General features: G+C 33.0%; 4 protein-coding genes and 1 pseudogene across 4 annotated transcripts; 2 read left to right on the forward strand and 3 right to left on the reverse strand.

Annotated features, from left to right (window-relative positions):
• Positions 1-5896: 5896 nt before the first annotated feature.
• Positions 5897-7965, forward strand: LOC105196236 (uncharacterized histidine-rich protein DDB_G0274557). Its single transcript, XM_011162051.2, has 4 exons — positions 5897-6063; positions 6780-6838; positions 7084-7380; positions 7742-7965. Exons 1-3 carry the CDS (start codon positions 6043-6045, stop codon positions 7343-7345), a joined length of 342 nt encoding a protein of 113 aa, XP_011160353.1. The 5' UTR covers positions 5897-6042; the 3' UTR covers positions 7346-7380; positions 7742-7965.
• A 244-nt stretch (positions 7966-8209) lies between these two features.
• On the reverse strand, positions 8210-9974 carry LOC105196245 (histidine-rich glycoprotein). The gene is made up of 3 exons (XM_011162061.3): positions 9868-9974; positions 8614-8687; positions 8210-8486 (listed from the first exon to the last, which is right to left on the reverse strand). The coding sequence occupies exons 1-3, from the start codon at positions 9886-9888 to the stop codon at positions 8363-8365; spliced, it is 219 nt and encodes a 72-aa protein (XP_011160363.1). The 5' UTR covers positions 9889-9974; the 3' UTR covers positions 8210-8362.
• An 8102-nt stretch (positions 9975-18076) lies between these two features.
• Positions 18077-25041, reverse strand: LOC120358435 (glycine-rich cell wall structural protein-like). Its single transcript, XM_039452752.1, has 5 exons — positions 24950-25041; positions 23750-23811; positions 23081-23334; positions 20777-21734; positions 18077-19616 (listed from the first exon to the last, which is right to left on the reverse strand). The coding sequence occupies exons 1-5, from the start codon at positions 24965-24967 to the stop codon at positions 19448-19450; spliced, it is 1461 nt and encodes a 486-aa protein (XP_039308686.1). The 5' UTR covers positions 24968-25041; the 3' UTR covers positions 18077-19447.
• Positions 25042-33164: 8123 nt separating this feature from the next.
• LOC105197301 lies at positions 33165-37909 on the reverse strand. The gene is made up of 4 exons (XM_026135114.2): positions 37804-37909; positions 36562-36611; positions 35908-36213; positions 33165-34833 (listed from the first exon to the last, which is right to left on the reverse strand). The coding sequence occupies exons 1-4, from the start codon at positions 37813-37815 to the stop codon at positions 34020-34022; spliced, it is 1182 nt and encodes a 393-aa protein (XP_025990899.1). The 5' UTR covers positions 37816-37909; the 3' UTR covers positions 33165-34019.
• An 8809-nt stretch (positions 37910-46718) lies between these two features.
• Positions 46719-50229, forward strand: LOC105197311 (annotated as a pseudogene).
• Positions 50230-51131: the final 902 nt, after the last annotated feature.

The raw sequence follows: 51131 nt of genomic DNA on the forward strand, positions 1-51131 counted from the left end.
CAACGTGAGTCGAATTAGATCGCGCGTCTCGAAACATAATGACGCATCACGCGGCACGCAGCTCGCTGTCTGCTCGCTCGAGTCTGTCGGCCGCGGTTGTGTGAATGACAAAGCGATCGTGTAAACATAAACGATACGACGCGCGCGGTAAACAATGATCGCCGAGCATTGTTTTGGGTTATGCGTAGTCAATTCATTACCGTGCGCTTGAGATATATGAGATAATCTTGCGTCGGATATTTTACTTCACACGTGCCGCCGCGCGCGTTTCAAATTGGTTTCGATAAACGTGTATGCAGCACCTTCCGTAAGTTTGGAGACACTTGTGATTTTCTCGCATCTTTACGAAAAGTTGAATACCTGAAAAAAAAAAAAAACAGAATTATAGTTAATATATTTAAGGCTTACTTTGAAATATTAAAATGATAAACTAAATGGGTTACAGAGAAAAAAAATTAGTATCAGTTTAACAATTCGTTGTTTCATATATGTTTCATATATAAACAAGAATATAAAATCTTGAAAGAATTTATAATCTAAATAAACATAACTTGCTTGCGTAAAGAAAAAAATTTTCTTATTTCAAATTTAGAAACAAAATTCAAACGCAGATTTAAACATAAATTTAAAGTCCTTTACTCTTTAAAATGTGTAATTGAAAATTTCCATGATTTAAATAAATAAGTTAAAGAGAGCTTCTTTAACTTATTTATTTAAATCGTAGAATTTTTATATTTGAATCATAGAATTTTTACGCAATTTTAAAGAGTAAAAGACTGCAAATCTACGTTTAAATCTGTATTTGAACTTGGTTTTTATATTTGGTTTCTAAATTATATAAATTAAAAATTGATGTTTTTTGCAATATACTTTTGTTTTACTTTGAAGCGATGCAGTTTGATGAAACATCATCGAACAAACTAATATAAAAGTATTTTAAAGTTGGACTTCAAAGTTTTAAAATGCTTTATGGAAGAAATACGATTATTTTTAACAATGATATTTATTTTTTTAATGTAAAAACTCATTTTTATAACATGTTTTTTTTTTAACTTTAGAACTAAAAGATTTACGAACAAAAAGAGAAAGCATGTTCGTTATTCTATAAAATTCTGAACTCGCACAAATCTTTTAAACATGTACAGATAGCTGTCATGCGATTGTTTGCTTGCAAAATATATACAGAATTTTAAACTTATAGATAGTACTGTATGTAATACTCGTGACACTCTTTGCCAATTTCTGATAGCAAATTGTTTATTTGTGTTTGTTTTTTTTTGTTCATTTCTTCTACATTTGTTTTTTCCAGATAATAAATACGATTTTAGATGAATACTTTTGATCAAAAATTGTTGATTTGTGTGCAACAGATATAAAGAAAAATGTTAAGAAAGGGTCGAAAAAAATGGAAGTGAAAGAAATAAGTTTTTGTTAGAATTTAACTTCCTGGATACGATAGAGCTGTAGAAAGTCCATGGTATTTGAGAAAGTTTGAAAATTGAGCAAGAATATGTATTTATGGAAATTTGATTTTATGGAGCTGTCACAAAATGTGGGAGAGAAGTGATGGAGAGGGACGGAAAGGTACGTTTTATGTGTGTGTAAGAGAAGGTTTAAGCAATTGTGTGGAGGAAGGATTTGGGTAGATTACATAAGATCAAATGAAAATAAACTACCACAAAAATGTATCCAATGAAACGGATGTCTATACGTGGAAGAAAGGGATATGTGTATGTCTAGAAGGAAAGAAGAGAGAAAGAGTAGGTAAAAAATCAACCTTTTTTTTAACATCCTCCTTTGCTAACGATTATCGAATGCTAACTAATTGTTTACAATTTGGAGACTACTGTAATCAGAATATTTTGATATTAAAATTCACGTTTGACTTGAATCTTCAAAATACACGATAAAAATATTATGCAATAATTCTCTTTCTATTATGAAACACTCACATAAAAATATAAACGTGCATGTTACGAAGATATAAATATTAATTTATTAAGAGGGGAAGATCATGTAATCGGCTGATTTTCATAAATTTTTTTGCGGAACAAGACTTTTAATGAACTGTCCATAACTTTTCTCACATATCTTTTATAATTCGTAGATATAGAAAAAAAATTTTTAAACTAAATTAGTTCAAATATGGCGGTGTAATAACGCTCGCTTTCCAAGTCCTGGTTATCGAGGGGGTCAAATCGGCGTACAATATAACTCAAAAAATATTCGATCAATATAGCTGAGACGGTGCATGTTTATTTTTCACTAAATTCTCCACCGGAAGTACCTATAAAACTTGCAAGAATAACTATCCAAACTATTTTTTTTCACATGATAAAAATAAAAATTTTATGCAAAAATTCGACATTTTTTTCAAAACTGCGTACAATTTTTATTTTAGTACTTTTTATTGTCGGATTTAGGTACTTCCGGTGTGCAATTTTATCAAAGAGACAGATTCGTTCAATTTTTTATTTCAAAATGAGATAAAAAAATACTGCATTGTACCCCATTTGACTTCCTCGAAAACTATAACTTGAAGAACAAGCGTCATTACGTCGCCATATTTGAACTAATTTGGTTTAACAAAATTTTTTCTACAAATTATAAGAAATGTGTGAGAAAAGTTATGGACAATTCATTAAAAGTCTTGTGCCACAATAAAATTAGCTTTTTTCGGTCGATTACATAACCTTCCTCTTTTAAAGTAAATTATTTTGAAAAAATCAAAATTTAATAAAGTAAAGTAAAATGTTATGCATCCATAAAATTATAGCTTTTCCTCTTCGAGATATTCCAAGTATTATATTTTCAATTTTGAGACTATTGTATTCATAATATTTTGATATTAAAATTCACTTTCAACTTGAATTTTCAAAATACACGATAAAAATATTATGCTATAATTATGAAATTATACACTCACACAAAAATATAAATGTGCATCTTACAAAGATGTAAATATTAATTTATTAAAGCGAATTTTGAAAGACAATTATTTAAAAAAGATCAAAAAATCAAAATTTAACAAAGTAAATGTTTTGCATCCATAAAATTACGGCGTTTCCTCTTCGAGGTATTCCAAGTATTATGTCATGAATGATCCTTATAAGACTATGTCATGTTCTTCGAAGCATATTACGCATTGCCGGTCAAGACGTACAAAGAACTCGTATTAACGCGCGCACGTAGCGAGGTAAAACTCGCTCGGCGTGAACGCATTTACGAATGCCCCTTACGCAATCGGCGGGATACCGGATACATATTGGTCGGATTTCGTCGAATAATCGCCCTTTTTTTCATTTACACTTCTTTTTCTCCGCTCTTTCTTCTCTTCGATCGCGCGACCACTTGCCCCGTATCGAGATAGATATGTGTGTAAGAGGGTTACGAAACACTTTCTCCCCGTATGATGGATATTTTAAGTATGCAGCTTGCACCACTTCCTGTTACACTGGTGGGTCTGCCGATTGAAAGAAAAAAAAAAAAAAGAAAGGAAAAGAGGACATAATTGCAACGGAGCGTGTAATATGTACGCGGTCTCGATCGTTACCTTGGTCTTAACACTGAATCGTTTGTTTGGAGAGCTTCGTAATCGGTCTCAGTGCAGGAGAACCGGCGAGGTAATCTCATATGCAACAAATGTACGATATACGAGTAGGATACGATACGGGCAACCATGCGTCTCAAAAAAAAATCAACGCAAGCCGCACTTACTGTCGTTCAAGATATTACGGTCTACAATTTCGAAATTATATCTTTTACTCAATCGCCCAATTGAAGCCAATATCCTTTCCGCGTGATCCTTGGGATTTACTTACGGAAGGAAATTATTGTTTTATACATATATAGGGAAATCCGGCACAGCGTGCAATTATGCGTTCCAAGTACCATTCATGTACGCGTTAGATTAACCGCGATCGCGATCGCGCTCGTACGTGTTCGTGTTTTCGTCTGTGAACTTTCGCTAATCTAATATCCGGTTATGTATATATATCTGAGATTAGAGGTGACCAATTACGACGTGAACTAACTTCCTGTGAAATTCCACACGCACATTTGGGAAGTCGTCCATTACATCACTCGTGAGTAGGGCGATTATGTATGTACACGTTCGCGACACCGTGTAACTCGTAAATAATGAATTCGCATTTCGTATAACTTTGACCTTTCACGGGATTGATTTAGACTCAGGTTTCTCTCCGAAACCAGAAGCTGTTTTCAGCGACGCAATGCCACGAGTGAAATCAGTACAATTTATTAGTGCAAAACGAGGACTTTCCGCGTTCGTGCACATTACGTGAAAATATTTCTACAGGATAATCAACGGCAAATGCATCTTTGATGCGATAAATCTCCATCTATTGTGCGTTAGTTAAAGAAAAAGTAAAGGAAAAAGGGCACCCAATGGAAATATTCTGAAGACCAATTTGTTTCGCCTCACGTGACGTAACTTGAGATTTCCAGACGTTTTAACAACGTAACTTCGCATAATTTGTTAGGTTGTAAGATAACGATAGAATTATGTTTTCGGGTTTCAGTGGGCACCTCTCACTTTATTTACTCTCGCGGAAGCATTTCTTCAGATACACATGTGTATCCTTGTTACATCACAGTAATTAATTCAAAATCGTTAATCGAAAACGATAAGGATTAAATAATAAAATAATAATATTATATAATGTAAAATTTTATAAAATATTAATTAGAAATATTACAATAAATTTTGTTAAAATAAAATATCTTCATTCAATAAATGTGATTGGAATTTCACTGTGCATCATCATACTGAGAAAAAAATTGGTTGAAAAACTAAAACAATTAGTTCAATACATTCAATTGAATATTGAATTGATTTAATTAATTTTTTATTAAAAACTGTTAATAGTTGACATGACTGAACTATATCCTTGTACTATAAATAAATAATTGTTAAATCCATCCAAGATTTAATTTAACGTACACGAAAGAAAAATTTTTTTAAATGAAAGAAATACATTTAAAAAAATTAAAATATTATATCTTGATGCAAGATTTTATTTAGTTTGAAAGTAAATAGACATTATCTTGTAATAATTTTGTACAATTTTTACATTTAAATAATAATTTTACAAATAAGCTAATAATATTATTAAATTTGATTAAATTTTCTTAGAGTAAAAAATCTGATCTTGAATACAAAAACAGTTTAACAGTAAATATTTCCAAACTGCGAGAAAAAATTACTTGATCATTATTTCTTTATTTTATTTACATGAATATTTCAATTAAGAAATTTTTAACTTGACTACAAATTAGCTATTATTTACCTAATGAGTAAATAATTTTTTGTGTCAAGTAAAATTTTTTATGTTACGAGATTTTTTTTCTCTCGGTGAATTAGACTAAATATTTTAGTTCTCAACAAATTTCTTTCCTGAGTGACAGATTAAAAGATAAAGTTTTCACACGTGACGTTCGACAGGAGATCATTTAGCGATACATTTCTCGAAATAATCCGATAGTTTTATCATAGTGTTATCATAGACCGACGAGTCACAATCGCGCCGCACTTTTCCATAGAGATTATCTCGCCATCCCGAAGTTTTAAATCGATGGAAAAAAAGAAATTACTCGAATTACGTACAAATGCGGTCGTTATCGCGCGAAATCCGAGCGCGTAGTATACACTTGGACGCACGCATGCACGCCCGATCGCCGCGTTCCCGTATCACTCGGAGGCGCGGCTTACACACTACCGTACGCACATCAGAAAGTTACGCAGCTACGAAACGAACGTAACGCGGGCCTCGCGTTTCCTCGCTTTTACGTAACCCCCTGGGATCCCGAGCCGCACTTTGCTCTCCCACCCCATGCAATTTCACCGGGTGGTTTTGGCCATCGCCGGATCCGTTCTTTATAAGCGGACATCCCCGACGATCAAAACACAGAATCGTATCGCGGCACAGTTCGCAAACACAGCACAGCACGCACAGCCCGCCGTCGCCGTTGCGAATTTTCACCAAGTAAACGATCGATCGATTAAGACAGACAGAGTCGAAGATGCGCTCCCAAACCATCGCTGTGAGTGATTTTCTATAATTTACGTATTATTTTCATCGCATTCTCATAATTGTAACTTTCGAGGTTTCGTTGATTTTGTGATCGTCAGTGATTTTAACGATAAATAATTAAGTGTGTCACGCGCGTTAATTTTTTTGCAAAATGTGCGCGAATTTTGTGATTATTATTTATTTGTTATTAAAAATTAAATTGTTTTTTTTACATTAAGAAAAATCTCAAATTTTTTGTTTAAGTATTTTAAGTATTCAAAATGATTTTTAGGATGATTTGCAATGAAACTTTATATAAATCATCTTGAACATTTGAAGTATTTAAATTAAAAAATCCAAATTTTTTTCATTACTTCTTACTTCACTATTTCATTAATTATATTCTCTTAGAGCACGTCTACTTCTTATTGAAATCATTTTTTATCCAGATAGAAAATTGTCGCCAATTTTTTTCTACTATTTTCAAATGCAAAATAAAACAATCTGTAATTTTTTCATAATTTTCTTAATATTTTTGAGAATTATTGAGAAATTAATTTATTGACTGGAAGTCTTGAATGTCTAAATAAATGTTAAAATCGCCGCTGTTTGAATTAGAAGTCCGGTGCTCTTATATCGCCGCTGTGCAAGAGGCGAAAGAGTGAAACGTGGATTTAAAAAAACCGCCGTGCATTTAAATGACCTCTGTACTTTCGATATTACAAGCAACCACTTATCGTGTTGCAGTTGCTCGTGTTCGGAATAATGGCTGTGGCTTTGGCATCGCCGCTGCCGGGTCATCATCAGTAAGTATTAGCGCTTCGATAGTTACTTATATTTTATTTAATCACACTAAAAGTTTCACTAACATTATAATTTTTCATAATATTACATATTATTTTAATTATTTCTAATATAATAAATTTTATAATGTAATTATTATTTATACAATAACAATTTTTTTATATAATACTAAACAATTAAAATAATAGATAAATAAGAATAATTAAACAAGCGTGATATGACGGGAAACATTATTGTATGATTGCAGTGAGCATCATGTGATCCATGTGCCCTACAAGGTGCACACGATTCATCATCATCACACGAAAAAGATACACGTGCCGGTACACCACGTCGAAAAGGTTCCCGTTCCCGTTCCGATACCGGTTCACCATGTTGAAAAAGTAGCTGTCCCAGTACCTGTGCACCATGTTGAAAAAGTAGCTGTACCTGTTCCAGTTGTACATAAAGTTCCTGTCCCTGTTCATATACCTGTACATAAGGAGGAGTATTCTCATGGTTGGTTTTAAATGGAACGCTTTGTCTTCACCTGCAATTATATTAGGTTTGTACCGTTGAACATTTAATTACTATATTAAAATTATATGATATAGAAGACATTTTAAATATATATTCAAATTCTTACGAGAATCTTAAATTCAATATTCTTAATGTATTCTTCTAAAAAAAGAGAGAAAAAAAGAGTTTTATATACTTTATGTGAGATAAATTTTTTTTCATTAAAATTGTAACTCCAGCATAAACATTTCACAAGTTAATAATATTTCCTAACATTTCATTTTTATTATATAATTACACGCAAAATTAATTTAGTATGTACTCAATAACTTGCGAACTGGATTTTCAGGTTATCGTGCAAAGTGTTCCAATAAGTAAAGGCTAATAAAATTCATTCTTCATTGCAGATCCATTGATAAAGTTTTCTTCGTGGAGTACAAAAGATGACGAAACCGATCAGTACAAAGTTACTGGAGCCACCAGTGCAGAATTTAAGGATGTAGCATAAGGACCAAATACTCTGTATGCACGCGTGTGTACTCAGAACGAAGATACTTGTACATACTTTTCATCACGTTACACTTATTTTTATTATTATTTTTATATAATAAACATTTGATAAAAAAAAATATCTCGAAGTAAGTTTATTCACTTCCTTCGTTTTTATTAAATTGTTACGGTTTCAAAAATTCTATATTTCTCGTATAAATATAATTAATTACTAACATATCACTTTTTATTAGATCGTGTATAAATTTTAATAAATCAGCCAAAATTCTATTACTTCTTTGAAAACATATTAAAATAAATAATAAATACTTACCTTCAGAAATTCGTAAAAGTTACGAGAAAATTATAGGATAAAGAAATAATCATTAATCTATAAATGTATTTTATTTTGCAATTAACAGCGTAAGTCACTAACAGACAAATTATCATCATCAGGTGTCATCAGATGATTTATAAGATTAAATAACTTCGTCGAGACAAGTTCTTTAATCACAAGAGAGTCGTGAGCCTGAAAATATTTACCAGCCGTCTTCTTCGTGTGTATGGTGCTCATGGTGTGATTTAACCGGTATGTAAATCTTCTTCACGTGTGTATGATGATGCTTGTGAATGTGATGCGGCACGTGAATGATGAAGTGAGTGCTAAAAGCAATTTTTAATTTTTTCTAAACGTTCTTACTGTATCGTAAAAACTATATGTGGTGAAAATAACGATAATTTAAAAAGAAAGATGATATAAACAGCAATAAATTAAAAAAGAAAAAGTTACTGTTCATGTTCACCACCGCCGGGATACGGCATCGCCGAGACTAAAGCCATTGTGACAGCCAACAAAAATAGAACCTAAAGCAGAAAAATCTTATATAAGATGCCAGAAGACAATTATTTTGAAGAGTTTAGAAATTATCCATTTGCTTTTTTACACATCAAAAATCAACATGCATACGCCTATGATTTAATCCTTAATCAAATCAGAGTAATAAGTCACAGATATTATCTTACATTGGTGAAAGTAAGTCTGTTAATCATATACACCGCGGTTTTATTGAGAAACTAGGAAATAAAATAAAAATATAATAACGATTGAACAGACGCGTTCTAAAATTGCAATCATTAAGCAAAATTATTTTGATAATATAAAAAGATGTCATCGGAAATGTTCGAGATAATTTTTATGTAGACACATATGTACGCGTAGAAACTGATGTGTCAATTTTTCCTGTTCTTTTTTTATTATGTTATCTTTTTATAAATGCTTAACAATTAGATCAGTTATGAGTCAATTAAATCTATTAAAAATATATTTTTTGCATTTCTCTACATCTTATAGGATACACCTTATTTTTATTATATTATTTTTTTAATTACTTTTCTTTCTTTTTTTATCATAGTTACTTAAAATATGAAAAAAAATTGATTAAAGTTAAATCTATCATTAAAAACTGATGCAAAAATAAAAGGCAACCGATAAAATTTATTACAAAATAATATGCAGCTTGATGCACGCCTAAGTAGTGAATTTGAATAATAAGGAAATAATAACAATATTCTCTTATGTGTATTTCAAATAAAGACTTATTAATTTGCGTATAAGAATTATTAAAAAACGTACGTATATTCTCATTTACATAAAACAATTTTTATTTGAAAAAACGTATATCTTTCAAATTGCATTTTCTCGAATATTTTATTGTTTTCTATTAAAACAAAAGAAATTTTAAATACAATATTTATAGAATTCTCAATAATAAAGATTAATTAAATTTTTACGATTTTTTGAAACTAATCAAATAGTTGATATTACACACACAACTTGCTACAGTTTGATTGTATGAGATGGATTTCAACTGTTTTTCTTAAGCAAAGTAATTACGATCGTTAACATTCATTAGCATCAAGAATAACTGAAAGAGCAAATTAAATTTGAAATCGTCACTTTATGAAGCATAATCAGCAAGTCAGTTTGCCTCGCACGATTAAACGAACAGAAACATCACATAACAGATTCACATTCAACACCCACGTGTATTCCAAGCTTGGTCATGTTCACTATGCGTAAATTGTGCACTTAGCTCTTCTAGGACTGGGTGGTGACTAAAATTCTCTTTCACAGCCAGTCTTATAAATGCAAACGTAATCAGTGAACCGTGGAACAACAGGGAACCTGTTTCCCTGAAAACAGTTCCTGGGTATACTACTTCACTTCACTTCAAATCACTCTCACTTGAATGGTTTTATACGAAATCTCACGTGCGCATTGTCGTAAACATAATTTTCGCGAGCTTTCTGTCACATAAATGTCGACATTCACGCTTCGATGACAGACCGGGAACATGGTCACCTCTGCGAATTAGCTCGAAAGTATCGAAATGCGCTCGAAAAAAGAAGCACAAACCCGGAAATTCATTGATGGAATTTCTCCTTCGAAGGGAAATCGACGCATTATTCTCCTCCAAATAATGAAAGTAGATGAGCTGCCTTTATTCCTCGTCAAATATCTCGGCAACAATATCAGGAAGCAGGAAAAATTAAAATAAGGATGAAAAGAATAATATGCTCATAAAGCAAAAATTGCTTGATGAGATAACTTCCCTTTTTTTTTACTTCCAAGTGAAATCGATTTACCGCAACAATTTAGTTGCACAAATTGCACGACTCCTCAAAAAAGCAAAGAATTCCGATTTTCTTGATACTCGTTTTATTTCTTATTCATTTTCTTATTCGTATTAGAAATATTCCTTTATTACACTCATTGACGCGGACTGTCATCACGGTTGAATAATCGATTCTCTAATCCACTTACATAAAATGTTATGAACAGAATCTCACATATGTAATCAATCAAACACATTACATTATAAACTTTTACGGAGCTTACGTAATCTGTCACAATTTTATAATCAATGTTTACTTTTTAATTTTTATTCATAAAATCTATTTGTAATATATAATAAGAATAATAACTTTTTAAGAAACAAATCTCTCCTGCCATTTGCTTGAATTACTTTTGAATTAATATGCAATTATGTAAGTCAGAAAATATGCAATTATGTAAGTCAGAAAATATTCCATCTTTTCATCCCCATTTTTATTTAGAGCAATATAGCAATAAAAAAAATTAACAAAATTTTAAACTTACTTCGAATCTTTTCTCCTGATTTCTGTTTAATAACTTTGTAATTATTTTTAATAAAGAAAACCTTTTGCAACTAGTGTGATTATGTCTTTATCTTTTGGATTAATGAGAGTGCGAGATATAAATTCGTTATGTATCGCGGCATATATACATATATACATATGGGTGAAATCGCGCCTCGTTTATAAAATGATTGGTTCTTTCACTTTTCGCTTACTTTCCATTTTAAACTAATCCAGCGTCAACGTACTATTATAATACCATAAAAGCAATTTTATTATGATGCACGTTAACAGATGTCGATGGTTAATGCACTGCGTTAAATTAGTGCTCATTAAGAAGTGAAAATTATCCGTGTGTATACATTTCTGAATAGAAGTATCCTTTTCTTCTTCTACAAAGAGCAAATAATATAACTATGAATAATATTCAATGACAGAAAAGATTATTTTAAAATAACTTTCTTTTTATATTAATCTTACACACCTAAAAAATTGTTAACGTATAGAAAAATGTATTCTTAAGAAACACGTTTTTTTTTTAATGGTAGAGAAAATATATTTAACGTTTAATTATTAAACCAAAATATAAAATTATGAAATAGATAGGGTATATGTAAAATTATACATAATTATATTGCCATGTAAATTTTCGTTAACATCAACGCGTTTAAGCCGAATAGGCGAACGTAGCGTTTAGCCAATAAAAATACAAGCAAATGCCTCAGATTGCATATACTTACCGAATTTAATTCATCTTATTGAAATTAAAGCTTAAATTGATTTATTTCATTTATTCTCTGAATTTTCTTGGTTTTGGTTTCAATAATGCAATTTAAAAAGAAAAAACCAAGAAAGTTAAATTTGCAATTATAGAAAGAAAAATTTTTAAAGGCGTAAAACCTAAATATACAAATATGTTTCTTTCTATCGTTAAATCCTAATTATACCTAAGTATACGTTCAAGAAATCTACCATGTACAAAATCACGTCACGTAAGTATAATGTTGCCTAGTATTTTCGCACTATGTTACATTAAGATATTAAGGGGAAATAAGAGGCTATAATTTATGTTTGAGCTAGCAATCACAAACTATCTTTGTCAGTCATTTCCTGCAAGGCTTTCCATGTCGTTTACCATGATAAATGACCATAATGGTATTATTATAATGGACGAGCATTAATATAAATATCAAGAATTAGTGAATTATAAAACTGCAAGTGAAAAAAATGCAAGTGAAAGCAAAATTATACTTCGCAAATGTAAATTACATCCGTCATTCTCAATTGAAGATAACGAATTAGAAATTAACAAAGCCACGAAACAAAGCGCAAAATATGTGATAATAATTGGTATGTATATTCATTGAAATTAATTCGCAATTATATGTATATTTATTAAAATTAGTCTTTTACGCACATCAAAACGTAAAAAAACGTAATTCGATGTAATCTTATTTTACAGTTAAATATTTCGTTGGTGACAAATTGATTATGAGCAATCCAAACAACACACGATATTCGGGTAAATAAAATTGGCACCCTTATCTCCGTTTTCTATCTGAAAAAGTGCATTGCATCGATACTCGAATTCAATAAAATCATGTAATATCAAAAATGCTGCAGCGCGCGCCTGTTTTGTCTAATGATACAAAATTGTAGTTCTGTTCTGGATTATTCACGAAAAGGAATATATGCTATTCAGACCTATTTGGATTTGACATAAATTTTTTCTTTTTTTTTCTTTTTTTCTCTTAATCAAAAAAATTTTTTATATCAAAAATTCTAGTACGTTAAAAGACATCAAATTAGCTATTCAAAAAAACTCTATATTTTCCCATAACGTTCATCAAAATACGGGCTAATAGATTAATATAACAAATTTCATTTTATGTACTGAAGTATATATTTCAGTTTAATAAATTGTTGGAGGAAAATTTTTCTAAGATTAAACATTGATATTAATCTATCGCTTTGACTATCTATTAGATACACTAAGAAAAATGTCCGAAGAACACCGATCAAATTATCCTGTTAAAAAATAACAAACGGATATTTCCAAATATTTAGATCGGAATGTGCAGAAATAAATGGATAATCTGTTTAAAAATAAGTGACTATCCGATAGATTATCCGTTTATTTCCGGATATATCGATCTAAATAATCAAAAGTATCCGTTTATTACTTTTTAACAGGATAAAGCCAAAAAATTGAAATTTTTCTCAGTGTAGTCAAAGACTTACCACATCCAGTTAAAATGAATCTCTATCAATATATTCAACAGAGATTCATTACTGGATTAAAATATATTTGTCGCTCACCGACACACGATGTGCAGCAGCGGAGTTTCCAACATCGACCTGTAAAACACAAATAAATATAATTCACATTATAGCATCTGCAGTAATAAATATTGCAAAAACAGATTAAGTTACATGCACCTTAAGTTTTTATTCATCCTTCCTTTTCAAGCACAAATTATTAATGAAATAACTGTATTTTTACGAAAATCACATGTAATATCATCCTAATTAATATTACATGTCACTTACTTAAGAATTCAGCAAAAGCGAATCTCGCTACAACTCTTAAAGTTTATGATTATGAATTGAGCAAGCTACAGGCATTACAATTGCAATAAACTATTCATTTGATCACTAGTTAATAGATTTGTATACTGACAGACAATGTGTAATACTAAAACTAGAGTCCAGAATGTAATTATTTCAGATCAGATGTGTGGAAGCAAACATTGTTCTAATTGTAAAAAGTGAGATCAAACAGGCAGAAAGGTAAGGGCACAAATCTGAAACTGTTAACTGTTAATGATAAAATAAAGAACTTATTACAATTGCAATGCCTTACTCAATTCATAATCATTGACCTTAAAGGTGTTAGCGAGATTCACTTTTCCTAAAATTTTAAGAAAATAACATGTAATATTAATTAAGATAATTGTGCGCTTACAATATCGTTTATTAGAGTAAAATTAAGTTGTATGATGCTTAGTTCAAACGGTATATTAATTTTATTAAATTTATCTTCATTACGTTTACGAGATAAGAGGGAGTGGCCACTTATACAAAGTACATATATCAATAAAAGAATGCACATACTCACCGAATTACTCCACGACGAAAGCCGTTTTTCGCTGACGATGTCTCGTTTTGCCGCTTTCGCATCGCACATTGACAACGACCGCACGATTGTTCACTACTTACGATACCGCACCCGCGACGCCGTCGGGGAAGTTACCGTCCCGGCAAACGACGAATCTCGAGCGCCAAGGGATCGCACGCGGCGTAACATAACCCTCTCAATCGGCTGATCGCAGCCGTTGCTAACATACAACACGCAATACGCGCAATACCGAACGATTATTATGTCAAAGGATCCGATATTTTATTCGGCATTCACGATAATGCGCGGGTAACAAATTACACACGAGCTCCAGCGAAATGTGATACGATCGCGACCGATCAGAAGCAACGAGGATTGCGAGGCAAGCCGAGAATCGAGTAACGTTACACGAGCACGAGACGACGAGACAGCAACAAGACGCGAGCGACAAACTCGTAACGCTTTACAAATGAGATATGATATGTATACGATCCCGGTACTCACGCTGCTACTACACTCGACACACCCGACGTTGTATCCGCACAGAACTTCAACACGAGGAACACGAAAGAATCACCAGGAAGCACGGAGCGTCCACCGGTCACCGATACAAGCGGGTAGAGGACAGAGAAACATGGCAGCGACTCTCTACGACCGTCGTCGGCGCTGCGCAGTCACTACGCCATCTACGAACGTTGCCGAGCGGCGGCGGACGTGACCGAGTACGGCGAGTACCGGAGCGGCCGTTCGAGGCGCTCGGGCGCGTCCGCCGCCGCTCGGCAACGTTCGTAGATGGCGTAGTGACTGCGCAGCACCGACGACGGCCGTAGAGAGTCGCTGCCACCGCCATGTTTCTCTGTCCTCTACCCGCTTGTATCGGTGACCGGCGGACGCTCCGTGCTTCCTGGTGATTCTTTCGTGTTCCTCGTGTTGAAGTTCTGTGCGGATCATGCGGATACAACGTCGGGTGTGTCGAGTGTAGTAGCAACGTGAGTACCGGGATCGTATACATATCGTATCTCATTCGTAAAGCGTTACGAGTTTGTCGCTCGCGTCTTGTTGCTGTCTCGTGCTCGTGTAACGTTACTTGATTCTCGGCTTGCCTCGCAATCCTCGTTGCTTCTGATCGGCCGCGATCGTATCACATTTCGCTGGAGCTCGTGTGTAATTTGTTACCCGCGCATTATCATGAATGCCGAATAAAATATCGGACCGTTCGACATAATAATCGTTCGGTATTGCGCGTATTGCGTGTTGTATGTTAGCAATGGCTGCGATCAGCCGATTGAGAGGGTTATGTTACGCCGCGTGCGATCCCTTGGCGCTCGAGATTCGTCGTTTGCCGGGACGGTAACTTCCCCGACGGCGTCGCGGGTGCGGTATCGTAAGTAGTGAACAATCGTGCGGTCGTTGTCAATGTGCGATGCGAAAGCGGCAAAACGAGACATCGTCAGCGAAAAACGGCTTTCGTCGTGGAGTAATTCGGTGAGTATGTGCATTCTTTTATTGATATATGTACTTTGTATAAGTGGCCACTCCCTCTTATCTCGTAAACGTAATGAAGATAAATTTAATAAAATTAATATACCGTTTGAACTAAGCATCATACAACTTAATTTTACTCTAATAAACGATATTGTAAGCGCACAATTATCTTGATTAATATTACATGTTATTTTCTTAAAATTTTAGGAAAAGTGAATCTCTCTCGCTAACACCTTTAAGGTCAATGATTATGAATTGAGTAAGGCATTGCAATTGTAATAAGTTCTTTATTTCATCATTAACAGTTAACAGTTTCATATTTGTGCCCTTACCTTTCTGCCTGTTTAATCTCACTTTTTACAATTAGAACAATGTTTGCTTCCACACATCTGATCTGAAATAATTACATTCTGGACTCTAGTTTTAGTATTACACATTGTCTGTCAGTATACAAATCTGTTAACTAATGATAAAATGAATAGCTTATTGCAATTGTAATGCCTGTAGCTTGTCCAATTCATAATCATGAACCTTAAGAGTTGTAGCGAGATTCGCTTTTCTTGAAATCTTAAGTAAATGACATGTAATATTAATTACGCGTGATTTTTCTAAAAATACAGTTATTTCATTAATAATTTGTGCTTTAAAAGGAAGGATGAATAAAAACTCAAGGTGCATGTAACTTAATCAGTTTTTACAATTGTCATTATTATGGACGCTACTATAATGTAAATTATATTTATTTGTGTTTTACAGGTCGATGTTGAAAACTCCACTGCTGCGCATCGTGTGTTGGTGAGTGACAGATATATTTTAATCTAGTAATAAATCTCTGCTGAATATTGATAGAGATCCACTGCTCTAGATAATGATAAAGATCCATTTAAAATGGATGCACTACTCTATATTAATATGAATATTTAATCTTAGAAAGAATTTTCATCCAATAATTTATTGCACATAAATATATACTTCAGTGATATTTACTGTAATATTTATTGACACAGAATATCGAAGTAAAGGAAAGCCTTAACATATTGTTCATTTTATATTAGTTTCATATTCTTGTATTATATTAGATTGGTCAATTATCTTGCGCAATTTTTAGAAATAGATAAGAACACTTTTTATTTAAAAAAAAACAATGGGGATGAAATTATTTTTGGGGGTGAAATTATAAAGCTGTTTGAAAGATGATAAAAGAATACTCTGTAACAATAATCAATATTTGGTTAAATATTCATATTATATTTTATAATACAAATATTTGATTTGTTTATAAATTATGTAAATTAATAATAATTTATTTATAAAATAACGAAATATTGTTTTTGACAAAGAAATGTATTATTTTTTTTTACATGTCTTTTATGTGGGTAAATTTTTAGTTTAGGAAAAACGTTAATAGTTAAAATTAAAAATTGACTTATTTAAAATTATCTAAATTAAAAATTAATCAACTTTTTAAACTTTGTTACTTAACTTTTAATTTTTTATCTAATTACAAATTACAAATACGCTTTTCTAAATAATATGTACATTTTAAGGTGATTGCTATCTTATATCATGAATAAACAACTGAATAAACGTGAATTGAAAGTTAAAAGTAAATATCCACAAAATATAATATGCGAATGAGTACATTTTTATTAAGATTTGACAAGGCATTTAGTAGACACGTTTCTAGATATTCTCTACCAGTGAGGGGGGATATCTAGGAGTGGTCCTAAAAAAATAATGATAATCTTTGTATTAGATAAATCTTCTAAATCTTCTTAGAGGATTTTATTCTTATATATTTGGCCTCTCTCTCTCTCTCTCTCTCTCTCAAGAAAAATTCATTGAAATTAAGATGAAAATAGTTTACACTCTATATTCAAATGTATAATTTTAAGTATGTAAAACATATAGTCATTTTTTACACATATTTATACGTGTAATTTTTGTACTTTTTTTACACATATGTCCATTTCCATTAATGCAGAATAATTTTGATTTTGGTTTAACTAACTTTTTATCTTTGTCTAGTTCTAAGAATTAGTTCTAAGAAGAAGATAAAAAGTAAGTTAAACTTGAGATCAAAGTTAATCTACATTGCTGAAAATGGACATTAGACGTATAATTTAATATTGATACACGTCTAAGGGTGTAAAATTATACGTCTAAACGTGTAAAAAATACAAAAATATTTCATGATTAGAATTATATTTGATATAACAGCGAGATAAGTCCCAGACAACACAGCATTATAAAAATATTGCAAAATATTATTGCAATGTTTTTACAATGTTGTGCTGTATAATAATGTTAATTTTTGCAAAAAAGAAAGTTATTTTTTCCCAAAGATTTTATAAACAGATAATTTTTTTTTTTTTAAGAAACCAAAAATTTTATTTCTATTATTCGTATATGTGTGAAAATATACGCTCATTATATATTAATAAATTGATTTAATTTTATTAATACTAAAAAGAAATAGTATCATACAATATATTAAAAACGTACAAAAACTTTATTGAAACGATAATCATAATACAATGCTCTATTTACAAGTATATTATATGTACAAAAACATTATATAATATTTGCTTTGATCGCAAAAATTGTGTATAATCTCTAAAGTGCTGGTGAGCAAGGCACGTGGAGATTTAAATTGAGGTGCGTGCCGGGTTTAACAATGAGGTATAAAAATATTAAAAAAATATGTATTAAAAATCACGAATTATTACAATATACGCTCAACAGCTTTTATCACAAAGCAGTTAAAGTGTCTTAGAATCCGCTTTAACGATCACTTGAATTTAAATTGTTAATATATATTCCCAATTTTTGTTGTACCTATTTCTGTAAAGTTTCAATAATAGATTCCATAATTTGAATTATAATAAGAAATTTAAATGCATTATATATGTATGTAAGTAATAATCGTGATTTATCGCAAATAACTTCGAGTATTCAAATAATATTTACACAGAATATTCATTTCTGTAATGATTTTTTGTTATAATATTAATCTGTCGAAAGAATCAGTCTAGTTAAGTCGACGTTCATTTAATCGATATTTGACTGTATTTATACTGCATACAATCGAAAAAATAGTCTAGTGTAGTTTTCACAGCGTCACAAATGTATTTGTTGAGTCGAGTCCATGTCTATTTTATAATATATAATAGTCCACAGAGAGACAGTAACTTATTTCGTAGATTAAGTTTTTACTGACTGGCTAGATATTTAAAGAAACTTTAATGAACTTGAAAATGAATATAAAATCACGCATAAAATATCAACACAAAGTTACAACTATGACTGAATAAGACTATTCTTTAATTAATTGTGTTTTCATACATATTGATCTATATTCTCTTATTATTTAAAGAAACTATTTTTGATGAGACTATATTGATAAGATTGCAACATTGTCCCATGACTTTGTATAAATTTCAGTTACGTATGTACATGTCAGTTGCGTTTGTCGTCATCACGTTTTTATTTGTCGCATAACAATGTACTGTAAAGTCATTAGAATAGTCTCGTTCGATGTATTCGCGTTGGCATCGTTATCTGTCCGAAATTTCTAATAAAAATTAAAAAGCCCGCGAACAAAAAAATATCTAAATTTTATACACAATATCAACTGTGGTACACAAAGAAAGTAAAAAGACATTAAATTCTCTCTCGTATACTATCTCGTATATCACACAATCAAACAATAGCACACAATTAAAGTGGCAGCATTACGACTTCTATTGAAGATTATTCAAAATTTATATCGCTCAATCGAAAATATATTAATTAAAGTTATACCAATATGCAGCTACAAATGTCTGCAATGCCCAACATATAGGTCACAGTGCGAGCACTCTTATTTCTTTTTTTTATGATAACCGGAGAAGCCACCACCCCCGTGGCCTCCACCGTAACCGCCGCCGCCGCCGCCACCACCACCACCGTAACCGCCGCCACCGCCACCGCCGTGGCCACTTGAATAGGAATCGAAGCCGCCTCCAGAACTGTAACTGCTTCCACCGCCACTGAAAAATATATATTAATATAAATATTGTTTTATTTACCGTGTACGATAATTGAAATTTTTTCTTTACTTTCTGGTTCTAAGAGTTATCACTTTTTTTGATCCATTAATAAGAGAAGGTGGATAGGTGGCAAGATACCTAGGGGTGTACGAGTACCCGAAATCGAATCGAAATCCGAAATCGAATCGAAATCCCGAAATTTTGTAAATTTTGAGTACTCGGATTTAATCTATCTATCTTGATCTATCTCAGTCAAGCAGCGATCAGAGATCTAGATACTTTACACACTGATGTGAATAAAAATTACTAGATTTTAATAATTATTTGTGTGAATGTTGCCTCAATTAAATTTTTCCCGAATGTAAATAATTTATTTAGTATAAAAAGAGATCACTAATTTAATTTATCATTTTTTATTGAGTAAATGCTTATGTACTGTAAGTAAATATTTTATTGGCAGTATTCAAATTTAGTAATTCAATATAAACGAAATGCTTTACAGGTCATAGCAGCTAGATTTTACTGCTGATATTTATTATGTGATTTGATATAACTTTTTATGTTCACGAAACTGCGTGTTGAATAAATGATCGGTTTTAAGACACAATTCTAAGTTGAACAAGTAGTAATATCACTGATCAGCACTAAGATGTAGCTATAATTAATAAGGCATTTTGTTTATATTGAATTTTTAAATTTGAATACTGCCAATGAAATATTTATTTACAATACATAAGTATTTACTCAATAAAAAATTAGTGGTTTCTTCTTGTACTAAATAAATATATACGAGTATTTACATTCGGGAAAAACTTTATTGGGGTAATATTCAAACAAATATTCAAACAATGATTAAAATGTAGTAATTTTTTTCTCACATCAGTGTATAAAGTATCTAGATCTCTGACTGCTGCTTGACCCGACTTTAGATAGTACTTAAAATTTATAAAATTTCGGGATTTCGTCTCGATTTCTGATCCCGATTCGATTTCACTGTCCGTATACCCCTAATCATTTGATATCCAAAGAATATGCAAGAAGTAAAGATGATTTATTGATTACGAAAATCTAACTTTTTTTCATCATTAAACCTTAACTAAACTATCTTGCTTCACTTTTCCCTTATTAGTATAATCGGTTTAGTGCAATTTGATATTTACCTTGTACCAAAATCAGATAAACCGTTGCCATAACCGCTGGAGCCAATATGGTGATCATCGCCACCACCGCCTCCAAAATCGTCATGTCCCCCTCCTCCAAATCCACCGCCGTGACCACCTCCCCCGCCGCCTCCATAGCCACCTCCACCACCGCCTCCGTGTCCTCCGTGGTCAATGATTATACCACCTCCACCTCCATGTCCGCCGCCAAAACCGCCGCCGTATCCACCTCCTCCTCCTCCTCCAAATCCTCCGCCGTGGCCACCTCCTCCTCCAAATCCTCCGCCGTGGCCACCTCCATAACCGCCGCCGCCACCGCCACCTCCACCGTGATCATGTTCTATGATGATTCCGCCGCCTCCGCCACCTCCGTGACCACCTCCAAAGCCGCCGCCGCCACCATATCCACCTCCTCCAAAACCTCCGCCGTGACCACCCCCAAAGCCACCTCCCCCGCCGCCTCCATGTCCTCCGTGATCAATGATTATACCGCTTCCACCTCCGTGTCCTCCGCCAAAACCGCCGCCGTATCCTCCTCCTCCCCCTCCTCCAAATCCCCCGCCGTGACCACCTCCATAACCGCCGCCGCCGCCACCGCCACCGCCACCATGGTCATCATGTATGATGATACCGCCACCACCTCCTCCCCCTCCTCCAAATCCCCCGCCGTGACCACCTCCATAACCGCCGCCGCCGCCACCGCCACCGCCACCATGGTCATCATGTATGATGATACCGCCACCACCTCCTCCCCCTCCTCCAAATCCCCCGCCGTGACCACCTCCATAACCGCCGCCACCGCCACCGCCACCGTGATCATCGTGTATGATGATACCGCCACCTCCTCCTCCTCCAAATCCTCCTCCGTGGCCACCGCCAAAACCGCCACCACCTCCACCGTAGCCTCCTCCGTGACCACCGCCACCGCCACCGCCATGATCTATGATGACATCTCCACCTAAAGTGTTTTTTTTTTTTTTTTTTTTTATTATTATACACTTCCTGTGAAATATTTCGGTGAGGGAAGGCTCTGTGATCTTGACCTTGACATATGTTGTCAAGGGCATGGCCTTGAGTAACCTCTAACAAGTTTTAGTTGTCGCTCACCCGTTAAAAAGTTATAATCATAAAAAGTTTGTGAAAATTAAAATGGGCTTTTGACTATCCACACAGAATGAAGCTTATCTTACAAGTTATTAGTACTGTTCCGCATGGGTTTGCGACTTTTCACGCGAAGCAAGATCCACCCCATTTGCCCCGCTCCCCTGCCTCGGGAGCGAAACGAGGTCTACGAGGTACTGTTCCACATGGGTTTGCCCTCGTAGCAAACAGTAGGCGAACCCATGTAGAAAGTCACAAACCCATGTGGACCAGTATGTACATCTGTAGACGTCGTTTTACTCTTAGACAAAGGAGCAGGGGGGAGGATGTGGATAGTCAAAAGCTCATTTTAATTTTCATATAAACTTTTTATGATTATAACTTTTTACGAAGGACGAGCGACGGCTAAAACTTGTTGGTACTCAGAAGCATGCTCTTGACATATGTCAAGGTAAAAGTCATTGTGGCCTCCTCTTTATCGGCATATTTATCAATTTTCTTATTAGTTAAATGTGACATAGGAAAGAGAAATACAAAGAGAAAAAAAAAGAAAAACTAGTTTTTATGTAAACAAGACGAATCTAGAGTGAGTTTGTTCAGGTTTAGAATTATATTCATAATTAGCTACGCGTTTATGAGACAATACCGTAAAGAATAATGAGTGAAAGTAACGAGTATGTGAAATATTCTCACAAAAATCTATATACATGTGTTTTCCAATACAAAGATAACATCAAAACATTCTTGCCTCTTCTTCATACATGTAGTCTTTATGTCATGAAATTAATGAATTAACTAGCACGACTATTTAATTCAAAGGGCTTTAATAACATTATTATGCAAGATATACTTTTTCGATACCACAACTATGAATGGGCTAATAAGAGTAACCGCAGTTGTTGGTGCATAGAAAATAACAATTTTATTGTTACAAGTTGAATAATTCGTGTAATTTAAGTAGAATGAATGTGGCTGGCTTTTGACAATTTGTGGGCTCCTCTGTAGTCGGAAATTAATCTTCCTATAAAAATTGTTTGTGGGTCCTAACCGATGGATTGCCCAGCCAGGGAGCATCTTATAAAAGCAAACTTATGTAACTGCACTCTTTAAGTTAATAAAATTGTTATTTTCTACGCACAAACAACCGCGGTTACTTTTATTAGCCCATTAATAGTTAATTGACTATTTTGAATATAATCTCACCTCCATCATGATGACCGCCACCTCCAAAACCTCCCCCGAAGCCACCTCCTCCTCCGTGACCTCCTCCGAAACCACCGCCTCCTCCATAACCACCTCCATGACCCCCTCCGAAACCTCCGCCAGGACCGGAGACAGCTATGTGATGATCATCTCCGCCACCTCCATAACCCCCTCCTCCACCTCCACCTCCATAACCGCCTCCGCCATGATCGTCATGGTGGTGTTGCTCCGGCAAATGTATCCTTATATGCACACTGAAATATAAAAAGTATGTTTAAAATGAGGAACGATGCTGTTTCTAATTAACATTTCTCTTAAGGTGTCGGTAATTACGAATATGAAGAATATTATTCTCATTTTTTTTCACTCATTTAAGTACGAATTAACTGTATCCTAACTATTATACAGTTAATTATACACGGACATAAATTAATTACCCATATAAGTTAGTAATGAGCGTTTAAGTAGGCTAATATAAAATTGATATACATTTGGAACATTATACTTTTTTTATACTGTTTCTCGTTAAACGTTATTTTGCCATGACAAAGAAAGAGTATTATTTTATTTTATTTTTTTATTTGAAAGCTAAATTTTAACAAAACATTACGTGCATTTTAGCTATTATGGCGACAATTTTAGAAATATTTTTATATGATTGGAACTCACTGCTCATGTCCGAAGGTTGCGAAGCCTACTGATAGAATATTTGCAAGAATGAAGGCCTTTATCTGCAATTAAATAAAGCTCCTTAATAATCGATCAATTTTTAAATTTTATATGTATGAATCGAATAGATATAATGTTAAACGTATGGGGATTAATTTATAACTTGAAAAAATTTATTTTATTTTTTGTTTTCCACATTATTTAGAGAATTTTTTATGAATATCCTTGTATTACAAAAATTGAAAAAATTACATGTGTAAAGATAAAAACCCAGAGGAACGGTGTACCACAGAACAAGAGTGGAACCAATCACAAGCGTTCCACAGTTTTCGAAACAGTTTCCAAAAACTGTGGAACACTTGTGATTGATTTCGCTCTCGTTCCGCAGTACGCTATTCTGCTGTACGGATTTTTACCCTAATTTTTATATGTCTCCAAACCTTCGATAGTTTTACAGATATCGATATTTGCGCAAATAGAATAAAAAATCTGTAAAAATATCTGTATTATACAAAGGGAAGAGAACAAATTGTTTGCAAACAACTTTAACAAAATTATAACTTGCTACTCAATTTACTATTTATAACTAAACAGATTTTTTATTATAACAGTAAAAAAAAGACAAGATTGAAATTAGTAAAATCTACTATAAATCTGTTATAATAAAAAGTTTGTGATTAATAAATTGAAAGAAAGTGATAAAGTTTTAAAAAAGGGCAAAATTAACTAATTCCTAATTGCTTAATAAAAATTGTACAATTAATCAAACTTTCTTTACAAACAATAATAACAAAAATGCATACAAATATTTTTTTGTGGAAAACTTTAAATTATATTTTTAATTGATTTTGGTAGAAAATTATTTTTACTGCAGCAAACAAAAATTCGCTGTGCTATAAAAGCAAATAATTTTCTGAATTATAATTACTAATATAAATTTTACAATTTTAAGGTGTTTAATTAATATAACACAGAAAATTGCTTTCCCATATATTGTTGCTCTGTATTTGGTGAGCCAAGGAGATTTATAATTGATTACAACTTCTTTTCTCTGTATTGACGAAACTCATTCGCGCAATCTGGATAAGATAGAATCCACTGAACGAAGACCACTTTCAGGCATTGACTGCACGCAAAGTCTCTAACCCTGTATCAATTTCTTAACGAAACGACGGTTTTCGTCCGTTTTGAATTTCTTACAATGTGCTTGAGTTCCATTCTTGTATCCAGGACGCGGCCGGCCGCCGAACCTTTCCTGTCTCCTATCCCACGCACAGCTCACCACGGCGATCCGGTATACACTGTCATATATTTGCAGCCGCGGTCTTACCTGTATATATACCAGACGGGAGGAAATACCGGAAGAGCCGAGTGGGGATGAAATAAAGATCGCGGTATCACGGAGGTACTCTCGGAAGAGCACTCGAAAAGAAACCGAACGTGCGATGACGTATGAAACTGGTGAGTATACTCTTCACCGCATACCCGGTGAGGAGTACACATACCCCGCCAGATGATGTTCACTACATGTAAGCGCGTAATGCGTTTCTGTGCGCAAGAACGCCGATGACCCATACAGGTCCTAGAGAAATTCGCGTTTGAGCTTTCTCGATCTTACCGACGTATATATATATCGATATTTACGATGATTGATTGATAGCCGCCAGCCATGTTTTTGGTAATATGTGCAGTACAGTGTCTTGAAGCAGATTCTACGGTCGATGCGCTTCACGGTGTTGTATAAAATTGTAGAAATCAGGAAAAAGAGAAAACCGGAAGATACAGTTTTTTTTTCTAATAAAAAAAGTCGAGAAATTAAGAAAAAGAGAAAACCAGAAGATACTGGTTTTTTGATTGTCCTAATAATCTTCTCATTACTGGCTGACCTTATTTCCACGCAAGCGAACAAAAAATTTGTAAGATCAACTGCATCAGTTAAAGACACTGCGAATGCTCTTTTTCTCGTATTAAGAATTCGATCGTTGCAGTTGGTAATGCACGAAAAAAGTATTGTAATTGCAAATCGATTTGAATGATTAATGGATTTTCGCACTGTATGTAAGCAGACATAGATAAACGCAAGTATCAATATCTAGTCTATTACTACTGTCGGTACACTTTCCCCGATTTCCAGAATAAAATGAGCTAGAAAATAGAAAATTATCTACGTTTATCTCTTTTGAGGCTTTTGCTCAAATATTTTAAGCCTGAAAGAAACGCGCCATGTTTGCAACACTGCATAAGAAAACACAAGCGAAGAATATTTCCTTCTAAGAATGTATCTTTATCAGTGAATCTATTTTTACTGACATTAACTCTTCTTGAATAATCTATGTATTATTTACATGAAGTATTAAACTATATGGAACACGTATATTCCCTTATAAAATAGTTACAATATAACAGAATTACTTTGTATATGTACATACAAAGTAATGAATTGATAATACATTTAATTTTTTATGCGTAATACATGTAACAATCCAACAAACGATTATTAATAATTTGAATCAGAAGTATTAATAAATAAATATATAAACATATTTTTCATATATAATTTGTTTACAATATTTAATTTATTCAATATTACTTATTATTTAATTTATTAATAATCGCTTATCTGGTTGTTACACGTATTGCGCATGAGAAATTAGTTGTATTCAAGATTTGATCAAGGAATTGCATTGATTATACAGGTTTTAATCGATCACAGATCTAATCACGGCGAGCTAGCATACGCGTATAATCGATGTGTTAAGTATAACACGGATAATGCAAAAATATCGTAAAACTGAAAGTAATTTAGATTCTTCTCTGATGTAATTGTATCTCAGAGATCACGCACAATAGCGCATTTACATTTTATTTTAATTGTGAACTTATTTAATTTTAAACACAATTTTTTTCTTTTTACTAAATGCGGAATGCTTCAAAAAACTATGTAAAGGAATTATTTAATTAAAAATATTTTTTACAGTATTTTTGGTTTTTAATGCCAAAATTGTCTCTGATCAAAAATATTAAGAACAACAGAAAATGTTATATTTGTTCTACGCACTCAATGAATATTTATCTAAATAACAAATAAATATAATTTAAATTAATAAATTAATTGATACTTAAAAGAATATGTAACGGTTTCGAAACATTATATGTTTTTTAAGTAATCTTCATTCATTAAGATGATAAACAATTTATTATCAAATAAATTGTAATAAATGCCTGATAAATTAAAAGGAATTTATAAGAGAGAAAGAGAGAGAGAGAGAGAGAGAGAGAGAAATTATAAAAAAATATATATGTATATTATTTCATCAATATATTATTTTATTTTTTATAACAATTTTTGCTAATTAAAAGTAAATAATTATAAAGTATAAAATGTTTTATTATTTTTAATTCTTAATGATTCAATTTCTTTAACAATCAATCAAATTTAAAAAGTACGCGTTGAAAAAGAACTCTCAGAGAGAGTCTATTGAATTTCCATTATTAACATAGAAGTAACGAGTTCATGAGAAACAACAGATGCAAATAAATTTCAATCCAATTTGAGAGCTTCTACTTTCTCAAATCTTTATACTTCATTGCAGGTGTACAACTTATTGCCTGCTACACAATACACGCGAGTATAAATTCCGCTACATTTTCAACAATGAAATAACAAGTATGCTCAAACAGCTCACTATTTAATCTCTGGGAGATCTCTGTTAGTGCAACCATGTGAAAGCACAGAGTAGCGATTTACCTAGCACTCTTCAGTAGCATTAATTATCGCAGAGGAATCTCTACAAGGTGTCTTTTTAAACCATTGAGTTTCATTTATTCTGAATAGCTTTGTTTCATTTTAAGGTCATAATTTTGTTAATTTAAAATTTACTTTTAATCGTATTAATTTTATTCATAATTACTAAGTTATTAAAAATTTTTTGAGAAGCTGAAAAAATTTTAGAAGCGTAAATTGATATGTAATTTATTTCAAGAGTTATTTTCAATAAATTTAATTGTAAAATTAATTATATAAATATCTATAATATAATTTATTTTTTCTCATATATAAACTTTCTATCGTATACATTGAGTTTATATTATTATAAGAATGTTGTTAATGATAACGTCATTAAATTTATTTATCTAAATGTTTCTTCCTACGTTTATAAAGCCTTATTTTGTAGGTGTACATATTTTATCCACATAGATGTCACGTGAAAAAAAATACTTAAATGTCTTTTCATATACAATTAAAGTTCTTTAGACCGTCACAAATTAGCATCAAGGACAAATATTTCCATTTTTCATGACACTTTTACTAAAGGAAAAGCTTTAGACATTAAAAAATCCACAGATAAAAGCAATTTACTAGTTTACGGCACCCATTATAAGATTCGCGACGCGATCCTTCAACCGCGAGCATAACTACTTCGCACAGCGCGTTAATGGATTCTCGTACATACATGTGCACATCTCGCGCACAGAGATATTGTCGGGTAACAAAATAGAAAGTAGCGGGAAGACGCGGGAGGCAAGATAGGGTGCAGGGAAAGGGAGAGTGAGTGAAAATAAAAGGGTGAGAGCGAGACCGAGCTTGGTGAACGGGAAGAGACGGAAACGCATACCACGTCGTGCTGAGAAAGACAGTTTTGCTCGTGGCGGATAAACGTGAGAGGCTCTCCCGGCCCGTATTGTGCCGCTCCTTATCCTTTCACTCTTTTCCCTTATCGCGTTAATGCCTGTATGGTAAATTTCGCGACGAAGTGGTTGGCCAGCCGCGCCGGCTGCGCGCCAACTTCCTTTTGCCGTGAATTGCTGGCCTTGATTCCGCAGAAGTTGGCATTGACACGGTATCTCCGTTATATCATCCGTCAATGTGCGTGCTTTTAAGATCTAAGAGAAAAATACAACCCTGTTCTCAAATCTTAAAACTTCAAATCTAATGAGCCGGATTTCTTTAAAAATAATTTAACGCGAAGTGTTTTCTTTTTTTTTTTCTTTTCTTTTTTCTTGTACTTTTGATCACATTAAGATTCAGGAATTGATGTTGATGCTGTACCGGAAAAATGTACAGGAAACTTTCTTTCCATTTCTAAACATTCTTTTATTTTACACATTTTACGTCTGTAAATAATAAGACTTTTCCGGGAGAAATGATTTTGTTGTATAGTGCAGCTTTCACTTATACAGACATGTATGCATACAAATATGTGAAATGACATTTTTCAATGTACATTACGACGTAATGTATCATATAAATATTTTTAATATAAATTAATTAACAGATAATGAATTGCTTTTCCAATGAATCGGAACGTATCACAAATAGAAATAGAGTTAAACTGTACGATAAATTATATCTCTAGCGTTACTGTCAATAACGCAATGTCACACGATATTTAACAAGACATCATCTTTACACAATAACTATAAAAATAACGAAATGCGTCGTCCAAGAATATTCTTTCACATATTTTCAATCGTAAAAATATGGAAATACCTTTCTTTCACGGTCGAAGAGCCGTCTCCATACGTTAAACTCTTTACTGTCATAAGATATAGCTGTGCGAGCGTTACTCTCTTCAAACAAAACGCGTATTAATTTACCTGTAAACATTGCGTGAGTCGGTTGCAGAAATGAGCAATTGTACTGTTTTATGGGTGTGAATTGAGGCAAACATTAAAACGATTCGCAAATGAATTCGTGTCGTTATCATTCATTTTAAACATGACTTATTAATGTTTCCGAAATGTGTTGTCGCAAAAAGTGTGTGTTTTTTTGCGAATGTTGCGCGTCGATTACATGATAGAAATTTTATTCGCATCTGAAACTTCCTCCTGCCTGTATCAAATGATGCGCCGCAGTGCAGCCTGCGGCCCGGCTGACGGCATCTGTTACTTTCACACGCTTCCGCGAGAAACCGCGGTGAAGGTGCACCGAACGACCTTACCTTGCAATTAAGATCAAGATCAGCCTTTCGCGGAATTAAAACGATCCACTGTCTAATAAGCGCGCGAGATATTTAAATATCTAGAAATCTTCAAGTAAACGTTGCCATTATGCACTTCCGGAAATATCAGTTTAAAGTAGGTTGATGCAATAAATTTATCATATTTAACAAACAAAATTTCAGCGAATTTGAAATAAAATTGGGCTTTAATGCACTTTTATTTTCGGCAAATTTTAACTTCTTTTTTTAAGAAGAAAAAAATATTTTATTCAATACAGAACCGGATAAAGAATATTTTTTGCGTCACAATCTAATAAAATCTCTATTTAATTGTTTAAAATTCATTTGATATGTGCATAACCGTTATTGGTATAAAAAAAGTGAATATTAAACAATACGAATGGCAGCATGTAAATGTTAAAAACAAATTGAGAGATAAAAGAAAGTTGGAAAGAATGATTTTTGACATACATATAAATCATGATAAAAACCAATCGATTACTATATGAAATTTGGCAATCAAATCGCAATTTGTAAACCTTTTGAAAAAGTTAAAGTCATAGGTTTAGAGCGAACAATCCTCTCTCGTGTGACTGTACAGCTGGCGTAACAAAAACCTCGATTCGATCCGCTTACCGCGAGTTCCCGTTTTTCTTCCGGGCCCTTTCATCCTCATCCTTTCACTTTCCTTAGCCTCTGCCATCGATTCCCTTCTTGTCGATTACAGCCGTGAGCGGCATCTATACAATATATAGACTGCGCGATCGCGGAGAACGGCTTTCTCGACTTTCAAACGTTCAACCGGTCATCGGTCTTCCAGTGAAAGTAACCGGAACGAGAGAGGATGCGATCTCCGCTGGTGACCGTGATCTCCCAGCATTACTCTGCTTGAGTGTCGGACAAGGCGGCCGATTTTTACAGCCGCCTTCATGACCGCTCGACCGTGAAAACGGCGCGTGTTTCCGACCAGTCGGATTTAACGGTCTTCTCCGTATGGATATTTATTACCCGCCAATGCCTTCAAAATTGCTATTTTTACAAAAAAAAATTATTGCAATCATTGATGTGACAGTTGCCGTTATTGGAATTTCGTACCTCATTCTTGCTGCAGATTAATAAATATAAGTAAATATCGTTTAATTGTGAATGTTTTGATTAAATTGTTCGCAACGTTAATTTTAAAGAAAATTATACAAAATTATAGTTTTATATAACGCTAATCTAGTAATGATTAAAATGATATTTTGTTGTCATTGAAATTTTTGTCATTGAAATATTCATTTAATTGTGATTTTTTATTTAATAATTTTTTTTAATAATATAATTATTGGATCCACATATGATTAAGTTTGATTGAGAAATAATTATAAAAATAGCTAAATATTTATTTTCATAAATTACTTATTAAATCAAGAAATAATAATAGAAATTGTGGAATATCAATTATTATTTAATCTAATTCGTTTTATAAGTTATATATTTTTATTTTTTTTTTACACTGTAAATACATCAATGCATAATACTTAAATCATTATATATACGCATTTTATAACGATACGTCAGAATGATATGCTTGATCCTTCACAAAGACGTATTAACGGAAGAAACAAGCGCGTATACAAAATAGATAACTTAAAAATTAATTGGTTAACAGAAGTAACAGAAATTGTTACAATGAAATATTATACATTAATAAATTTATCATTCTTTCGAAATTTTTATATTTACAGCTTTAGATTCGTCTCTATAATTAATGCTTCATTAATGTTTATGAAAATAATACAGCTGGTTCTATGAGCCTCTAAAATATTCCTACTATCATTAGATCTATGTAATATAAGAAATGACATCATCATACTATTACATGCATAAATCTTAGGTATTTGAAATTGTAACGATGCGCAATGTCATCCACTTCACATGCGTAGGATATTTTTCTAAAGCTCTCGTGTAGTCTTTCAGCCACAGGTTCTTTGGTAAATTTAAAATTGGGTTAAGGTGAACTTACAATTCCTCAAGTTCCTTAGAAAGATTTTGAATTTAATCGAAAAACGTTTTATTGTAAAATTATTTTATCTTTATTTCTTTATAACAGACAAATTATTAACATTATATAATTTTAAAACAGTCCCATTTATGTAAATTTTTTTATCACATCTGTTATCTGGGTCGGAATGTTGCGCGATTACAATCTCTTTTCCCGTATCCAAAATTAATGAAATATTTAATAAGTTTAAACAAAAATTATAACTTGAAAATATAAAATTGTAGAAAGATGTAATGTAGCAAAATATAAAATAATATCCAGACGTTAAAAATTGTCAGTATTCATGTAAGCGTTATATTAATTTTTCTTAATTAATATTATAAATAAAACAATGCATGTATAAATAAATGAAATTATATAATAACCTATGTATGTATGAGATGATCAAACTACCTGATGAAATTTGTTCGAGACGTCCAATATTTTGCGAACATAAATTCACCTCAATTCTATTGAAAAGAAAGAGAAAGTAAAATTTGTTAGAAGAAGAAGGTTACGAAAAATTTCCGCCACTTGACACCACTCTCTCATAATGCTTAATAATTTCATATGATCGCTTGATTTTATTACCGTTATTAACTTTCGTTTTCTTAGAGTTGATTATTGAAACCGACTTGATTTACTGACAAAGAAGTATGCTTTGTAAGTTTATGATAGACATCAAGTTAGATGTCTTTGAACATATAAAACAGATAATTGAAATTTATTAAAACTTGGATTTTATTTAAATATATTTATATGTAGGCTGCGTTTGCTTTGGTACTCACAGCGTTCATAAGCATCATTAGTTCCTGTTTATCATTTGATAAACAAGGATGAAATAACGTTTAAAGCACTGTGAGCGAACGCAACCAGTTTTACAAGACCACTCAACCAAGTGTCCCCCTTTAATTTTAACTGGGTTGGTAAAGATCATATTTTAAACATGTTTTAAATATGTAATGTTTTAAAAACTTGTTTTAAACGTGTTTTAAACATGTAATGTGTAATATGTTTAAAACATGATTTTTACCAACCCAGATTTTAATAAACTTTGCATATGTTAAAATATATAGTCAAAAATAAGAGATGGAAATTTTCATAAGTGTTGAGTGCAAAAAAATTTATTATTGTTTTTTGAAGCAAATATCGTCGAAACTATAAGAAGTAAAAAAAATATTCTGAATAAAAATTTAATGATTTCAGGAGTACTTTAACAATCTTTAATAATTATTATTTAAAGATAAACAACTAAAATAGTTTTATTATTCTTAAATATTTTTGAACTTTTGAATTTTTTTATTTCAATTTTTATAAAAAATGTTTTCTATCTGTTGTAATTTTAATGATATTCACTTTTAAAGAAAATAATTGATTTTTTTTTTTTTTTTTAAACGTTTCACATTAGCATTTATAAAAAAAAATATATTAGTTCCTCTTATTTTTGTCTATATTTTAACTTAGAGGACTTGATTGTGTTCCCTTGTTATATAAATAATGATAAATGAAAAACAATCTGTTCTTCTGTCTTTTTCTCTCTCTTTCTCTTTTTCCTTCTTCTCTCTCTCTCTCTCTCTCTCTCTTTTTCTCCTGAAAAATGAAAATTTAGAAATGTTAAACAATTCTACAATACTATTTTTCATTCTTTATCAATCCATATGATTAACTCCGTATAATATATCCCAATAAACTTTCATTGTGTAAATGAAAAACAAAAATGTTCACATGAGAGAGTGGACGACAGTGTTCTAATCATCAAGATGTAGAAACCAAAAGATCCTAAAGATTTTAATTAAAAATATTATATCAAGGTTTTAACATCACGCAACGTATTTACGTAAATATTTTACCGCACACATTGCGTAATATTTGCGCATGTATGAATAATTCAGACTCCATGGAGTCGATATGTAATTTCATTAAACTGAGATTTCAACGCCTCAAGAAAGGCATTTGAAAATGACCCCCACATATTTGTACATTCGTGGCATCATGAACATTCATTACATTTTGCCGTGTCTGTGAAAATTAAATTTATCAAAATCACATATTATTTTGAAAATCCGATCAAGCGTATAATTCGGCGTATATCATCAATGACGTCCGGTATGCTCGCGTTCATGAAGAGATTTCACAACATGAGGTTGACTGTGACTCTTTTAGTTCCTTCTTAAAGTAAAATAGTGGCGCTGTATTATTAATTATACGTAAATAAAAAAAATATAAATAGACAAGTTTAACTGCTAAATGCGCGCGCAAATCGGACGGCATTAACGCTTCAGTGTATATTATGTTCTATGTTCTACCCATGAGCGCTCGGGATGAACCCCGTGCTAACTGGCACACCCCCGTAACTGAAAGATGATTGTTGATATGGGGCACCTTGTACGCTCATCGTTCTAAAGTCATAGCTCGTTGTGTCCCCGTGGTCCTCGCGCACGGCATAGCTCTGCTTGGACTGTGCAAAGTTAGGAAGCCAATGAACACCGCCGGTCGCACCGCCAAAGCCGGCACCTTGCAGACCGGTGGTCGGAAAGCCAGCGTGCAACTGCTGAGGCGTCGCGTAACTGGTACCGGCGGATAACACGCTCGGCCAGGCCTTAGTGAGCTCCTCCAGTTTCTTCTGATACTCGTCTAGAGACACGGTGTCCCGCAGCACGATGCCGTCCTTGTTACCGGCGATAGTTGCCGACGGTATACCGTCCGGCACTATCACAGCCCCCTGCACGCCGGTGACGACGGCGGGGTTGGTAGCTGATGAGGTGGCAGCGGAAATGGCGCGAGCGTACGCGGCGGAAGATGCGTCCGCGGGCAGGCCCTCGGTGCCCTTCCCTATGGCATCCTTGGTCTTCTCTAGGATGCTGCTGAAGGCCTGCTGATTTCTTTGAGTGAGATCCTTCTCGATCGAGCGGGTACCGTAGTACTTGTTTATGCTATCTTTTAAACTGCCGCGCAGCTCGCCTTTGGCAGCATTCTCCATGTCCGAAAAGTATGAGTCTACCTGCGGATCGAACGATTGCGCCGTCGCCGATGTCGCGTATTCTTGACCTACCGATGTGAAACTGGTAGGCGGGTAGTCCGGAATGGCCGGTTGACGCCCGTAAGCACCGGCGTATCTGAAAGAAAGGAAGTTGTTTGAATCGTGTTAGGAAAAACTGGTCACGGGTGGAAACTAGGGTAAATATATCGGTCAGTCGACAAAGATCAACCGGTTGATATCAATTATTTGTTACAACCCTTTCGAACATGGATATAAATTTTATTAGCCATTATAATCTTGAAGATAAAAGTATTCGTCTGAAAGTACTTTATGTGAATTTCAGATACTTATTTACAAATTTAAAAGTACATGAAAAGAACAATTTTACTCAGAGTCTAAAAATTTAACTAAATACAGATCAGAAAATAATGTTATGCTGGGCCATCAAAATAATTGTGCAAAACGTTCAAGCATAATAATGTTGCTGCAAACATTCTAGCAACCAAGTTAAATATCCGATGTAATTTTTTAAATGGATCAACATAATTATTTTCAGCAAAATTATTTTTTCTCCGTGCAATAATTTTCTTTATATACAAAATATGCAGCACAAAGTTCTAATGAAAACAACAAAATTCTTACATTCATTATATTACAATAATTCAATTTTAATGTTATTGTTTTTATTTTATTATTATATTGTTTATACTTTATTACACTTATAATTAAAATAACGTAATTATTTTCAGATCCGTATTTCAGCAAAATTATTTTTTCTCCGTGTAATAATTTTTTAAAAATGAAATACACAATACAATGTTCTAATAAAAGCAACAAGATTCTTGCACTCATTATGATGTAATACAATAATTTAATTTTAATGATACTATTTTTATTTTATTATTATATTGTTTATACTTTATTATACTTATAATTAAAATAACGTAATTATTTTCAGATCCGTATTTCAGTAAAATTATTTTTTCTCCGTGTAATAATTTTTTTATACAAAATATGCAGCACAAAGTTCTAATGAAAACAACAAGATTCTTACATTATATTACAACAATTCAATTTTAATGTTACTGTTTTTATTTTATTATTATATTGTTTATACTTTATTATATTTATAATTAAAATAACATAATTAGAACAATAAAGATAAAATATAATTAATAAAAATTAATAATACTGCTGAATATAGGATTACCTTTCATGTACGAACGGCGTATTCTTGATGTTATCGTACGGAATGTATCCCTTGCCAAAGGAAACGGCATGACTGACATCTTTGCCATACGGTACATTGATGTGATTCACAGCTTCAATTCCACCATCGAAGTCATCACCTCCGTACGGTGGCCGGATCGGTTTTTTAGTATAGTAGCGATTAACGCGACGATAATGACGATGAAAGTCGTTTCCACCGTAAGATGATTTTTTGTAATGACCTGGAGGTTTCCACGGTATTGCTGGACTCCGTCTGACCTGGCGGGGCATGATTACCACTACCTTTCTGAAACGCGAGAGAAAATGATAGAAAGTTTATTCAATGTCTTTTTATTATATTTTCCTTTGTGCCTTTTAACAGGCATTTTTTTTTAAACTTCCAATTAATTTTGTTAATTGAAATGAGCATAATATATATTTATAGAATCTTAAATCTATATTTTTGAAAGCAATTAAATAATTATGATCGTTATCATTAATTATCTACATTTTTTTTTTTTTTTTTTTTAAGTGCAAATTCAAGATATTTTGAAAAACTTTATGACGTAATTGATGAGTTAACTTTCTTCTTTATTATGCCATTAATCAAAAATTTAATCAATTAGCCTTAATTAAGTACGACATGAATACTCACGCGTAAGTAAGAAGCGGCTCGCTGATCGCCAGCAGCAGAACGCAGAGGGCCTGTGAACATGAATTGTTGATTAACAATCTTTTAACGGCAACGAGCGTAAACATAGTAAATCAACTGTCATCAATTAAGTTGACAGGTTTTCGCACGGAATCATGAAAGTTTAGTCGCGTGTAGAATCTCATTTGTAAGAGTTACACACGTCGAGGCACGCAAGTCTGATACGCTACGGTTGTCATTAGTGCTTGGTTTATGGCCGTGAATAGCATAATTAAGCCGCTGGCCGTTATCGACCTCGCCTCTTCCTTCACTTAATCATACTTTCAGTGATACGTACAGTAGGACTTTCACACGATGAAAGTTAATTCTAACACTTGTCAGAGTCCTCTAAGTAAGTCGTATCCTAAAAGTCGATTTAAACATAAAGTTCGATTAGTTTTAGATATTATATGTACTTTCAATAATTAAAAAAATTATCTGTTTTTATTTAATTTTTGAAAAAAAATAGAAATGGATTATTTTGTTTTCCTGTGTGCTCCTTTAAAAAATTAATAGTCAAAACGTGTTATCGTGAAGTCTGTAAAGGACGAAAAATATTTTTGTAAAATATGAGAGATATAGATGCAATAGAAAGTTGAGAAACGTACAATAACATGAACTTTATTAAATAAAATGATTAAAGCAGCAAAATAAAATGTTACATCTTTCCAAGGATTAATAATTCGGTTGATGTCCTCCTTTTCTTTGAAACGAAAAAAGGCGATTCACCATCGCATTCATCAACTCAAGTATGTTATTTGTTATTCATGAAAGCATTAATTAATTTGTGTACAACTTAATTACTTCAAAACGGCTTATTATTCATGAATGCATACTCATATTCATAAATTATGAACATAAACACAAATATAAATTTGAATTAATAACTTTATTAACAACAAACGAGACGGATAGCAAAACAATTAAAAAACAAACTGAATTAAAAAATTATATCTTCTTTTTCACTCGTACAATCACATTACTTTTAAACAATCCAAATGTGTACATGTTCGTCACTATAAATTGATTAAAATTATTAAAGAAATAATAACTCGTAATTAAAAAAACCGTTGATAAAAATAAATGATAAGATATTAATAAATAAAATTATAAGATAAAATAAAATAAAACTATAAGACAAAAAGTAAGAGATATTGTTTCTAAATTACGGAGAGGGAATCGCGAAATTCAGATGATCGGACTCACCAAGCACCGCATTCTGCCGGCCCTTGAATTACTCGCGCCGCTTGTCAAGCTTGATAATGCGTTCCTCTTATCCGATCTGCCGTCACGAGACGTTGGGTGGCGAAGATGCAATGTTCACTCGCCACCTGCTGCTGACCGCTCAAAGGCCCGAGATTTGATCCGTGTCCGGTCGTGCTTGCCGCCGCGGATGATCTAGATGTATTGCGGCTATCTGCGCTACACCTCTTCTCTTTTATACAAGATAAAAAGAGCATAGACGCGGTGCATGGACGCGATCGCCTCCCACCGTGGAAATTGTACGAGCGATCGGCGGCCGCGCGTCCACCGTACCATCGCGCTGAATGGAAATGGAAAACAGACGAGAAGGGTTCCCGCCGCACCGCCGCGGCCTTCGCAGCTAAACGCGAGCGGGTGAGCCTCGTCGAATTTTTGTTTAGGGAGAAATCGACGCTTTCTTCATCGAGCGAGACGGACAACGTCAACGGTGTGGCGCGACGACGTGATGGGCGTACTCGCTGGTATCCATCATGCGAGATGCAGCAGCGAAATTCCTCCCGACTTTTTCCGTCGCTGCAACGTAATGATGAGCCGATCCAACGGGTATATACCTTTGCCTCGTGTTATCGGTTCTATGAAATGAAAACAGGACAGGTAGCACAATTTATGGGTCTGAGAGCGGGGAAGGGTTGTGTCAAACGAAAGTAGACGATTAGTAGATAGTGACAGAAACTAATGACAGTAAATAGAAAATGTAATGGACAAAAAACTAATACGGTTTGTTATCTACTATTGATTGGGTGCGGTGGTAATCGCGTTAATCTTTAATTTTTTTTACTTAGTTTCTATTTCATTTCTTACTTGGGTTATTTAAACCTATAAGACGTTTCTAGAAATATTTTTTTATTATAAAGTTAAATTTTATGAGATATTTCAATTTTATATGAAAAAGAAAAAAAACGTTTTACAGATAATTACTCAAAGATTTTTTTCTATTAGAACTAAAAGAAACTAAAAGAAACTTTTCTAGAATTAAAATAAAAACAAAATATTAAAAATAAAAATATTAAAATAAAAATTATTAAAAAAATAAATAAAAATACAAAAAGTAGCAAAATATGCAAAATATATGAATTGAAAGAGCAATATTAATTTGAATTAATAAGCTATAGTAAGTGTTGTATTTAAAACTAGAATCATACGTGTGGGATTACATATTAAGTTAAGTATTACACAAAAATTTAACGAATACAGAGAAATAAAAAGTTCTTAATTTTTTTTCAAATCTTATCTTGAATGAAATTAAATCTTCATTGTTAATTATCATTCTAAAGATAATATGCAAAACATGTTGCATCTATAAGCCGCACCCAATTTACGTGCTTTCCAAAATACGAATAACAAATAATAAGAGAATGTAACTACTTACTCCTGCAATGCGACCTCACGGAAAGTGTTCTACATTTACTATGTTGCACTTTCGACGCGCGCGATTGATTCCCTGAACGTTATATCTAATTTTCAAGAACATTATTTAATATTTTATTTATACAAAGTTATGAAAGCTGTTTAATATGAAACTATTAAACATCCAGTTATTATTATTATTAATTTAAATAAGTTAATAATTATGTTGTTATATTATTATTTTTGTTGAATTTTACGAATATATCTTGTTAGTAGAATATGATAATCATCTCTAAGTTCATGTTTTGCTTGATGGAAAAAAATTAAAAAATTAATATCTAAAAAAACATTAGTATTTTTATTAAAATAATAGCAATTATTTATATTTAAATTACATCCTTTCTGTTTTGCTCGTTAATTTTGACCGTCTCACTTACTTTCATATTTAACAATACGAGCAATTATGTCTATGTTTGTTTAATAAATTAATATCTAAAAAAACATTATCGGTAAGAACTATTTTAAATGACTATGACATTTGAAATGTTGACATTGTTGCTACATCTTTCAAGGACTTTCCCAGAATATTTTGCGTGTGTATTCTATTGTAATATTTTATTACAGAAAATTTCAGGTTTGCGCGAAAGTATTTTTAAGCATTAAAATCCACTTTTATCAAAGATCTTCTTTATTTATTAATTTATGTTGCTCATATATTTGTCAATTTTTACTTAATACTGTTTTAAAGATTAGAATCAGCTTCAGTAGCTCAAAGAATCGGCCCATTTTTCCAATCATTTGTTACAAAATAATTGTAATATTTGTAAGATATTAATTTCAACAAATAGTTTATGCAATAGGAAACAAGTTCTGAATGTACAAATATGATACAAGAAGCATAATTAAATCGTAACAATGAAAATCTTCAATTATACATTTTGCATTTATTAAAACTGCTTAATGTAACATTTATCGTGTGTAAATAATTAAATCAATAATTTTATATGGTTGCTCATACACTTTCTTCTATTTGATTTGTTTTATAGATTTTTATCTTCCTTTTATCGATCGAGAAATAATTGTTGCTTAGCAGCAACAATTATTAAAGCGAAAATTATCAGTACAATCAGAAATTAAAATTAATTGCAGCTATCGTTTGGAAATCTATAACCTGCCTTGCCTTTCTAGAGAAAATAAGATTGACGAATATGTTGTAACGCGGTTTTGATGATGCCAATTCGCATTCCTATTACGATTGTGTTTCTACTTCATGTGATTAAAAATGAAAATTTCACTGACAAGAATAACACCGCAGTTTCATATTACTACTGTTACGGTCCATATACACAAATCCTTTCTCGACGCGCTGGGACGCTGACAATAGCGTCATTAGAGGCGCACGTTAATTAGCTCATTCACGCACATTCGTGCACTTTCTTGCACCAAATTCAAGGGTCGAGTTTCTAACCTCTTGCCTTTTTTAAACGGAAACCGGTTAGCATTCCATTTTCCTAATCAGTATATACTACCTTCTTTTTCAAAGGATGACATGAAGATCAATCCTTTCAGTAATAAGCGAAAACTATTTACTTTTTTTCTATGATATGTGTTATACGAAATTTCAAAATTCACAGTAGTTAAACTTATTCGGACTATAACTAAACTAAAATTTCTTAAATTAAAAAAGGAAGATCGGAAATGAAATGAAAGGCATATAACCGCAAAGACTTGTGAAAGTGTCTATTCATTCTTAAAGAGAAGAGGCTTCCATTTAAAATATGATTTATAATCCAAATTATAGTAATCTTATAATCGCACGCTGCGAATGTTTGTCTTGTACAACGAGAAATGGATTAAAATGTAAATGCAATTCTTCGAGATTGTAATTTTACACACACAATGGTTCCACGAGTCAGTGCACAAGACATATTTGAAGATGTGTCTAAAGATTAATAACATGGTAAGCCGTACACAGCTTATCATTTTTAGTCACGCTTTCGATTACATGATTTGGTAGGTCTCTCCGTGGACATGTATATTCTATTCTTAGAAAATGTTAAAAACTGTAAAATGTGTAAATTCATGAGGTATTTACACATCTTGCACAATATATGCTAAATTTATTCTATAGTTTTATCTACACAAACGCGCTTCTTTATATTTATCTCTTGTTTATACAATTCATATCTTGAGTATTTTCTATTTTTGATAAATAATTCCAAATTTAATCGACCAATTAACAAATGTTTATTAAAACTTCTTTACATCGTTTTGAATGGAAGCCTGAGGTTGAGGTATTTTCTATTTTTGAATAAAGATGCACTAATGGGACCCAATTAAAATAATTTCTTAATAAAATACTTGCAATTTTATTTTATGTGCAAACATACAGAAATTATTATTAAATGACAGAATACTTATTTGGTTTCAATACGTCACATTTTCTTTAAAAATAGTACGTTAAAATAAGATTCTGTTAAATACAATTAATAATTACAAGTAAAGTCAACTGTCCAAATTTGCATAAATAAGCGATTTAGCAATAAAATCTAACGGAAAGTTTCCTGCGAGATATCGCGATCTTTCCTTCCGCGTTTTTTTCAAGTGCTAATGTTTAAAACAGAAAATTGCGATGAACAAGGCATAAATTGGTCTATTACAAGATCAAGTAAATTGTGTCTTGATGGGGGAGAACAAGAGAGAGGTAGAGAAAAAGAGAGAGAGAGTGTATGATCCGACAGCGTAAACTTTATGTTCTCTTCTTAACATAATGTACTTCGAATCACTTCATACTGCGATTCCATTAGACAAACATCATGTAGTACTAGCTTTATAAAGATATTGTACGTGCGTAGAAAGTAAGGAAAATTGTTCAATATTTTTATGACAAAAGTATGTGTTATAATAAATAAATTTAGAACTGCCGTAAGGCATAGAGTGAAAGCTGGCATTAAAGTTTAATAATTTAAAATATAATAGTTTCAAGTTGTCCAGTCAGAGTGCCGAGGGACGCAATTAATAAACAACAAATGTTTTCGAATATTTTAATTAATTATTTACTTTAATTATAATGTTTATAATTTAAATGAAACTGCGTTTAAAAATATACGCTTCCTACATCTCGTTCCTACAAGCGCTACTATTTCTCTTTTTGTCGGATTTTATTTTTGTAGGTTTTGCGGAAACAAACTTCTACGTTCTGCTCTTGTTATTTAGCATATCCTGTTTGCCATTGGCGAAAATGATTATTACTTCCTGGTAATAGATCACAAGGTTTCCAATGAAGTACTATTGATGAAAGTAAATAATCATTTACGAGATCTATAAATATGCTACACAATATACTTTCTCAAGCAATGTACTGCATTATTCAGTAAATATTAGCGAGCAATGTTCTCTTGGCCATTTGTATCTAACACTTGAATCATAAATGCGAAAAATTAAAGAAATTTATTGAAAGATGAAAGATAATAATAAATACAATAAAAAGAAAAAGTATTTTAATTACTACAAATTTATGAAAATAATAGGAACATAAATTTAAAACTATGAAAGGAAATCATGTTTAAATATTAAAAAATGATAAACAGAAGATATTAAATATTTAAAATAAAACTTGGATCTACGATTTCTTAGAAGAAAATTTGGAAAGGAAATTTTTATGTATGTACAGATTTTTTAATAATTTATTCTGAGAAAGATCAAAACTTTTGTATGAATCCCATGTTTTTGCAATATTTATTTAAATTTTTATTTTATTCCTTATGATTTATAGTTTGACAAGAATACATACATTAGTTGATAAAAAATAATCGTTTTATCCAACATCCCGCAAGAAAGGTGACATGAACCAAAATTTTTCAAATTTTGTATATATGCGAATTGCTTTAAATACATCGGCTTTCAGAAAAAAAACAATACAAGTTGAAATCAAATTTTAAAAAATGAAAAAGAAAAATGTGAGAACGAAAAAAATAACAAATAAAAGAAGTTAATTTTTAGAAATCTATTATAACATTATAAAATTAATAAATATTTCTTCTAAAGTGCTTGAAGCAATTTGATAAAATTATTTTACTTATGTTTAACGCTGTCGTAAATAATTAATTTAAAAATACGCAATGTTCTTCCTGAACAAGAGCTGCTTTTAATTTGTGTCGCTTCTCTTGCGGAAATGCGATATAAATAAGCCGCTATCAATAAGAAAATACAAATGTACAAAATAATACATTTTTTTACGCAGTTTTCTCGGTAGTGCACTTTTATCTCTCCGTTTTCTAAAACACTCAGTACTTGATTTCACCATTAAACGTTACCCGTTTTAATCCGTCGATTTTTTATTTTTTTTCCGTAGTAGTTTTTATCATAATTGTGGTCAAAGTTAACTGACCATGCCATTCCAGTGCGCACGAGTGGCGTTGGTGAAACCGACCCTGGTCCCGTAACGGTGTCATTTGATATTCGTCTAAAGTCTAAACGCTTCGTCTGATCCGCGAGATTTTGCTAGGACGGACATTGTGTCGGCTATACCTGAAACGTAACACTCTGTACATTCACTCCGACCCTGGCCGGATTGGATTCCTCCAGTAGAGAGTTCACTGTCACGGTCTCGCGGGCTGTGAGGAAAAGGATAAACCGTATCACGTATTACTCGTTTTTGTTTTCTCGCTCGCGGCGCCTCGCGCGGCACGGCATACACGTATAATTTGCTTTTGCTCGCACTTTGCGACGGGAGATCGGTTTCCCTTTCTCCCGTGGGCGCGTTTTGTGAAGGTGAGCGCAAGTTTCAGAGAGTGAGCGGTCCCGGGCGGTCATCGCCTCGCAGTCTATGCGCCTTTGCGCTATCAGCTCCGCTCGGCGCGCTTCTTCAGGAAGGGGAAACGGTTCCCTCTCGCTTCCGTAATCTACCAGCGATCGACAGCGCACATTTTCGATATTGCTTCGATAAACGTGCACCGTACACAATGCGTCCATTTCTTTCATTTCGTTGAAATGTGTTTCTTACCATGTTCTTTTTTTTCTTCCAAAATTTCTACGAAACTATACTCTGATTATATTATATTATTATATTAATATGATATATGTAAAATGTGGGAATTAAATATTTTTATTGTGTTTATTTTTAATTCAAGCGAACGCATTCCAAGAGAAAGCTATATATTGAAGGAAGAACGTTTTTGAAGAAATTCTTGCAGATTTTTCAGAGTTTTCTGTGTTATCTTTCCCCTCGTTATAATATTTTAAAATTTATCGTCTTTGTACTGTCGAAGTACACATATATTATGAAACAATGGCACACTTCTTGCAGCACGTTATACGTTGAGTGCGGTTTCTATTCGTTTATAGAAAGTCAGTGTGACATTTTTTTAAAGCAATTTAATAAGAACCAGTGAGAACAGTATGAAAAAGTAAATTAAGAAACCGCGCGCCAGAGAAAGTATGGGAGTGGACAAGTTGCTAGTTAATCATCACCAGCATTTAAAAGTAGTTAGTAAAAGTAAATCGATGACTAACTTTATATAATTTGAAATCCGATTTTCACCCTTCATTTAATTCGTTTATTTTGAAACCGCGCTGCTTTTACATTTTCAATGTAACAAGCGTATTAGAAGTGACAAATGATATAGTATTTGCAACTTTTAATCCGTGCGATTAGATGTTACTATAACCAACGATTAATCGCGCGTACTCGCCAATCAAAAATTACGCGATTTTAATTGAAACATGGTGTTATTTAATTGAATATGAATTGATGTTACATTATTTATTTACTTTTTTTTTTTAATTTAATTTATGAAGACTCCTACGACGTAATGATACAAACTCGCTTCGCTCAGACTTCGGCGCGAGACGCGACTGCGCCTCTTGATATAGGGAATAAGTAAGAAATGAATGTCGAGTTAAGCGAGAAGAATTGCTTTTGTACTTTTTATTAGGCACGTCTTAAAATACGCTCTGAAGTAACTTTCACATAAATTGGTAATTAATAATAAGATTTTAATTTGTAAGTCTGACGAAGCGTTATTCTGTTAATTACGATGAGAAACTGTATCATTATACGGAGATATCAATCTGTACATACATCTGTACCTCCTCGTATTATGCAAATTGCGAAAGTGCTCGTCTTTGCTCTGAATTGTCTATTGCAACATGCGTATAATGAATCTGATTGTCATTAAGATTTACAGATTCAGCGTGATGCAAGTAATAATATTATGGAGTAATCGTCCGATAAATATATCTTAACATTAAAATATAATTATTAACATAAATATCATTTAACAGAACAGATACAAATGAAACGTTTCGGTTGTTATCTTCACAAGATTCTAATTAATACAGTATAATTTCTAACATTCGCTTTTAACAAGTTCTAATGTATAATTATGACATTGTAAATGTATGTAGCGTTAGCGTTAACAGCCTGCTGATAGATGGCAGCAATTGCTGAACTTTCGAGCAGAATGCAGCAGAAATGCAGACAGAGTTACCATCTTATCCGTGTATGAAACTTTTCCATAAATGTTAGTTACGTTTAAAATAATATTTAATCATCTCGGTTCTTCTTGCATAAAACGCAATTAAATGGAGAGACGGAAAAATTAATATTTACAACCTACGCGCTAATATGAAGAATATTTCCGATACTTACGTAATTTTAAATCGTAAGATGTAATTCTCGTTTTGTAATTTCAAATACGCTCGAATAATTTGAATATGCAAATATTACAGAATACCACGTCTAAATTTGTATGTGTTAAACTTTATTTGCAATCTTATGGCAAATTCCGTGTTACGAATAGAATAAGATAGGATGTCTTCAATACAATTGAACTGTGCGAGTGTCTTCGCGTATGGGATACGAACAAAATAATGTGACGGAGTAGTTATTTTGATTTCGGTACTAAAAGATTAATACCGGTTCTACAATGCGACGTGCGTCGCTGTCGGATGTCGGGCGCATGTGTATTGTATCGTCGTCTAGTCGGCAGTCGCCTTTGGAACGAATAAACATCTTCCATCTTTTACGACACGACAGCCGACAGCGACACGCGACGCATTGTAGAACCGGTCTTAAAACAATGAAGATATCTTGTTTCTGTCCGTCTTACAATAGGTACAACTTTTACATACGGTGAAACATAGTACGCGAGACAGGAACAAGGAAGGACTATGAATATGGAACGTAAAAAAAAAGAGAGAGAGAGAAATTTTCCAAGTTTAAGATGGGAAGAACGCGCGATTGTTCTTCCTTTTGCGTGAGGGGGACGCGTGGTATCAGTGAAACGAACGAAAACTTACATCCATTCGCCCGCGTGCGTGATCGTGATCTTGATCTTGATCTTGGCCGTTCACCTTTCGTCTGCCTTTCGTTACGAGGAAGAACGGGCCGCCGCGCCGCGCCGAGACGGATTTAATCGAGAACGAGGAAACGTATGTACAAAAGCGAGCGAGCGTGGAGGAAGGCGAGGGAGGAAGGCGAAGCACACCGCCCGCCGGCGCTTGTCCCCCCCTGTTCGCGATCGGGTGACTTTTTGCTATGGGAAGGCCATTAAACGTCTCCTTTCACGAGCGCGCCGCACACAGGTGGCAAAATGCTCCCTTTCATTCTTATCCGGCTTCTATCACGTGCGTATATATAAAAGCGGCACGCGTATTCGCGATGGTCGTCAGATCGAGACCGGGCGGAGGAGTAACTCGCGTTGTTGTGCTTCCCCATTCATCATTCATCCGTAGTTTTCCCGGTTTCCGTTAATTTTTCACCTTCGTCGCCCTGCTGTGGTGACGGAAGCGACACTTTTCTCGCCGGTCCTATCCGAAAACGGAACGATGACGGGACGACGAGAAATGATGCCGGGCTTCTTGGTAAGTCTCAAGACGAATTACGATGCGCTCACCGCGCATTTCGGATCGCGACGGAAGTGAGACTGTGACAGCTAGTGAGACAAATTTTTGGAGTTAATCGAGAGGATCATTATTTCTGCGCTGCTATTTTTAATCAAGGAGAACGATGTAAGAAATATTTGTTCCATCATTTGAGCAATTGGAAAACAATTGTAAATGACGCTTGATTTTCAAGACTTCTTTAACCCGTTAACTTGTGGACAGATTCCCACGTCTCTGTTCCTGCTTTCTGTTTTAAATCTTTGTAACTTGAATGCTAATAAAAAAATTGGTATTTAAAGAAGAGTTGCTCTTTTCAAAAATCTAGTCGTTGAGGTGGAATATCTGAAAAAGAAGTAAATGGGTTGAAAGTAAAAGTAAAAAAAAGAATTAAGATCCCTGTTTTTTTATTGACAAATATCTAACAAATAAAATAATTTTGCCTGTCTTTCTGAGTAGAATAATCTTACACAATTTATAAATTACTCGGATAGTAATTATATCAAATTATTCTACTAAAGAAAAATAGACGAAATTTCTTTGTTGAATATTTGTGAATAAAAAGATACTGATCTCTTAATTTTCCTACTTCTATTTTCAACTTTTATTTTTTTTTATCTTTTACTTCTTTAAATATTAATTGTCTAAAAATTTTAATTAGTTCTGAGTTACAAGGATTTAAAACAGTTAAAACAGGTAAAGATTTCTTGTGAGTTAATGGGTCAATAAAAGTATCGTTTCCGAAATACATAATTTTTATTGTTTATTTTTACGCAATTGTGGCTCGTTTTTTAATTTTTTAATTATCATTGCTCGATATATCTACGATGAAAAGTTGTTATTCAAAAAATTGCAGAGTCAAATTATTGTATTACTTAATATTATACACGTAAAGGCATCATTTTTAATGCATAGAGAAGAAAGAGATATTATGACTCCCTCTATTATCTCCATTATTAGGTGACAAATTTTAACAATTACTTACGAAATTTGTTTAGTAATTTGTCGTTTTTTAGTGGCGTTAATTTGCCAGTACACAATAGCTGACAATTATTATAAGGCATTTTTACTTTTGAGCACTTCTAAACTTGTTCAAGATACATTTTAGCACTTAATACTTCCTCATTGTTTTTAAACTTGAGCTTATTATACGATTGCGTGTACATTCGAGTATTTCTAATGAAATTTCTATTGTTTCTCAACGCGGGAAAATTCTAAACAATAAAAAATTAAAAACATATAATTTTGTAACAAAACAATGTGCTTTTTACACTAAATTAATTTTTTTAAAGTATTTCTTAATTAGCCATATTATCATCACTTTTTTTCCATCGATTGTGCAGTTACGTTTTTATAAATCATGTCCTAAGAAATAAATATTTCGTCATTTTAAGTCTAGAATCTGCTAACACTTTGACGAATATAATCGTTCAAATTTTAATATAAAATACTGATTATAAACAAAGTTATTCAATGAAATGAAAACGAATGCCATATTACTCTCTTCTCCTCTATTGTTATTAATTGAACGTTACAAAGGAATGACTGACTTGTTTTCGCTTGTTGGTAGTGATGCGGTTAAAATGAGATAGGATTAATATTTTCTGCAATACGTAACTTTATTAATAATCTTCGTTAAACTATACTCTTTTCAGTTGACTCTTCTCTTAGTCGTCGTCCTGGTTAGCTTAGCCAGTGCCGGTGGACACGGTGGACAGTAAGTTTAAATCAAGCTCATTATCGGCGATAGGGAACGTCTAAACATAAATCTTATATTAAATTTCATAATTTTATCGCGATGAAAACTCTAATCGTGCAATTTGCCTTATTCAAAATCAGAATCTCCAATCCTTTTTAGCAAGCACGTGATAATCCACGTCCCGTACAAGATCAAGACCATCAAGCACACGCACACGATCACGAAACATATACACCACGACAAAGGTGGCGAGGACGAGTACAAAGTACTAGGATACACCGTGGGTCATCCTATTGACCTCGGGGGTCACGGCGGCGGCGGCGGCGGCGGCTTCGGGGGTGGCGGGCACGATTTCGGAGGTGGCGGCCATGATTTCGGAGGCGGCGGTGGCTTCATAGGTGGCGGTGGTCATCACCTAGAGTTAAGCACGACGAAGGTGGCGGAGATGAGGGTGGATTTGGCGGTGGCGGTGGCGGGGGTGGATTCATCGGCGGGAGCAGTCTTAGCGGCGGGGAGGTTACGGCAGCAGCGGCGGGGGCGGTTACGGCGGCGGCGGGGCGGTTTCGGCGGCGGCGGGGGCAGTTTCGGCGGCGGCGGAGGGGGAGGTGGATTTGGCGGTAGCGACTGATCGAGATATTAGAGATTCTCGAATTATCGGTATCTTTCGAGAAGCGTTAAAATTAGCTTTAAAATAGTCGGCATGATAACCCTTTGAAACGTATGAAATTTCCATTTCTTTTTCATGTTCATTATTCCGCTAACGGTGTTTTGTATATTGGTTCTGCCACAGAACGATATAACAAAATGCAGTCTAAGTATTTAGACATTCGTTGTGACGTTTGCATAGAAAAAGATTTTAGAGTGATTATATTGGAAAATTATTTGCAGAAATTAAAAAGAATTGGAAAAAGAGTTGGAAAATTGCAAATTTTTGCAATTGGATTAAATGTTGAAAGTGGCAAGTAGGAAAAATCTGAAAAGTATGCAGAAAGTTTACTGCGAATATTAATGCATACGCCATAGAAGGTATATAAAGTAACGACCACGCACTTTCATCTGAACTGTAGTCAAACGGAAAGCATTCATGAGAAAATATATGCTCCAAATAGTTAAACTTTCGCACGCACGACACTTTTGCTTGTATCGGTACAGCGAACGGCTCGATTTCACATTATTTTTAATGCGAGCTAGTAACAAACCGTCGATTGTTCCGATACAGTGAACAAAACCAGGATTTATTTCATAGAGCACCGACCGACTTTGTGTCGTTTTTAACTTTCGAAAAGTTGCGGACATCTCTAGTCTGAGTTAAATCCTCGACACGTTCTATGATCACAAAGTACATGTAAATATCGTTACTTGTCGTATTCTTGTATATTGTTTTTATATCTACGTTTATTTTTGTTACAAACATGACGAATAAATGTTGTATGTTTTTACGGCACGTATTTTAAATACGACCGTAATCTTCCTCTATTCCTCCAAAATCTGCAAAAATATTTTTTAATTTTTGAAAGCAAAGATGCACTTCATAGTTTATTAAATTTTTTAAAAAGGATTAAGAGAGACGCCAAGTTTACTCAAAGAAATTATTATATTTAATGGTTTTATTTTGTTTAATAGAGCAAAAAAGTTAAAAACAGTAAATATCGATAACTTAAAAATATTATTAGAAATATACTTAAAACATTGAAAGCAGAAAATTTTAAGAAAAAATATTAGAAATATATTGCATTCTTGTTGTTTATATTTACTTGTTCTAATGATCACAAAATAATAATATGTAGAATTATAAAGTATAAATGATATTATGAAGTTACGCCAACTAAAATAAAATTTTCAGAATGTTTAACACATAGTTTTAAATCATATTAACCATTAAGCACACCGATCCTGTAAAATACGGAAACACATTTTTGGATCTGGGAGACTTTTTCAACTTTGACAAGCTATATCTTTGATTACAATCAATATTTTTCTACGATTTTTTTTTTTAAACAAAAGTTTGAAATCTCAGGAGTGTGACTGCACAATCGGCATTGGCGAAAAATAATTCATTGTGAAGTTATAAAAGAAAAACCATTAAGCAAAAATGAGAAATTGGTCAAAAATCCACTTTTCCTTCAAAAAATCATATCTTTGCAACAAAAAACATTTAAGGACTTTCAAATACGGCGTTTTAAAGCTAAAGAATCACACTTTCAAAATAAAATTTGGCAAAGTCATTTTTTTTTTAAAGTATAATTATGTAACATGGAGAATATGAGGTATTTTTGGGCATCTAAAAATCTACTTTTTTAAAAAAAATCATATCTTTGCAACAAAAAACTTTGAAGAACTT

The sequence above is a fragment of the Solenopsis invicta genome, chromosome 8, assembly GCF_016802725.1.
Source record: "Solenopsis invicta isolate M01_SB chromosome 8, UNIL_Sinv_3.0, whole genome shotgun sequence".
Lineage (NCBI taxonomy): Eukaryota > Metazoa > Arthropoda > Insecta > Hymenoptera > Formicidae > Solenopsis > Solenopsis invicta.

What these genes read in the sequence shown, in the direction of transcription:
- LOC105196236 (XM_011162051.2), top strand. Translation starts at nt 6,043, where the DNA reads ATGCGCTCCCAAACCATCGCT. An exon ending in TGCGCTCCCAAACCATCGCT is followed by an intron (nt 6,064 to 6,779) that starts GTGAGTGATTTT and finishes ATCGTGTTGCAG; the next exon opens with TTGCTCGTGTTCGGAATAAT. An exon ending in CCGCTGCCGGGTCATCATCA is followed by an intron (nt 6,839 to 7,083) that starts GTAAGTATTAGC and finishes GTATGATTGCAG; the next exon opens with TGAGCATCATGTGATCCATG.
- LOC105196245 (XM_011162061.3), bottom strand. Translation starts at nt 9,888, where the DNA reads ATGACCAAGCTTGGAATACAC. An exon ending in TGACCAAGCTTGGAATACAC is followed by an intron (nt 8,688 to 9,867) that starts GTGGGTGTTGAA and finishes TTTCTGCTTTAG; the next exon opens with GTTCTATTTTTGTTGGCTGT. An exon ending in GGCGGTGGTGAACATGAACA is followed by an intron (nt 8,487 to 8,613) that starts GTAACTTTTTCT and finishes AATTGCTTTTAG; the next exon opens with CACTCACTTCATCATTCACG.
- LOC120358435 (XM_039452752.1), bottom strand. An exon ending in GCAACCTTCGGACATGAGCA is followed by an intron (nt 23,335 to 23,749) that starts GTGAGTTCCAAT and finishes TTTATATTTCAG; the next exon opens with TGTGCATATAAGGATACATT. An exon ending in TTATCTGATTTTGGTACAAG is followed by an intron (nt 19,617 to 20,776) that starts GTAAATATCAAA and finishes TATATTTTTCAG; the next exon opens with TGGCGGTGGAAGCAGTTACA.
- LOC105197301 (XM_026135114.2), bottom strand. An exon ending in GAGCCGCTTCTTACTTACGC is followed by an intron (nt 36,214 to 36,561) that starts GTGAGTATTCAT and finishes CTCGCGTTTCAG; the next exon opens with AAAGGTAGTGGTAATCATGC. An exon ending in ACGCCGTTCGTACATGAAAG is followed by an intron (nt 34,834 to 35,907) that starts GTAATCCTATAT and finishes CCTTTCTTTCAG; the next exon opens with ATACGCCGGTGCTTACGGGC.